Source organism: Macadamia integrifolia, chromosome 2 (genome assembly GCF_013358625.1).
Source record: "Macadamia integrifolia cultivar HAES 741 chromosome 2, SCU_Mint_v3, whole genome shotgun sequence".
Lineage (NCBI taxonomy): Eukaryota > Viridiplantae > Streptophyta > Magnoliopsida > Proteales > Proteaceae > Macadamia > Macadamia integrifolia.
Window position 1 is genome coordinate 31,083,542 of NC_056558.1, and position 57,207 is coordinate 31,140,748.

The following is a 57,207-nucleotide window of genomic DNA, read 5'->3' on the forward strand; positions in this document are numbered from 1 at the left end:
TGGGTGATTTGGGTGCTTGAGGTGAACCCTTTTGGGTGTGGTACATCGCAATAGGGAGCTTGAGATGAGTCCATCAATTATGTGATGGATTCCATTTGTGTGATTTAACCCGTACAAGAATGATTCTCATACGAAAATCTGATTCACATCCTCCTCCTTTGTAAGTGTTGTTCCTGCCCTAGGTCGATTGGGTCGTTTGACCACTTCAGTAGAAATCTAAGATATTATTGACAATCTAGCTTTTTCTGCAGTGATTTACCACATTATGTGAGAGCGTACGTAACATGCGTTAGTGGACATGCATTCAGGATGTACGTACCATCATATCTGGTTAGCTAGCTATTGCTTTTGATGTGCATCAGAAAGCTCTCAAAATGCTTTCCCCTTTACCAATTAATGTAAGAAATTGATTTATTGCTAGTTCAGTTTCCTCTCCCTCCTTTTTCGTGGTTGGTTGCTATTCCCTACTTGTTTTGCTGGGTTTGTTGAGTGATTGCTGTCGCTTTAACCTGTGTTGGCTTCTTGGGTGGCCTTGTGGAGGGCCTCTCCCCTCCTCTATTGTATTTTCCTTTGTTTAAATATATCATTTATTCATGAGAGAGAGAGAGAGAGATATTTTCTTCAACCATGGTGATTTAACATTATGATTGGAGTCTTGAAACAGTCAATCTCATCATTAACTCTCATCTCTTAGCAAGGAATGTCCGATATACCCTTCCTTGTTGAAATGAGAGGGTCAAGTCCCGTTGTTAAAGAAAATTTCTCTTCATCAAGGGCAAAAGGAAACTCATTAGTGCAAAAAAGAGAGAATCTCTCCATTCACTATGATTTAATTAGCAATATGATTGAAGTCCTAGAACAATGAATCTCATCTTTAATTAGCTCTCATCTCCTATTGATGAAAATCCAAAAATATTCTTCCTCGATCAAATTAGAGGGCCAAATCCCTTAATTAAAAGATATTTTCTCTTCACCAATCACCATGGGTCAAAAAAATCAATCTAAAAAGTAAAATTCAATCCATGAATCATGAATCTATGGTGGAATATTACCCTGCTTATGGGGAGCTGTGGTCTCCTCAAGCATAGAACATATGAGCTGTGGCTGTCAAATATGTAAATTTTTTGTCTGTCCCATAGAAGGTAGGAGTGACCTTGGAAGTTGGAAACAACCCAAACAAGATGCCATATTGGCAATATCCCATAAAGGAGACCCACCATAGTGTTAAAGATGTAGAGCTAAAGATAGCCCAACTACCATGTATTTCATCCATAATTGTTAGCACCAGGCTTTATACTCTTTGGCTTTGAATTGTGTTGAAGTTTCTTGTTTAAGAATGCTCTTTTTCTTCTTTACAACCTATTGGATGGTTGTTAAAAGAACCCTAATTTGTTTGCAAGTTGCTTTGAATGGAATCCTAGTGGGTTCTGTCACTTTGGGCTAAGTTTGAAGTGACTAAAGTGTTTTTGGCCATTTGGCTCTTCTGTTATAATCAGAAACAGCTCTGAACAGATTTATGCTTTTATAAAGAGAAGATCCTGTCTATCCTGATATAGAAATTTCTCTTATTTCATCAAAATGAGTTTTGAATTTATATCACATAGGTGTATCATGAAAAACAAGAGTTGGGTTTGATTATGGAGAAAAGTATGAGACATGAAGAAAAGTTATGGCATCCAAGTTGGTACATGAACTTCCTGAAATTAGAATCCACATCAACTTCCATTCGATTTAAACATCACCACCACTAACCCTTACATTCACTATAATGAATCAGACTCTCCAATCCAATCCCAAAACCTTAACTAAAAGTGGGCTAGGCAGGATACTTGGTAGCACTAGCATCTCTCAAAGGAATCGTGAGAAATGATAGTGATTGTATCTTGATAAAAAGATGTACCCGGATATTGAGATATTAAACTTGTAGCGTTGATGTGGTTTCCTTGCTTGATGTATTCGAGAAAACCTATATAGACTGTTGAAGCAAGGGTTCATGAAGGCGACTAATGTGTAAGTATGGTGTCTAATACACATGGATGCTTTAATAGCCAAAATTTAAAAGATGTAAAAAGATAAGAATCCCTTGACCTACTTGGCCATGGCTTGGCACACAAATGTGATTGAAATGTACCCAAGGAGTCCCATAGACATGAGAATGAGGATCACCTAGGGGTTTGCACCATTGAGAAACACATCTATATATATCCTCAACTTTTAGAACTTCCCAAACCAATGTGGGACTAAACAAAAACCCGTTTAGCTCACTGCTCAAGAAAATTTTTCCTCCAAAAGTTTTGAGCTCAACCACAAAATCAAAAGTAAAAGTAACAAACAAGTAACTAGTAGGGGATATTTTGTTGCTGAGTTCTATGTTTTCTTCGAAGCAATACACATTTCCATGACTCAGAACCTAGATAAGATATGGATAAAGTGTGATTCAAGCTCAGTGGTGTATTGTATATCTGAGAGGATAATCCAGTGGTGTTTCCAACAAAAGTTGAGATTTTACTGTTCTTTCCTAGATAGTATCAATTGGAAGATATTGGAATGCTATAGGGAAGCGAACAAGGTGGTTGATTCGCTAGCGAGAAAAGCTTCTATGACACACACCTTAGGTATCTGGTTTTCTCCACTAGAATATATTACTGAAGATAAAATATGGGAGGGCTAGATAGACCTCGGTATAGATTTGGTTGATTTTTGTGTTATTCTTTGAACTTGCAGGATGCCGCCTTTGCTGATGGCAATGCTGAAGGTGGAGAGGCATCCTAGTAGAGCTGATTTTGTGCTATTTTTGGTCTAGATTTAATCTAGAATTTATATTTGTACCATGCTTTTCATTTTTATTAATATATACTTTGCTGAATTTTAGAAGAAAAAAATAAAAAATAAAAATGGGAGGAGGTTAGTTATGATGCCAGCTTTCTTGGAGCTAACGGCTCAACCAATGAAAGGACTAGGACAGAGGGGCATAGCAGACTTTTTTAAGATGAAGAAGAGAAAGATAGACACATATATAGGTATAGTGGCAGCTTACCAAACTTTTTCTCTATATTTAAATATATAAATTACAACATCTGATTTACCCAAAAAAAAAAATGAGGGATGTATCTATTTTTTTTTCTGGTCAGAGGTCGTATCACGTTTATGATCCCAAAACCTGATATAGAATTTATCTGATTTCATGAGAATGAGTGTTTTGGTTTTTATACACCTGGGTATAGTTCCGTTGGTTCTATGGTGTTGTGTTAATAAAGGTCTTCAGTTCAGGTCTCCGCACGATTAATCTATTACATGGATTAGATGTGACTATGTGTAACTCGGATTTACCTTTAGGTTTGAAGCGTAAACCCCGAACAGATTCTAGGGGTTTCTTGTTAGGAAAAAAAAAGTGTTTTGATTTTTATCATGGGAGGGCGCGCAGGTGTTCTTAAGCAGGGGGAACTGATCATTTAAGCCATTCATTGCCATCCCTCAACTGCCGTGTTGTCTTTTGGCATTTCTCAGTGGAGTGATCAGGGTCGGGCTACAAGGGATCTGTACCAATCTGTACCAATTGTATCACTAGTTGGATCTGCCGTATATGAGCAATATATATCCCATTAATTATGAATATACCACCAGCCTGAGCTGTGGTTTCTGAATGACTCTCATAAAGTCATAAAAAGTGATCGGTTAAGGGTACGTGAGAATATTATGGCCATACTAGTTGCCACTCAAGCAGGGAACCCTAGTGTCAAAAGATTGACACAATAGCAAAGCTTTCTTCAAGTGCATGAACTAAACTGGTTGATATATAGTGGAAGCATCACTTACAATCGCTCTTTGGGTCAGATTCTATTTGGTATTCCTATCAAATGCATTTCAATCTTTTCTTGCTTTGAATCAAAATTTTAGTACCTTTTCAAAATTAAAAGTTACCTTTAGGTTTAATGGGGAGCAAGAATATTCTGGTCTGGCTACTTCTAAGTTCTCCTTTGTTTTTTTTATAAACAATTTTTTGTTCTTATTTTCTAAGAGAATTATTTACAATTACTTCATGTAAAATAACACTCCCTTATACTTGCTAAAGATGCCTTGTGATAGAAGTGAAAGTATATGGCTGAGTCTTTGTGATGGACGACCCAATAGTCATTTTCATTTATAAATAAAATTTCAGTAAGAAAGATACGTGATGGAATGTAATGAGATTTTTGAAAATTTATGTCACTTGAATCTTATTTTTTAATATATATATATATATTCTCTTACACGAAAACTTGACCGATGACATGAGTGTGAGATCATCTTTTTGTGGCACATAGTTTTCTTCATGTATAGCTAGCATCCAATCATTATATAAGCATGGATTAGTGAAACGGGTGTTGATCAATGGACTGGTTGGATGGAACCCAATATTGGAAGTGCTACTGGTGCAACAAAGGAAGGTCCCCTGGTTTGCTGCACAATGCTGGTCCTTCCTCAATTCATACTTGGATGGAATCATTTGGAAAATATCCCATAATTTTAGAGAGGCTAATTTCATTGCGGATTACTTAGCAAGAGATGCGGCTAAGACTAGTGTCTTTGGAATTAACGTCACCTTTCTAGGTCATGTAGTGGAGCTCCTTAGCAAAGACGCTAATGGAAGACCCAACTGTAGGTTTGTTAGTGCACTTTCTCCTTCTCCCTACTGATGGCAATGCCGAAGGTGGGGGTTTTGGAGAGGGTTGATTTGGCTATTGCTTGATGTACTGATTTCTTTATTTTTCTATCTTTTCAATAATATCATCCTTTAGCGAAAAAAAAGCGCTTTCCAGTTAGCCACGTTAAAAGTGTAAAGTATGTGTAGGCCTATTAACAATTGAACCCATTATGAGAGGACATTAGTTGTCCAGTCAGACAGGGTTGGCCCCTACTCCTAGTTTATATGATGTAAGTGATCCATATTAGTTGTTAATATTAACAATTGCGTGAAAAGCGAGCTAACAAGAAATGGGTGAAAACATAGTGGGAAGTAGTGCATCAAACGCTATGGATTCTAGTATACTTCTCCCTTGTTCATTTAGTTTATCCTTTCATCTATATAATTTATCTTGTAAGGCATGACAGATCCATTATTTGAAAAACGGTCACTCATGTTTTTTTTTTCCCCTTAAGGTCAGCAATATAATTATATTAAAATAAAATAATAAGAGTACACGGAGAGCTCTAACAGGAGCCCTATGAAAAACTATAGAAATGAGCTCTTTCTCCCCACCTTCGGCATTGCCATCAGCAGAGAGGACAACCCCCTAAATTAGACATCGACCAAATACTTAAGAAAACCTATAAAGTGGCTTTCCTTGCGCATCCTAACATATATCTGCTATTGTAAACTGTGGAGGAGCATCCCAGATTGAAGTTTCTCTATTCCTGTGACTTCTGTTAAATTTTTTGAAAATGGAACTAAAATGGTGAGACTCATCTAATGTTGAAGCTGCATTTAGTAACGTTCTAGAAAAATGTTTTTGGAGTTTTTTCGTTCTACAGGAATGAAAAAAACAGAATAAAACATTTGGTGCATTTATGGCACGTTTCGTTTTTTTTTTTGGAACAAAAAGTAAACAAAAAAAGAGAAAAAAGCTAGAAACGTGAATTGACAAAACGACAAAAGGTAGTTCCGTCGTTCCAGTTTCGTTCAAAAAAAAAAAAGAGGATATTTTGACACAGAAGCTGAAATTTTCGTTTTTGATACGAAACATCGTTTCTGAAACAAAAACATTGCCAAACGCAACCTAAATCTCAATCCTTTCATAATAACGTATGAAGAGAATCTTTTATTTTTTATTTTATTTTATTTTTTTTCAGGAAAAGAAATTACAGTTACTAGAGACCCCCGAGTAATGGTAGAGAATTATTAACTGTCGATCTTGTATCTAAAAAGTAACAAGATCGACCATTTTGAGACATCACATATGCCTAGCAGAGATCAAACACTTTCTCTGCCATATTAGAAAGCCATCCATTTATCAAAGCAGTGGAGAGTTCAAATGCACACACTAGTACTTGGCCGAATGGAATCATAATTCCAGGACTTCCTCACCAACAACTCCCTCACCCAAAGCATGGTTGTGTGAGTGACAGGGGGGCTGAACAGAAAAAGGTCTATGAAAGACAAATAATACATCTAGAAAACAAGTCATGTAACTCCCATTCAGAAAAGGTCAAAAAACAAACTTAAGGGTAACGCAACTAACCAGAAATTCCCGTTACAGAATACCAATAAGAGGTGCTTTAATTACATGGTAATATATTAGGAACCTAAGAATTTTTTTTTGTTTTTTGTTTTTGTTTTTAAATTTTTTTTAATATTTATTAATATCAAGTAATTGTAAAAAATCAGAAAAAGAGAAGGGAAAGGAAGATACAACATGGCAGCTAAATTAGGCAATCAAGGTAGATCCCAAAAGCAACCAACTAGTCCAAAAAAAAAAAAAAAAAAACAAACAAACAACCAAAGAAGACAAACAAAGCATTTGCAGAAAAGGCAACAAAGGATATACCAAGTAAGGTACCATCATAAAAGAAAACCAAGGAGATCGAGACCATGCAATATGGACACCCCGAGAGACCAAATGTGGCTGATAGTAGAGCATATGGCAAGTTTTCTAATATCACTAATTCTTCCATGATCAAAGTATTTAGGAAACCATTTAACTTCCATAGTGGCACTTGCTAGGTGACATGCGATTAGGACAGTAGTAAATCAATACATTAGACCAAATCTTTTTTTTTTTTTTTTTTTTTTTTTTTGTGAAGGGGCATTGGAAAGAAGGCGATCTCTACATTTTGTCCCCGACCAACAGAAGTCACAATAAGGAGCACCATAATTGATCCCCAATAAGGAGATCAACTATGGGGAGAGCAGTGAGGGATCCGGATCCTCTCCATAGAGTCTATGGATCATAGAGTGATTCCACGGTTGGGAGGACCCGGGTGCACATCTCGAGGTCATCCCAATTGTGAGATCACTCTATGTTTATTTATTTATTTATTTTTTTAAATCCCACGGTTGGGAGAACCCATGCACACGTCTCGAGATCACCCCAACATAGATCACTTTATGATACATGGGCTCTATGGAGAAGAATCCTAAGCAGTGAGAGGTATCACCAAGCAGTGAAAAAGTGAGGGTTATGTGCATTTATGGGAAAAATTCAATGCAGAATGGTTACTGTAGACCATGGGAGAGCTTAATTATTGGATCTGAAATATAAGAGTAAGTCATCATATGAGCCAGTCCTCACTGGCCTAAGGCCACAACTTTAGCAGTCTACGAGATCAATCTTGCGATAAAATTCCATTGGACCAATGAACACAAACAATAATAATAATAAGAAAATCAATTGGCAAGAGGTTTGGACATGTCCCTTTTGGCTCTGTTAAAAAGAGAGGTATTTTTTTTTTTTGCTCATAAACTTAATTTTGATGGGATTTTTTTCAAGCTTTCTATTGATGATGGAATTTTAGGATACTTTCCTATGTATTACCAAATCAAGCAATGTATTCAAAAAATTTGACGGTCCAATGTTAAATAATCATCTAGTTATAGAGATCATCAATTTGAGCATACTCCTTGAGAAGATTTGTTAGTCAATCATTAATGTTAGGACTAAGTTTTCTTTAAACCTCACCGATGTATTTAAATGGATGTTAAGGAATAATCGAGGGCATTTTGAATCTTTCCTATAGGAGATGAGAGTAATGATGACAGAAGTATTTTGGGTGGATCCTTCTCCACTGGTGAAGTAAAGAAGAAGACGAAGAAGAAGAAGAAGAAAGGGTGATACCAGGAAAAACTGGCCCGTGATCCAGATACTAAGTATTACTCCAAAAATATTTTTCTTCAATATGCTGAATCAATGACTTGGCCAGCTTGGCCAAGACACCAAATTTAACAAACTCAATTGGTACACATGTCCGATCGATTTGGTTCATTTGATTCAGTGAATTGTTGCTTGACTTTACCCAAATTCAGGTCTTTGAATTGAGTCAACTCAGATGAGTATGAAGCTGACTGGGTCTTCAGATTTTATTACTCTATATATCACAAGAAGGTATAATATAGATGGGGTTGTGAGTTAAACAAACTTGTGCTTCCAATGGCTGGAGTGCTGGACCTTGCATTCTTATCTGTTTTTTAATGAGTCATTAATATTTGTTGTACATGGAATTAGAGGAAGGTCTCTCCAAACTAAATTGAAAAAAAAAAAAAAAAAAAAAAGAGCTCATTCTCTGAATCTATGGTGGAATATTACCCTTCTGATGGGGAGCTTTGGTCTCCTAAAGCAGAGAACATGAGCTGTGGCTGCCAAATATGTGAATCCTTTTTCTGTCCCATAAAAGCTAGGGAATCCCATAAAGAAGGACACCAACCCTAGTATTAAAAGACGAGTAGCTAAAGAAATCCCAACTACCTTACATGTTTCGAACTATATATTTACTAGCACTTGGCACAAGGCTTTATACACTTTGATTTTTGATTGTGTTGAAGCTTCTTGTCGGAGGGTACAATATTTCTTTCCTTCTAGATGGTTGTTAAATGGATCCTAATTTATGTTTCTTTAAGTGGGATCATAGTGGCTACTTTTGGTTGTAAGAGAAATTAAAGAAAAGGAAGAGGGAAAGAAAAAACTTCAAACCTCAAAATTTTTTTTTTTTTTAATTATTATTCCATGTGATTGTATAAATTACTTAAAATTTTTATCATATTCAATAATGATACAATTTATATGTAATTTTATTTTATATTTTAAAGAACAAATATTATAATGCAAAGTCAAGTAAAATTTAATAATCAAATATGAAATGATTTGAATATAATGATAGAGTCACATGGATTAATGACAACAATTTATTTATTTATATTTTTTAATTTGAAAATTTCACTTGCTCTCCCTTTAATTCCCCTTGCAACCAAATGAAGCTAGTAGTTTCCAACCCCAAGGGGTAGCCGAGCTGGCAAGGGACCTTTGCCTCAGACAGCGTGTGGTTCTGAGTTTGACTCCTTTTACTTCCTTGGGCACCACTGATACGGGGGTGTTTAGTGCTTTTCACTGCTTTTAGTGAAAGTTAAGAACCTATTGCAGGCTTGGATACCCTTCGTTAAAAAAAAAAAAGTAGTTTTTCCGGGTTCTCAAGTTTGAAATGACAACATTTTAGCTTTTCTGTTAAAATCAGAAACAACCTGAACAGGTTTATGGTTTTACAAAGCAAAGATCCTATCCATAGGATATATAAATTTCTCTTATTTCATCAAATGAGAGTTGAATTTATATTATTATATATGTCATGAAGTACAAGAGTTGGATTTTGTATTACACATGTATCATGAACAAAATTATGAGATATGAAAGTTATGGCATCCAAGTTGGTACTTGAAATTTCTTAAATAAGTAATCCACATCACTCTCCATTCCATTTAAACATCACCACCTCAAACCCACACATTCACTAAAATGTATCTGAACAGCCAAATCCAACCCCAAACCTTTTATAAAAGTGGGTTACGCAGGATACCTAGTGGCACTAGCATCTCTCAAATGACTCATGAGAAATACTAATGATAGGGGCCATAAGGGTTGTATTTCATTTACTAATCCCTAAAACCTGATTAGCCCACTTTTTCATTGCCATCCTTAAATGTAGTCATGTAACTTTAGCTTGTTGTGCTACTTATAGTACCGTACAGTAGTATTAGCATCTCCTAGTGGAATCATAAGAGCTGTTAGTGCTATTGGTCATTTTAATGAGTCTGTATGTAAGATTTTCTCCTTTGATGGGCCAGCATAGTCATTGCCTTTGTTTGTGAAAATCAGATTAGTGGAGTGTTGTGTTATGGTTAACTTAATAATGGTAAGGTAATCACCGATTGGGTATTAAGCATATTTGACACTTTAAATAGTATGAAATAATGTGTATGTGCCTAAATATATTATATAGTCCTCTAATGGCAAATGATTGGATTTTTTTTTCGTTGGGTTGATCCCTACCCTCACTATTTATGTAGTCTGCATTGGTCCATTAAGTGTATAACCTAGAAAACCTAAAGAGAAAATGATAGATAAGACTAATGGCCGTCATAGACAGGAGAGCATTCTTGCAAGTAATCTTCTCCGACTATGGATCCTAATATGTTTGAAACACTTTTTGTTTATCCATCAAGATGAAATCTAAGAAGATAAATATTAGCACAATTGGTGCTATCTTGGGAGATTATGAAATAAACTTTGTTGCTTCACTAAGGATTAGGAGTTAAAAATGGGCAAAACAACGCTATCCACTTACTCAGTCATTGTGGCAGTTCACAAATCAATGGGAGTCCGTGCAGAGGCATCTTTAGTGCATGAGACAAGGAGATAACACAATGTTTATGCATCCACATGTGTCTAGGTGTAGCCATATGCAAGTGGATAGCTTTATTTTTTCCATTTTTATATTAAAAGAAAAAAGACTGAAACTAACCAATAACCTATAGAGTGTATACGTACCCTCTTGGGTCTTGGCGCTTACTTCACCGAGAGTGAAGATGGTATAAAGATCGACTCTTGTCACATAAATTCCTCTTTTTCTCCTATCATTTTCCTCCTATTCTGATGTGCGTGGGTAAAGTTCCCTTAGATACAGTTCCTTGGTATGTCAAGGGATAAAAAACAAAAAAAATCATCCGTTGAGCAGGTTATTCCTCCATTTCCCATACCTTAGCTGGGTGTTGTCTTGTCACGCACCATCTTCTCTCAATGGACAGTGGTTACTGGTAACGGTTGGGCCACAAGGGTGACAGGCCTTCTTTACGTACTGTACCAGGGCTTAAATAAAAAGCATGGACCGTATCTTTAGGTACCACTACACTTATCACTCGAAGTGAACTGTATCTGTACTTTAGGAACATATCTCACTATGAATACACCAACTATAGTGCATTCTAACTCCAAAGTCAAAAAAAGTAAGCCAGCAACATGAGAATATTGCCATAATGGTTGTCCATCAAGGAAGGAACCCTAGTGTTGAAAGATTGACAGCAAAAGCAAGCTTTGCTTCCTTCTTGTTCATTGTGCTTGAACTGATTGACATATTAGAATTACTTATAACCGTTCTTTGGGGTCTTAGATTCTAATCTTTTCTGCCTTTGAATCAAAATTTTTATCTTTTCATAACTTACGTTTTATTAAAAGACGCCACAATATTAGTGTGCAGATTCTTGTGGATGCTTTCTCACGTACCACTCATGAGTTCGGAATACATCCTCTTTTCTAATTAAATGCTCACCTTTATTAGATGATTCATCACCTTCCCATCCATTTGTATAGAAACTATATTGACACATCATATGAAACCCTCTCTCATTTTGTTTCATCTCCTTTTAAGCATTGTTAGAAAGATGAGTATTGACTCACTTATGTAGAGTAAAGAAAAATTGATCAAGAGTCTTGAAGACTAATGTAATATTAAAGTGATAAAATCAGTCTAAGCCTTCCTGAGTTGCTTATAATTTTATATTTTTATCTGAGCCACAAATGAAAACTCACTAAGTTTGATCGTTTCCCCTCTTCTTCATTTATTATCATTAGTCAATAGTAATGGTTGTGTTTACAACCATTTGCTTGTATTGCAAATCTTGTCTTCCTTCCACTAAGCAATTGAAAAGCATCAATTTGTAGTTCTTTGATTTTTTTTTTTTTATATATTTTAATGATTTATGGATATTTATTATATTTAAAAAATTTAAAAAAAAATTATTTACCTTGATCAAACTTGACTTGCTCTGAGTCACTAGGTTTTGTTGAAGACGAGTCGAAAAACTTGATTTTTCAACAATGCCTCAAGCTGTATTTTCTTAAAAAAAAAAAAATATATATATATATATATTAATGCAATTTTAATTTCTTGTTTTCAAAAAATTATATTCACGAGTACATCATGTAGAATGACACTCAGTTATACTTGCTGGAACAACTTGTTAGGTGGCAATACATACTAGGAGTCCATGTCATAAAAAAATCCACTCATTTTACCAAGTAAAATCTAATCAGCTCTATTTGGTCTCAAGGGGAATAAAAAAAGGGAAGGGAAGTGCAAATTTTCATACTTGAAAAAGAAATGTTTATAATCATACCCCATGTGACAATATCATTAATTTCAAACCATTCCATTGATTATTAAATTTCACTTTACTTGGCATCCAAAACCCTTCACCATAATATGTAAAATAAAAATTGCATAAATAATGTATCATTAACATATAAGTACGGTTACGAAAATTAAGTAGTTTATACAATCACATGGGGTAATGGTTACAAAAGTTTCTTTTTTAAGTTTGAAAATTTCACTTCACTTCTTTATTAATTTCCCTTGCAATAAAACATAGGTTGAAAAAGCAAATATGACGAAATTCAATGGTCAATTTTAAATTTGTTATATTTAAAATTTGACATTTGTCCTATTAGCTCAGTTGGTTAGAGCGTTGTGCTAATAACGCGAAGGTCTCAGGTTTGAGACTTGCATGGGCCATAAATTTTTTTAAAATTTTAACTTTTTTAACTAAAACTTGATTAGTGAAATGATTATAATTCTTTTAACTAAAACTTGTTTATTTTTAATTTTTAATTTTTAACTAAATTTTGATTAGTGAAATGAGTGTAGAATAACTTTTCATGGCATGTATATATTAACATTAATTATCTTGTAAGGCATGACAGTGATGTGCAACTTCCCAGTCTTTTTGTTTTTTTTTTTTCTTAATCTTCATAATATTTTACTCTTTTTTTTTTTTTAATTAAAACTTGATTAATAAAATGAGGGTAGAATCATTTTTCATGGCATGTATATATCTTTTTTTTGGGTAAGGGCATGTATATATCAATATTGGTCATCTTGTAAGGCATCACAGTACTAAAAATGTATATATCACTATCTTCTCTTTCAAATTTCAAAGATTAAAGAAACCATGGAATGAAAAAGAGACTAGAAAGATGTTAGACACCACACGTAACAGACCAGGTCTTCCTGCACAACCTCACAATCACTCGTGCAGAAACTAGGGTGCAAAACTTTATTGGAGGGTGAGGAAAAGCCCCTTAATGGGGGCAGAGAACCATTGTGGATCAAACAGTGGAAGATTTCTACCACTTAATTAATTCCACTTCTCCAGCAAAGTAATACATGTATCTGCAACACAACTGATAAGATCCATGGAAAGGAAAACCATTTGAACACATCACATATGTTCTTCAGTGATCAAAAACTTTCTTTGCATTCCATTTTTAGTACTCATCGGTTCCCTATTTGAGTTGACATGCCCACACTACTTGTCCTAACGAAATATATGACATATAATTTCATGACCAGAATCATGGTTTGGTGAGGATAGTGGGGTTGGTCAGGAAAGGTCTTTGAAAGACGCAGAATATTACAGCTAGGAAACAAGTCATAGAACCTGCATCCAGAAGAGGAGGGAAGTCTCCGGTTTGACACTCTACCCCTTTTAGCTTAAGGCAGACAGTTAGGTAGTTGGACTCTTAACATATCAGAGAAGGTCATTGTTTCGATCTTCTAAACTCCCCTACCTTCTTGAAATATAGTAGAATATAATAGATTAATAATTAGTAATAAGTGTGGCTTAGTGGCCCCTTTGCTGATCTCTAATGGGTCCTTATCTGTCCCCAATGTGGGTCTTACAGAAAAAGAAAAAAATAAAAAGATCCATTTAGAAAAAATAAAAGAAGGGTTAATGCAACTAACCAGAAATGGCCATGCATGATAGAATATGAGGGTGTTAATTGATATGGTATAGCAGACCAAGAGTAGATATCGAAACCATATTGTATTGAGAAAGTTCCTTTACTTCAATACCTAGTGTGGTGTTTATTTGGTATAAACATAATATCTTATTCAATACAAATATGATTTTGATACGGTTTCTATTTGATACTCGTGCCATTTTTTTTTTTATGGGACATATCATATTTGTAGCTAGTAATTCGGCATTCATATGGGTGTCAACCGGAATGGTTTCAGTATTTTGATACGGTTTAGTGCATATCGAACAGTTTTGTCTTAAAAACTGATACCGTAACAGATCGAGAAATATAATGTTTTGTCATACTATTTCGGTACAAATCTTTCCTTCGGCACTGTTTCAATATGGTAACTCAATATGGTTTCAATATCGATACCAAATTGATACCCTTAGAATACCAATGGCAGGTGCCTTTTTACTTTGTTAGGTTAAGATTAAGAGGTGATTTAAGGTAACATATTTACTAAGGTGGACGCGATAATTCTGAGGAGATCAGAAAAATAAATCCAATTGTCCCATGGTTTCACATCGTATGGGAGAGTGGGCTGCTGCCTGGACATTTTCTGTTTGGCAACTGATGAGGTGGTTAGCTCGAAAGAGGTATGCTTTGCGTTTCAGTGTGACCTTTTTTTTGGTGCATCTGAGTCTTTGCAGCATCTATTCTGGAGTGTAGCTACTCTAAGGCAATATGGTATGCCTTTGTCTCTATCTTTAACATTCCTTGGGTGCAAGACGTTTCTTTCAAGGATTACTGCGGTGGTGGAGATCTAAGGGTAAGCTTGCCCTAGTCAAGCAGGCTTGGAATGCGGGTCTCATCCTTGTCCATTATTTCTTATAAATGCATCGAAAGTTAAGAAGACATGATGGGAAAAAGTTAGGATCCGGCTCGTCTCCACCACTGACGCTCTAACGAGCGTTCAATGATTTTACTGATGGTTGACACATGGATTCTGATAAATTCGATGGAAGCATTTTTCTAACATTACATAAGTGTTTCGGTTCTACGATTATTAAACGGTGTCGGTTTCACGGTTTTAAAAGCTTTTGATCGTTGGTTTATTCCATACGATTTATATCCGGTTAGCAATCGATTTGCTAGTTTATTCGGATGTTTACTAAAAGTTGCTTTTGTTGATAAACATTTCAATTTTGTATCAAATTAAATGAGGCATTAAACAAGCAAGGATTTAACTACATAACTACATAATAGGAATAAATTATTGAATAGACTGTTGGACCGCCTCTTTTTTTTTGCTAAAGGATGATTTTATTGAAGGAAAAAGGGGAAAAATACATCCAATAAAAGAAAAGAAATACAAGCAAGCTCACAACCACTACAACCACTTGCAAACTCCACCTTCGGCATGGCCATCAGCAAATAGTACAAGCGAGGGCCTAGCAGAAGCGAAAACTATGCCTACCCGAGGCGTCATTTACTAAATCCTCTAATACATGACTGGGAAAAGATGTGGAGTAGTCAGAGGCTCCCAATTTTGCTGCCTTCTTTGCCAAAAGATTTGCCACTGTGTTCGCCTCACGGAAGTAGTGGCTGATCTTTCATGTAACGGACTGAAGGAATGGGAGAGCAAACCGTCATTTTTGTGAAACAAACCAAGGGATACATAGCTTCTGAGTGGCAGACACTATAGCTGTCGTAGCTGCCGAGTCAGACTCGATCCACAAGCCCCTTGTGTTCATATTCATAGCAACCAATATTGCTTCCGTGACAACGCTAAATTCAGCTTCATATATTTTTTTAACACCCAAAAAAGTACTGAAAGCCTTACATACCTGACCATTTTTGTCACGGACAATGCCCCCTACTCTTGTGCGACCCGGGTTTCCCAATGAACTGCCATCAACATTAATTTTGATCCACTGATCTGGAGGCTTACACCAATGAACTTCCAGTGGCGGCACAAACTTTGGGTTATCAATCTTCAGCACCAGTTTTCTGCAACACATAATATCAGCAATCGATTTCACTTCACCCTTAGAGGTCCCTGCATATAGAGCAAGATCCTGGCAGATGTATTGAAATGAGTAGATCCCATTCCTCTTTTTTCCTTCATACTGTCTTATATTTTTTTCCCTCCAGATTTGAGTAGCAATGATGGTAAGCCCTATCATCCAAGAGTTTTTTAAATTGATCGATCTTGATTTTCTCTTCCACCACTGAAATAAGCTATCAATTGACCCATGTTCAGACCATCGAATTGCGAAACAAGAAGTGAACTTCTCCCAAATATCTCTGGAGAAAGAACAATGAAGGAAAATATGCTCCATACTTTCTTCGTCCTGCTCATCTAGAGGCTAGTAAAATTCATTTTTTTTTTTTGATAAGCTCGTCCATTGGGAGTCTTTCATGAGCTAGTCGCCATCCAAAGGTAGTAATTCTTGGAGGGAGGTTTTTATGCCAAACCAAAGAGTTCCAATGCACTGCCAGTGAAGCTCTTCTAATATCCTCCCATGCTGAAGTGGTAGAAAAAGAACCAAGAGGAGATAGCTGCCATATGCATAAGTCCTCAAATTGGACACTGGGAATCTTCACCTCTTTTATTGTAAGGAAAATTTGTTTGAGTGAGTTAAAGCTGACCTTTGGTAGTGACCATTCACCATTCCTGATGAAATTGTTGACCTTAGAGTTGCAGGGGAGGGGAGGGAGGTCAGGAGTCTGAATCTTCTCAAGAATAGACCTAGGGCCCTCTCTCCAGAAGTTTGCTAGATCGCCTCTCCCAATAATCCAACGTTTGTTCGCCTCCACAGTCTTCCACACCTTATTGATGCCCAGAGCAATAGACGACAGCCGACAACCTTTAATAATGACCCATATTTTTTCACAAATATGGCTCTAAGAAAGGAATTGGTAGCACATTTCTCATGCTTTATTCTCCACATCAATTTCACAGCATTGCCATGTTCGTGTCTCTGAGTCTTCTGATACCTAAACCCCCTTCTTTCTTCGGTTTGTAAACAAACTCCCACTTCATTGTAATTGGTTTCGAGGTATCCACTTCCCCTGCCTCGATGAAGTTCTTCATCCATCTTTCCATGGTTACCAGAAGAGTAGAGGGCCACCAATAGATCGCAAAATTATGATTAGGGATGCCAGAGATGACTGATCTAACCAACTCCACTGTGCCCGCCATCGACAAAAGTTTACCTTTCCATCCTGCAAGGCGCCCCTTTACTTTATCCAACATAGGTATCAATGCCTCCTTTTTTATTCTTCCCTTGATGATCTCAACACCGAGGTATCGAGCTCAAAAGCTGCAGATGGGGATGCCTAAAGTCTCAACGATGGCTTGCTTACGAACTGGAGCAATTTTTCCTAGGAAGAGCTTGCTTTTCTCGAAGCTGATGTGTTGGCCAGAGAACTCCTGATATTTCATAAGAAATTGTTTTAGATTAGCCACATACCTGAATGAAGCATTCGAGAAGATAAAAATATCATCGGCAAATAAAATGTGCCCAGGGGTTACAGTGCCTTTAGGGCCATGAATGGGCATAAGATCTTTCTGGTGGATCAATCTTGTCAGGCCTCAAGATAGAACCTCTTCTACCATGATAAAAAGCAAGGGGTATATAGGGTCTCCCTGTCTCAATCCTCACTCCACGCCAAAGAAGCCCTGTGGACCTCCATTGACAAGAACTGATATCTTAGTTGAAGCCAATAATTGATGCAGCCATGTGATCCAATTTTCTGAGAATCCAAACTTTTCCATCACCTTAAAGAGGAAAGACCAAGAAATTGTGTCGTATGCCTTTCTGATGTCTATTTTTAGACCAAGGCCACCCCCTCTCGTGGCAGAGTACATCAAGTTTGCCAACTCGGATGTCACGCTAATGTTGTCATGGATCAGCTTCCCTTTTAGAAAAGCTCCTTGTTCTTTCGAAATGAGTCTGGGGAGAAATCTCTCTAAGCGCATAGCCAACACCTTAGAAATTATTTTGCAGAAAAAGTTGCCCATACACAATGGGCGATACTTGTCCGGGGTCTCGGCTCCGTCCACTTTAGGAATCAGGATCAAGAAATTGTTGTTAACGCCTTTAGGCATACGACTAGTCCTGAAGAAGGCTTTCACCGTGTTACAAATATCACTTTCCACAGTGCACCAACACTTCCTGAAAATTTTTTCAGAGAAGCCGTCTGGGCTAGGCGAGCTTTCAGGATCAAGCTCCCAGACCGCCTTCATGATCTCTGCATTACCAGGAAGTGAGTCCGGGTGAAATATGTCTACTTGTTGGAGGACCCTCGGAATGCTGTCCAAAAGCTCTAGATGGTCGATGGTAGGAGCATTTTTGTGAAATCCCTCATAGAATTCCGCAATATATTCACCCAAATTATCTTGCCCTTCCACAATCGACCCATCCTGTTTTTTGAGGGATCGGATGGTATTTCTATTTCTTCGCATTTTAGCAGATAAATAGAAAATCTTAGAATTTCTGTCCCCAGAATTCATCCACATGATTCTTGCCTTTTCTACCCAAAGCTTTTCATGATTATCTTGCACCTTGAGTAGAGCCGTTTTAGCATCAGCCTTCATTGTGAACAGTTGATCCGACATCCCATTACTGTCAATCTCCTCCTGCACTTGGGAGAGATTTTTCTTTGCCTCGTCGAGATCCCTTTCAAAATGGGGAATGGTCAATTTTGCCTAGCCTTTTAATGCCCCTTTGAGCCACTTGAGCTTAGACATTAGGGATAAAATAGGGGAACCCGGAACCCACTTAGCCCAGGATTCAGCTACAGCCTTGTTGAAGTCCTCATGGTCCGTCCAAAAATTATTAAATCGAAATGGGCAATTTGGAGGCGCTGGCTGCTACTTGATACCACGAGTAGAGGGGAGTGGTCAAAGGCAAATCGAGGAAGGAACTATTGAGAGCAGTCCTGAAAAAAGGATATCCAATCTTCGTTACAAAATCCTCTATCTAGAATAGCACAGACATTACCTCTGTGGCGATTGTTTGTCCAGGTGAATTTCTTGCCCATCAAGGGCACCTGAGACAAGAGACATGCGTCAACCATGGCTCCAAATTCCGCTGCCGACCCCATAATGAAATTTCCTGGGCCACGTTTCTCGTGAGATTGAAGGCAGACATTAAAGTCACCAATAACAGTCCATGGAGTAGGAGTTTGAGGACTATCGGCCACCAAATCCAGCCATAATGCTCTTCTCCCTGCCCTGAAACTGCTTGAATGAACAAAGGAAATCTGGATATGGTTCAGACCCCATTCCAAAGCAATTGTAACATGCTGCTCAGACTCAGATACAGATACAGTGACCTTCAAATTTGTTCTCCACAAGATCCATAGATTTGGAATTCTATCGAGTCTATTGTTATGAATAAAATCATCGTAAAATCCCAATTTTTTAAAAAACAAATTGGGAAAGTCACAGGTACCTATCATTGGTTCTGCGATACACAGAAGGTCTGGATCCTTCTGAATAATCAACTCTCTCAAGGCCCGTCTTCCGACCGCCTTCTTGATGCCCCTAATATTCCAGAAGAGGACCTTCATCAAATCACTTCTTTGTTGGACAACCTCTATAGTCCTTAATTCTTCCCTAAATTAAACCATTATGTTTTGTTAAAACAACCAAATATTTAAATTGTTAACGGGTTAATTGAATCAGTTTAAACAGTTCGATTTCACGGTGTCAATTTGGTTTGAAACCAACGGGTTAAACAGTTAAAACCAACCCAACCCATTAACTAATCAGTCTTAAACTTGAAACCAGAACTGAACCATTTACTAAATGGTTTTGCAATTTCGATAAACGGTTTCGGTTTCAAATTCGCATCCTTATTTGAGAGCAAGGATTCATGTACCTAACCCCATTTAGTTTGGATAAGACTATTAGTTGTTGTTGTTGTTGTTGTTGTTGTTTATCAATAAATTATCATCAAAAGTTGTCATTATCTTTGCATGTAAAATGACAAGACCTACCCTTATTGAGAAAACAAATATGTTATACTAAAAAGATTATATTATATATATATTTATTTATTTATTTGATAAAGAGGTTACAAATTACTTGACACTTTAAGGGTTTCAATAAGAAAATTCATATTATAGTTTCTTTCTTTTCTCAATGAAAGAAAATCATATCTTTTCATATGTGCATTCAAAAAACAAAAACAATTAAAGAAATGAAAAAGGAAAAGATTTTTATGTCTTTGAAAATAATATATAGTAAATTGTTTAAAAAAAAAAAAAAAAAAAAAAAAAACTTCTTTTACACTTCACTTAAAGAATAATGAGGCTTGTCCAATTATTAAAAAACAATGTCGCATGAAATAAGTATAGTATAGCACAAAGCTCAATTGGAGTGCAAGTGGCAGTGATCATAGCTAAGCGGCATTACATTTTTCTCATTGGTATTAAGATCAGAAGAATCATCTTGTTATGCCGCTGAGCTAGCAAACCAACTTTATAGGATTTTTTTTTTTTTTTGGGGGTGGGTGGGTGGTGTGTGGGGGAGGGGGCAATAGCAAAGAAAATCTCAATAGAACCTAGACGTGAAACCATCCAAATGCAGGTCATGAAACCTAGGTGTGAAACCGTCTCTCCATATGTCTGAGCGAGAGCGAGAACGAGAGAGAGAAAGAGAGATGAAGCATACCTCGAGCAACTCTGCAACTATTCAGCGAGAGGAGAGACAGGTTGGATGCTCTGCAACCCTGAAGCTCTTCAAATCTGCTGCTGCTCAATGAGTCCAACGCCTCTGAAGTTAGGGTTTTAGCATGTATGAAGAGAGAAAGAGGGAAAAATAGAGGGCGAGGAGTCTGAGATCAGGTTTCAAATCCTCGTTTAGGATCTCCTTTGCGATCGTTCAGCGAGAGGAGAGACAGGTCAAAGTCGACGAGCCATCGGATTTGTTGGAGTCCATGAGTCGACCATCGGAAAGATCGTTGGATGCTCGTTGGAGACGTGCCGGTTCTAAAATGTCTGGTTTTGCGTAAGGTTTTGAAAGCATTTTAAGCATTGTTGGAAAACCAGGTTTTGTAACCCAACTCATCATCTTCAAAACTTGGTGACTCGGAGCGAGTCACAAAAAACCAGGCGAGTCATGTCAAATTTCCCCCTCTCATTTCCATTCTAGTCTTTCTTAAGCAATATAAATAACTAATTAATAAATAAATCAAATAAGACAAGATAGAATAAAAGTGTTGTTTTTCAAATTTTTTTTTATTTTTTTATTTTATTTTATTTTATGAAGCCCATCATTCATTATCTCTTGGATGACAGTGATAAGATCCGACTTGGAGATGTTATGGTCATGAATCATGTTTTTTTAATTAAAATTTAGATGTATACACTCAATAGTCACTAGATTCAATATAAAAGACCTCAGACATTGAACATTTAACATCATTAGAATATATTTTAGTTCAAAACTATTCAGAAATGCCGATTCAATTTGACAAGAATCAGTTGATTTGTTTTGACTCAGGAAAAACAAATGAGTCCTGAATGACTCAGTATAATTTGGTTCGAGTCTTATCATTTTTTAATACAGGACAAGTCTCCATGACTCTTGACCAGATTTCTAATCTTTTGACCAAACTCGGCTTAGTTTTTCTAGTCGAAACCTGATTTGCCAACAATGATTTCAAGAGCTTTTTCCCAATTTCTAGTGCAGGATAATATTAGTAGCAAATTTGGTATGTGCTAGAGTGTTGGGTTTGTCTTTGTGCCCTCCTAGAGCTCCTGTTATGTGGTGCATTCCATTTACGTTTTAGGTTAAAATAAATAACATAGATGGCTGCTCTCTAGGCAATCCAAAGAGAGCGGGTGTTGGTGATGTTGTTCGAGACTCTAAGGCTAAAGTTATTTCATCTTTTGGATTTTATGTTGGTGTTGCAGTAAACTATAAAATGGAATTTCAAGATCTAATTTAAGGTATCAAGCTCGCAAAACAATTGGGCATCGAAACATACTCGATGGCGGTAACCCATGCAATATAAAAATGTCTATGCTTGGTTTGTTATGCAAGATTGGATATTCTGTATCCCTATCTAGTCAGTATTCAGTGAGATCTAACCCTATTGTGGATTACTAGGCAAAATTAGCTGCTAAACGTGGCACCTCTATCATTTCCCCTAGTATGCCTCCTTCAGTTCAGGATGAGCTTAGTTGGGATCTGAGCAGATCTCGTTTCCGATTTGTTTAATTTTGGTTTTTGGAGTTATGGGTTACGTCTCCTGCTGATGGTCATGCCAAAGGTGGCGATGTGATCCCAGGCTTTCAAAGTCCCTCAAGCTTTATGTTATATTTCTGGTATCCTTTTTTGGCCCCTCCTGTACATTTCTTTTTTTCTTTTCTTTTCTTAGTAATACAAATGACCTTTTAGTGAAAATGTATTTGTAATATACAAAATATGGTTGATAATTGACTGTAATACACAAAATGTGGTCAAAATTGTAGCCGTAATGCATATTGTAAAACTTAGCCCACCTTAAATATAAGATCAATCCAACTTAAATGGATTATTCAGATAAGTATGAATAGATTTAAAAAAAAAAAAAAAAGTTCCTGTACTTATTTGAACCTGAAACTAGGTCTTCCTGAAGCATTTGCAGCAATCACCTCTGATATGTAATGACAAAAGCTGCAAAAGATTCCCGTGACACCCGTCTTAGCCGCTTCTTTGGCCTGTTAGCTCAGTTGAATAGAGAGTCGTGTTAATAACGCGAAGGTCGCATGTTCAAGAAAAGATATTTAGCCTTCACATTCTGCAATCTCAACACTTTGACTTCACAGATTTAGCCTTTTCTTTCTGCCATCTCAACACGTCTACTTCTTCCTTCGTAGGGAGGTCCTCTTCACTTGATGTGGCTTTAAATTTCAATAAAGAAAATGCATCAGAATTCAACTTTTTTATTGCTTCTTTCAATAATTCAATTCATATCAAAATTACATGCAAATATGTTTGTAAGTACAGATTTAATCGTTTTTAAAGGTAAAATGTAAAATTATGTATGAAGACTACAATTTAGTGGTAATGGATTCAAAAGGAAACAACACCTCTTTGCCATTTTAAAAAGACAAATAATATAAAAAAATTTTACCTCATAATCAGCATTATAGTGCATATTCTTGCTCCTCTATACTACCTTGTTTTGATCCTCCTCCTCAACATTATCATGTAGTCTATCCTCAACTCCACCAATCTTTTGCTGTACAAATTTTGTTGCATTGCAACTAGTAATGTAATTCAAGTTAATTAATCAATGAAGGAATATATAGATTCAATACAAATCAAATTTCAAGTATAAAATTATCAAACTAAGACACTGTTGATTCTGATGAGCTAACAGTCATAATTTTAGCCTGACCAATAAATAAAATAAGCATCTAGAAAGCCATCAACAATATACATATTCTCATTTACGCCACATCCAAATAGTCATAGCCATCAAATAAACATCATGATATCAAGCTAACAGAGATCTGGGGATTAGAATGGACATGTATGCAAAGAAAAAGAAGAAAACAGAGAAAAATTCAAAATAACCATTGATAGAATAAAGCTTGTTATTCGTATTAGTCCCAGATCAATTCTAAGTGGGAAAAACCCTTTCCTCATATACTTGTGAACTCGTCTTATTAGATTGGTCTTTTGAGATGGAAATTTACAAGATTAAATCTCATATCTTTTTGTTATGTTAGCATTTCTCTAATATCAAATGAAAATTTATTTACTTATTAAAAAAGAGGAATTTATTTTAGAAAAATCATGTTGTAATCAAGGTTGGTGAAAAATATATTGTAACCTTATTTATTTTGTCTTTTTATAATATAAATTTTTCAATGAGGGTAAATAAATCTCGTCATTTTTCATGCATGACTGAAAAGGCAATTAATTTTTTTGACAATGATATATTGATAAGGTGGACAAGTGGTTATGTGATATAGCTGTACAATGATAGGGGTCGCTCAATATTTTTTATTTTTCATCATTTATTTTTTTGTGGGAGGGGGCAAAAGGTGTCAGATGAGCAAGGGGCGTTCCAGAAAGGTAAGATTATTTCATCTAATATTGGATTAGCCTCTGAGCTTGCTAATTTATTACATACATCTGTCAGAGGGGGTGGCATGGGTATTAAGATTGACGTGCAGAAAGCCTATGACACATTGTCATGGGATTTTCTTTTTGCAGTCTTGAAAAAATTTGGCTTTTCGGATGTTTGGTTGGCTTGGATTCATGAAATTTTGGTTTCTTCTAGAATTTCAGTTTTATTGAATGGTGGTCCAGTGGGTTTCTTTGGAGTTGAGAAAGGTTTGCGACAAGGGGATCCGCTATCTCCTATGCTTTTTATTTTGGCAGAAGAAGTGTTGTGCAGGGGTCTAAATGGTCTATTAAAGGAAGGAAAACTGAAGGCGCTCCCTGGTCCTAGAGGTGCTACTGTCCCCAGTCATCTGCTTTTCGCGGATGATATTTTTATCTTCATGAATGCAGGAGCAAAACATGTTAGATGTCTGAGAGAATTCCTGATTAATTACCAAGAATTTTCTGGCCAAAAAATAAGCTTGGAGAAGAGTAAGGTTTATTTTGGCAAAGTCGCCCCTCACAGGAAGAGGTATATTTCTGATCTGCTGGGTATCCCAATTTGCTCTCTTCCGACGAGGTACCTTGGGGTTGAGATCTTCAAGGGCGCTGTCAAGAAGGATAGGATGCTTCCTCTTATGGATAAAATTAAATCTCGTTTACAGGGATGGCAAGGCAAACTCCTTTCAATGGCTGGTCGTGCAGAGCTCATTCGGTCTGTGATCTTAGGTATGCCTATTCATAATTTTTCCATTTATTGGTGGCCTGAATCGGTGATTAAAACGGTGGAACGATGGATTAGGAATTTCCTATGGTCTGGGGATATTTCCACAGTGAAGAAAATCACTGTGAAATGGGAAGAGATATGCCGACCTAAGGAGGAAGGGGGTTTAGGTATCAGGCGATTGAGGGATGTCAACTGTGCAGTGATTAGCAAACTTGTGTGGCAAATGAAGCATGAAGAATCTGCTTTTAGTTCCTTTTTGCGGGCTAGATTTGTGAATGAAGGTGGAGACCTCAAGAAGGGTTATAGAGCATCTTCAGTGTTTAAAGGTATTGCGAAGATGTGGAATTTTGTATCTCTATCTGAGCGGTGGATGGTGGGTACAGGTGAGGACATTTTCTTTTGGAAGGATCGATGGATAGGTCCTTTGTCTATTGCTGAGCTCTCCCCCCTCCCTTTGTCCCATTTTTCCTATAGCAATTGCAGAGTGGTAGATTTTATTGAAGATGGTAAGTGGTGTTTTCCCCCTATTCAGTCTGAATTTTTAAAAGATATATTCAAAGCTATAGGGAATATATCTTTGCCACAGGGTCAGAAAGACTGATGCTGCGGGTCTCTATCCTCCTTAGGAGCTTTCTCCACTAAATCGGCCTGGGAAGCATTGAGAAAGGTTTCTCCTAAAGTGGGCTGGGCAAAAATGGTGTGGAGCTCGGTTTTGATCCCCCGCCAATCAGTTTTTGGCTGGAGACTTATACATGGAAAGCTTCCTTGTGATGACAAGGTAAAAAGAAAAGGAGTGCCGCTCCCTTCTAGGTGTGAGGTGTGCAATAAGGCTGAGGAGTCTATAAATCACTTGTTCGTGAAATGTGATGGAGCTGTCTACATTTGGAGGGCGTTTGCTGAAGTCTTTGGTTTTCATTGGTCCTATCAGGGGGATGATTTTTTAGCGCATGTTTCATGGTGGACTCAAAAATCCAAATCCATTGGACTGTCTCAAATGTGGATGGCTGGTTTGATTCTTGTTCCATACTTTATTTGGATGGAAAGGAATTCTAGAAGATTTAGGGGTCTCCATCGATCTTATGGTCAAGTCTTTCATACAATAATGGAGGAGATTAGAAGACGTGGCCCAGGAAAAAATGACAGAATAAAATCTCGACTAGATTCTGAGAGATGCTTGAAGCTTAATATAGAGGTGCCAAGAAGGAAGATTAAAGGGGTGCAAGAAATTTTCTGGCTGCCTCCGATGGATGGATGGTGGAAGCTAAATTGTGATGGCTCGTCCTTGGGTAATCCAGGGAATGCTGGAGCAGGTGGCATTATAAGGGACAGCAAGTGCCAGATTGTAGCGATTTATAGCTCCTATTTAGGAATAGCTTCAAATTTCCATGCTGAATTTCAAGCTTTAATTGAAGGAATTGAGAGAGCAAGAGAGCTGAATTGTGCATCTCTGTGGATTGAATGTGATTCGGGCGCTGTGGTGCTCATGTTTCAAAGGGGTTGGGTCCCGTGGGTTGTTTGGCAAAGGTGGTCTTCCCTTATTTCTTATCTCAGTGGTATAAGATGGAAAATCACTCATTGTTATCGAGAGGCAAACCCTATAGCAGATTTCCTGGCGCAGATGGCTGCTAAGATGGAAGCATCTACATCAGTGGTGGCATGGCCTCCTGAGGTGCTTGACTTCATGGCTGAGGATGCGATGGGTAGATCGCGATTCAGATTTTATTAGTTTTCATTTTCTGTTTTTTGGCCTAGCACCTATCTTTCCGCTGATGGCAATGCCGTAGGTGGGGGTGGGTTCTAGGTGGGGTGATTTCTGGTTTTTTGTTTTTCTTTGGATCCTTTTTTTTATGGATCTTCTTTGTACAGTTTATGCTTTTTTCCCTTTTCTCTTAATATACATGACCATTTAGCGAAAAAAATTACCTCTTCTGCTTTTCTCTCTTTCTTTCTTTATTTCTTTCTTTCTTCTCTCTCTTTTTTCTTCTTTTTATTTTATTTTTTTGTGGAATCTACTTTCTCTGTTGGTTTTCCCTCTTTCTTTTTTAACTCAAAGTTTGATAAATTTGTTCTTTATTCCTTTCCTTTCTTTTTTGGTTGGGTGAGAACTTTCAAAGAACAGTGAATTCCGGCAAAGAAATTAAATTATCTAAAGTAATTTCTCAATCTTGAATCAGTCATGTATGAATTAGGTAATAAAAACGTACAATTCATTTTACAATGAGAGCTTATAACACAAGAAAAGAATGGCTACATTGATGAAAGCAGTCTTGCCCATGTAGCAACTTGCCGTTCTAAGATATTAGAAAATATCTGAGGTGTAAATCCATGTAGGTCTATAGGAAGGGAAGAAAGGTCGGCTCAGAACTGATAACTCTGTGGGAACACTAGGGACTTTAGTTGTTTTCCCACACAAGGAAGTTCTAGGAGGATGAGAACTTGCATGTCTACAGTATCTTGAATCCACACAGTGAGAAACCAACTTTGACTAATAAATGTAGGTCTTTGATGAGATGTACAAGATAAAAAATAATTAGGCCTTGTGGGGACCAACTCTAATGTATATAAATGCAAACACCTCTTGCAACATACAAGCTGCTAAAAGTAAGTATACAAGTGTAAGAATCTAGACCAGATAAACAATAGTATTAGATGATGTACCGTGACACCTGATAAAATGAGATAACAGTCCATTTCACATAAAAGTCCTAATGCATTTGAACCATCATCCCCTGGGTGCAAACCCAGGTGCTCTGCCTTTTTGAGCTAATGATTCTATAGAGGATCTTTCTATCCTAATCAAATGAGTTGACCATAATAATTTCACCCATCATCTAGCTTGGGTTTTGGAACTCTTCTCTTTTGATAAGAGAGGGAAAGTGTTGAAGCGATACATTCTTGTGGAAATTCTATGAAGCATATGGAAGGAAGGATATAATTGGATAGGGGTCACCTCAGCCTGCTCTTCATTCCCTTTCATATGATTGGTGGGTATTTCACCTGGTTATTACATCAAGGCCTTCCTTTGCTGAACCATATTCTAATGGCAAAGTCATGAGGTAAATTTCTAATAGGTGGATCAATGTATTATTAGATGTCCTTTTTCTAATAATCGATGAAAAAGACTGATGTGGGTTGGGAATTGACATATAAAGCCATCCTCTACCTTATTTGTGCACATAATGCTCATGCAAGTCAGGGACTAATCCACATACAGTGGATCCTACATAGCAATCTCTGCACCAAAAAATGGTCAGTTGGATCATCCATTCAATCATAATGTCTCCAGGATGATGTAGAAGGTCAAGAACTAAATGCGTTTTGGTAAGTTATAATGTTGATGCTATTTTTTCATCAACTAAGAAACAGGTCCGGGGCTTTATGAAACTCGGTACCAAGTCAAAAACTAAAGCTCCTTGGAAATGGAAAGCCATCTGCTAAATGGTTCTGTTTAAAAACCAGCCCAGAAACATTCATCTGAAGCAAATGTGGTGTGCATCCTTTACTTATATCTTATATCATATTTGGATGGAAAGAAACCACAAGAGGTATGATAACAGTAGAACTGGTAATTCGGTAGTGAAAGCTATTATCATGGCTATGCAGGGAGTATCTTGTGTGGTTCCAGTGGTGATTAAGTCGATGCAGGAGCTGATGCTTTCAGCATCGTTGAAGCTGTTAAGAGCAAAGCCCAAGGCAAGAAAGACTAATGAAATTTGTTGGGTCCATCCTTTTTTTGGTTGCAGCAACATAGTTATTAATGGGTCTCTCTTGGCTACCCAGGGAATCCAGGCGCTGGTGGAGTCGTTCGGAGTGACCTTGGGGTGGTAACGGTAAGCTTTGCCTCCTATATGGGTATTGCCACTAATTTTGATGTTGAGTTTGCAGCCTTCTTTGAAACTCTTAGGGTTGCTCAGAATTTGAATTTCAACTGGATTCAAATTGAATGTGATCCGAGAGTTGTGGTTTGGTGTGTCTTGAATTTTTCAATTCCATGGAAGTTTAAGCAGCAATGGATAAGTTCCCAGGAATTTTTAAACTCAATTAGATGGAGTATTCAACACTGCTTTCGAGAAGTTTACACAGTGGCAGATGGGATGGCAAAGCATGTAGCTGTGACTTGTCAATCATATGATTGGGATGCTCCTCCTAGATTTTCAATTTCTGATATTGAGTGGAATGCTGTGGGTAAACCACGGTTTAGATTCTCTTGAGCTCTGAGTTTTATCCGTGGTCTTTATATCCTCTCTGTTGATGGCAATGTCGAAGGTGGAGGGATATTGAGATTTTGTGTAAGTGCCCTTTTGGGATTTTGTACATCTTCATTATTATTTCATATTAATATATTTTTTTGCTGACCTTAAGCCAAAAAAAAAAAAAAAAACCACCCCAGAAACACATGCAGAGAACAGACCAGGGAAGAGAAGATTTGATTAGAGGATGGTTATGAAATGACACAGGGCTTGTTGTACCAAGTCTGAGAAATCTAGAACATGAATGCGGATTTTCAGTGAGTTGATATAGCATATGACTTAGGTAACTCAATCTTTGACCTGACCACTTTTATCAATCTCGGTATAGTATAACCACAGAATTAGTTGGCATTTAGGTTCATCACTTTTAGCCCAAAAAACAGCTAATATATCAAGCAATTCAAAATCCTGCTCCTTTGATTCCTGGAGTCATATGATGGGCAGGGCTGATTTTGACATTAGTACCTGGAACCTCCCCATACTCAGGTTGATATTTAGCCTTTAGGGCGGAGTCTTCCTTGGGCCTTGGTTTTATGTAACATCCATGTGAGTGAGAAATCCCTTTCCTAGTATACCTGTGAACACCCTCCTCTCATTAGATCGGTCTTTTGAGATTGAGATAGAACGTGGTGTTTTAGAGTTAGCAAGCAGTCTAGGGTGGCGTCTTGCTCATATGAGACTTCCCACAGATTTTCTGATTGAAAACAATAGCGTCCATCTTGCCTCAAGGTGTTACCTATGTAGACAGGATGAAGATAGTATTAATCACATCTTCCTCAATTGCTCCTTCTCAGTTTGCATTTGGGAAAAATTTTGTTCTTTTTTTGAAGTTGTATGGCCGAATCATCAATCCATTGAAGGGCTCCTCAGGTGGTGGAAAAACAAGGCTTGTGCTTTAAACTTGAAAAATCCATGGTTAATGGGGTTCTCCATTATTGTTGCTAATATTTGGTGGGAGCGAAATAGAAGATCCCATGATGGTAAGATGAGAACGGTAGAGCACAATTTTGAGTTTATTCGGTAGGAATTAGCTCTTTGTCTAAGGAAGTCACCGGGTGGGGTGAAATCTATCTCTGATATTTTGTGCTGCAAGAGACTAGGTTTATCCATTATGAATCCTAGTTCCTCTCCTCCCTTGGAAGTGCATTGGTGCAAGCCCCCGATGTTTTGGATTAAAATTAATGCAGATGGTGGCTCTCCGGGTAATCCAAGCAGAGCAGGCGCTGGGGTTATAGTTCGAGACAGCGAAGGGCAGGTGTGCAATGCGTTCAGTATTTTCTTGGGTATTAAGAAAATTTATGAAGCGGAGTTTGAGGCAGTAATGGAAGGGATTTTATTGGCAAAAAATTCTGATGCTAGGGTATTATGGATAGAGTCTGACTCGTCGGTAGTAGTTTCTGTAGTGCAGCAAAATCAGATTCCCTGGTTTGTGCTTCAGAAATGGGTGTTTGCTCTTCCTTTTCTGAATTCTATTCCCTGGAAGATCTCTCTTTTTTTTCGCTAGAAAGTCATTATATTAAAATGGAAGAAAAAGGAAGAAATTACAGAGGTACATCAAACTGAGAAAATAGAGTGAATCAAAAATAAAATCGATTCCCTGACCCCCACCTTCGGCATTGCCATCAGCAGGGGAAAGAGAATCCCACTAATCAAATCTATAGTTTGGTCTGCCCTCAGCATCTCTTCTGATGAAATCCTTAATGTTGGCAGGAAAGTCAACATTTATGGCTGATATCCCTGTCTTCGCCGCATCTCTAGCCAGGAAGTCGGCAATTGAGTTCGCTTCTCTGAAGTTGTGAGTTATTTTCCATGTTATACTCTCCAAATATGGCTGGAGGAATATCCATCTCTGCAAAGCAAACCATGGAATTTTATTTTGCTGGATAGAGATTGCAACAGCACTAGAATCCGTCTCTACCCACAGACATGGAATGCCCATCTCCCTAGCACGCATCAGCCCCACCATTAGGCCTTCGATTTCAGCTTCGAAGACTCCCGAGACACCCATAAAAATTTTGTAGGAGCCAAGAACGCCTCCCCTGTGATCACGAAAAATTCCTCCTGCACCTGCACGACCTGGGTTCCCCCTTGAGCTTCCATCAAAATTCAATTTAATCCAATTTGCCTCGGGTCTACACCAGAAAACCTCTAAGATTGCTTTTGGTGGAGATCGCTGAATCGGAATACCAAGCTTCCTGCAGCAAATGAGATCGGACATTGTCTTGACTTCACCTTTAGTGCTTGGCTTAGCAAACTGAATATCCTCTAGAATCATCTGCTTCAGGTATCTTGCCGGTCGTTCCTTGCCATCATGCCTTCTCATATTTCTTTCGCGCCAAATGTGATCAGCCACTGTTAGTAACCCCATGATCCATGCCTCTTTGCAGCAAACTGATTTCTGTTTTCTTCTCCACCATGTGAGGAAATCGGCCATGGTTCCAGCTGGCTGCCATTGCACATTGAAGCATCCACAAAAAAAGAGCCATATATCTTCGGAGTAGGAGCATTGAAGGAAAACATGAGAAGATGTCTCAGCCTCCATTCCACATAAGCTACATTTAGAGACAAGGACTATGCCCCTCTTTTGAACAGCGTCATCTGTAGGGAGCTTGTCGTGCACCATTCTCCAACCAAAGATAGACACCCTGGGTTGCATCTTTTTACCCCAAATCAAAGAGAACCATGGCACTTTCGGATTACGAATCCTAATATCTTCCTAGGCAGAATTAGAATTGAAAATCCCATCAGATGATAGACTCCACAGGCACATATCTTCACAGGGATAAGATGGAATTTTAATGGTTCGAATTTTCTCAAAAATATCATGCAGCAAAGGGGAGATAACATTTGGCAATTTCCATTTAAAATTGTCAATGAAGTCACTGACCTTTCCCTTGCAGAGAAGACTCGACTCTCCCTCCAGGCCAACTAGCTCTAGGATGGATTTGCCGCCCAACCATTTATCTGACCAGAACTTTATGCTGTCCCCATTTCCAATCATCCAGGCTTCTTTGGTGGTCATGAAGTCCCACATCTTCCTAAAGCCTGGCCAAATCGATGAAGGCTTATAGGACTTTTTGAAGGAACCATCACCCCTCAAAAATCTCGCCCTTAAGAATTTGCATGCTAAGGAATTCTCATGCTTGACCCTCCAGACCATATTACAGAGCATGGCTTTGTTTATGTCTCTGAGCCTTCTCAGTCCCAAACCACCTTCATCCTTAGGCCTGCAACAAAGATCCCATCTGACTGATATTTTTTTTGCAGTATCAATCTCACCTGTCCAGATAAAATTTCTCATCCACCTCTCCATTATTGCAATAAGGGATGAAGGCCACCAATATACAGCTGAACTATGGTTCATCATTCCCAAGATCACTGAGCGGACCAATTCCACTCGTCCAGCCATGGACAAAATCTTCCCTTTCCATCCTGCTAGACGCCCTTTGACTTTATCCAGAATGGGGATAAGCGACTCCTTTTTCAGCCTTCCCTTAAAGATCTCGACCCCCAAATAGCGGGTGGGGAAGTTACAAATGGAGATACCAAGCTCTTCTGCAATGGCTTGCTTCCTAGAGGCAGGAACAGATCCCAAGAAAAGCTTGCTTTTGTCTAAATTTATTTTCTGGCCAGAGAAGCTTTGATATTTAGCGAGAAAATTATTGAGATTTTTAACATACCTGATGGAAGCATTTGAAAAGATAAAAACATCATCAGCAAAAAGAATATGTGTAGGGATAATCGCCCCACGCGGACCCGATAGAGCTTTAATGCTGTTATTGGCTAGGAGCTCAGATAAGCCTCTACAAAGAACCTCTTCAGCAATGATAAACAGCATAGGCGAGATTGGATCTCCTTGTCTCAGACCCTTCTCCACACCAAAGAATCCAACAGGGCCACCATTAAACAGAACTGAGATTCTGGCAGAAACAAGGATCTGATGGATCCAAGAGATCCATTTTTCAGAAAATCCAAATCTCCTCAGAACCTGAAAAATAAAATTCCAAGAGATGGTGTCGAACGCCTTCTGGATATCAATTTTTAAACCCATACCTCCACCTCTTGTGGATGCAAACATCATGTTTGCCAGCTCTGAGGCAAGTGATATGTTGGAATGAATGATCTTCCCTTTCTGGAAGGCCCCCTGCTCCTCAGAGATAATTTTTGGAAGAACACACGATAATCGCATAGCCAGAATCTTTGATATTATTTTGCATAAAAAATTTCCCATGCACAATGGCCTGAATTTGTCAAGGGATAGTGCTCCTTCAATTTTAGGAATCAAAACCAGGAAATTATTATTAATGCCGTAAGGCATGAACCCAGTTCTGAAAAACCATCTGATAGCATTGCACAAATCTGAAGATATGATGTCCCAACATGATTTATAAAAAGCTCCAGGAAATCCATCTGGACCAGGAGCACTATCTGGATCAAGATCCCACACCGCATTCTTAATCTCAGAGTCAGAGGGAATACCATCTAGTCGACCTCTATCCCATTCTTCCAATACATTAGGAATGCATTGCAATAAATCCATGTGATTGGTAAGGGGAGTACCTTTGTGAAAATGCTCATAATAGCCCGCAACATATTCCTTGATCTGTTCTCTATCAGAGATCAGGGTCCCATCAACCATCTTCAGAGATTTAATGGAGTTCTTCATTCGCCGAATCTTCACTGAGATGTGAAAAAATTTTGAGCATCTGTCTCCTTGATTCCTCCATCTAGAACGAGATTTTTCAGCCCATAATTTCTCATAATTTTGCAGGGCCTTCAGATATCTGGTCTTTGCATCAGCTTCTTTGGCATAAATTGAGTCATTTATCGCATCTCTGTCAATTTCAGTCTGGATCTCCTCCATGCATTTTTTTGCTTCCATCATCTCCAAATTAAAATTTGGAAAATTTTCTTTTGCCCAGGAGCGCAGGAAGAGCTTCAATCTTTTTAATTTTTGAGCCATAACCATCATTGGCGATCCAGGAATGTCATTCACCCAGGAGGACTTAACTGCATTTAGATAACCCTCATGGTCTGCCCAGAACCTCTGGAAGCGAAAAGGACAGTTTTTTGGTCTTTCAGAGCCTTCAGACACCACCAAAATGGGAGTATGGTCAGACGCCACTCTCTGCAAGACAAATTGGTGACATTCTTGAAAATAAGAAATCCAGGCCTCATTGCAAAAGCTTCGATCGAGCACTGCAGAGACATGTCCCCTTCTCCTGTTATTAGTCCATGTGAATTTCCTTCCCTGCGAAGGAACTTGAATTAGAGAACAAGTATCCACCATTGCGCCAAAATCTCCCGCTGATCCCAGGTTGAAAATTCCAGGCCCCCTTTTTTCAGAAGATAGAAGGGTGGCATTGAAATCTCCAAAAATCATCCAAGGAGTAGTCAGCCCAGGATGGGTTGCCACCAAGTCGGTCCACAATTCTCTTCTAGCAGCTCTTAGGCATTTGGCATGCACTACAGATAAGATGAAAATTTCCTGAGCCCATTGCACAGAGACAGAGATTTGCTGCTCAGAAGACGATAGCACAACAGGCTTTGCTACACCTCTTCGCCAAATCAGCCATAGATTTGAGACTCCGCCAAGACGCTCGTTATGGATGAAATCAGGGTCGAAACCCAGCTTGTTGAAGAACAACGTAGGAAAGGCGTCAGAGGGAATCATAGGTTCGGCAATGCAAAGGAAATCAGGTCTTTTGTCCCTTAAAATATTCCTCAAAGCTAACCTTGCGGCAGCCTTCTTTATCCCTCTAATATTCCAATAGAGGGCTTTCATTTACTATTTTTTGATGAGGCAATACGGCCAGACTTTCGCAAAGTCTGCTCTGTATTGGTCAGGTGTTTCCCCTTTCCCTGTCTTCCAGGAACCAGATCCAAAGCCTCCCTTTCGCAGAGAGTTTTGTCTATCTGCTCTACCTCCTTATGATTAACCACCACCGTGCCACCATTAATCTCAAGAGGGTTGAATGACGAGATGACATTGTTGTACCATTGCAGTGCTTGACACTGACCAGTCTCATGTTGCTCGCCATGCCTAGACAGGGTCATCACCCGATCACCACTACCATGGTAAATGGAGCTTGAAGATTCCTTCTGTTGTATGGCCCTATGGGTGTTGTTCCCAGCCCCACCAGATGAAACAACATTTCTATAGGAACGTTGACCCAGAAGAGACCCATTTCCACCAACCAACCCATTATCTGATCCATCCATAGAATCCGCCCCATCATCCAAGTCATTCTCCCCATCATTCAAGTAATTCGTGTCAGCTAGATTATTTCTTTCCATATTCCCTTCTTCTTCTAATGGAAGGCATATTTGTATGTCTCCATTCAAATTATGCATAACTGATTTTCCATCAATGTTCCTTAAAGTGTGCGAGTCAAACATGGAAGGAGATCGTTCCTTCGAAAGTAAGGAAAATCTTTCCAAGTTAGACGCACCAGCCATCGGATTCTGCTCATTCCGGCGGCCACTGATCTCATTCCGGTGACCATTGCTCTGGACGCCTTCCTCTTCATCTACATAGGCCGCCCCTGGAATAGTCTCTTTGCGCTGCGACTCCTTCCTGGTCTCTGCGTCCATTCTCACTCTACATACATGGACAGAATGTCCCATTTTTTTGCAGAAACCACATCTAATCAAGGCATCTTCATAAATAATATTTTGTTTGAACCAGAATGTTTCGTTAGTTCCTGGTTGCCTTCGTTCTACTTGGATTTCTTCAAGTCTGGTAGCTCCAATCTCTACCTCAACCTGGACTCTCGCAAAAGCGCCCATTGCCGCAGATCGAGTTCGTCTGTCCAGTGCCACAGGTCTCCCTGATGCTTTGGCCATTGTTAGCAGAATCCTCTCATGCCAGTATTCCAGTGGGAGGTCAGGAAATCTGATCCAAACCAACTTGGTTTTGACGTTCTTGGCATGAACATCAAAATCTGCCTTCCAAGGCTGGAATCTGATGATCTGCCCACAGACTCTTGTAAGACTTCGTCTCCTCATGGCTGCCATGTCTCCTTCCCTTTCAAATTGTAAAAGAAAATACCCCTTCCCCATAGGAGCCATCTTCACTCCGCCTTTTAGATTCCAATTCTCCTTCGCCTCCTTTCGAATGTCATCCATTGAAAGGTATCTAAAGTTCGTCCTCCCGATCAATGCAAACCTGAACCGTAGCAGTCTTTCCTCATAGGCATCTTGTGGGATTATGATCTTGGTGTAGGCTCCAGCGTGAATAGGATCAGGTAAAGTTTCCACTTCCGGCAAGGCATGACCCACCACAGTAGAGTAGGATCGTCGCACCTCCTCCCTATTTTCATCTGCATCCTTGACCCGATCAACCTCACCTCCCTCTACAGATCTAGAATCATTATTAGCAGAAGCCGATCTGGAATCCTTCCTTGGAAAATCTGGTTTCAGAAAATCAGTAATCAAAGCCTGTCTACCACGATCCGGAGGCCAGCCATCCTTTGGCTCATGTCCGATTCTAGTATCATTACTCGACTCAGCAATCATCTTCCTTCTGTGAGAGAGCAGAGCAGAGAAGGAGGGAGAGCAGATCCGAAGTTCTCTAGCTCCCCTCCAATAAAAAGTTAAAAAGAAANCAACTAAATACTGAGAAATCAGCGAAGAAGAGTTCTCAGCGTCGATCCAGAGAAATCAGCGAGGGCTGGAGACTGCAACAGAGGACCGGGCCGACAAGAGGAAGGAGGACGAAATCCAAGGGGCCGGTGGCGTCGAGGGAAGTGACGACCTGCGGGAGAACTTCGAACCAGATATGAAGAACTTCACTGAAGATCTTGCGAACTTCAGACCAGGCCCAGCGGAGATTCAATGGCTGCTTGAGGTTAAAAAGAACCTGCTTCTCTCACATTTGGACGGTTTCAGATTTCCTTGCATTTGAACGGTTTCAGATCTCCTTGCTACTGGAAGCTTTCCCGAAAGTTGAAAACGAGGGTCACCCTTCGGACGCCGTGAGAACTTCAGATCAGATCGGATCTGCTCAGATCTGCTCGGACCTGCTCGTCGTTGTTTCTCTTCTCAAAACACCTCAAAACACCTCGGATCTGCTTGGTAGTTGTTTCATGATGCTGAAGGGGCTCGTGAACAACTTGTTTTCACCTAGCTTGGTATAGCGTAGCTCATAAATTCTAGAGATGGGATTTCCACATAAGAAAACCAGAGTATCAAGCCTCCATAAACCCCAAAACCTCAAATCCATAAGAAAAACAGGCCCCCAAAGACAAGATCTGTGAGCTTGTGGTGGCAGTCATGGCAGAAAGTAACTTCGTCGGCGGTGCCTCCGACCGTCAGTTGCTTCAGAAGTGTCTATTTCACCACTTCGACTTTTCTTTCTGTTAAATCAAGTAACAATTGCACATATCCTTGGTATTGTTTGATCCCTTTAAAATAGTGTATTTCAATATTTGTCACTATAAGCACGGAAAATCTGCTTGCATAGAACCACACATCTCTCTTACTCCAATATTTTCTTTCAAGAAACAAAGAATTTGTTTGACCTCTTGGAAACAAAAGTAGTCTGATCAATGCCTATCATCAAGTGGGAATGTATTATCTATCCATCAAAACTAGTGTAATCCTAGTGATAGTCATAGTGCATTAATACATGCATGAATAATTAGGAAGAAGCAAAGGCTTCAAACTCTTTCCCTGGAAATACGTTTGTTGTCTAAACAAGAACTATCCATGCTTTTGTGGATGGAATAGGTGTAGTCTAGGTGGCGTTTTTGGTCCAATGGTAACAAGGTACAAATGTTGTGATCTGGTGGTCAAGTGATTGAAACAGTCTCTCGATACTCTTGAGGTAAAACTATGTAGTTCAAGTCCTCCCCGGATCTCACATATTGGAACCCTCATGCACTAGGTGTGCCCTGGTTGATCAAACACTAAGAAATATGAAAATAAATAGAAAAAAATCCGTACGATACAGATATTTAATGAGGTTCACACACTAGTGTGGTGTGCTATGTCCTTGGGCGAAGAAGATGTTTCTCTATGCAAAAGAGAGATAACACCCAAACAACGGCTAGAAAACTCACCCTGAAACCCAAGCTCAAAAAACCCCCCAAAATACAATGTCTTTCTCAACAAGACAATAGTACATTATATACTCCAAGTCACGGGTCAACCAATCGGGTTGCAATCGATCCCGTTGAAACCCTCTGCTTCCATCACAGATCACAGAAAACTTCCCATTTGGGTCACCACCAAAATATGTCAGTGCTGGCTAATCTTCAAAACGGGTCAAGATTTTGAGACAAACTTAACACATCTCCACTATGGCTGAATTCTCCTCCAACAAACAAACAAATAGCTAAAATCTTCATCTTCTCCAATAGCCCTCCAAAGGCCTGAACTCAAATACTGCAAACACCAAGTAAGTTCAAGGAATGCTCGAATCTACCAACACACAAAGGCTTAGTCAACATATCAACTGGATTGTCTTCATTACCAATCTTCAACACTTGAATATTACCTTGAGCAATTATCTCTTTGATGAAATGATACATCAATGTGCTTTGTCCTCTCATGGTACATCGGATCTTTAGTGAACTGAATAGCACTCTGGTTATCACAATGAACAACAGTCACCCCTTGATCCATGTTGAGTTCTCCCAACAAACCTCTAAGCCAAATAGCTTCTTTAATTGCCTCAGTCACTGTCATATACTCTGATTTAGTAGTAGATAATACAACTGTAGCCTGTAAAGTAGCTTTCCAACTAACCGTACTTCCTCTAAGAGTAAATACATAGCCTGTGACTGACCTCCTCTTGTCAAGATCACCTTCATAATCTGAATCATCATAACCAGATAAACTATCACCACTCCACTCAAACTCCAAAAAACACCAGAGATCCCTTTCAAGTACCTAAGTATCCACTTCACTGCTTCCCAATGAGCTTTACCTAGATATGAAAAATATCTGCTCACCACACTGACAGCTCATGAAATGTCAAGACGAGTGCAAACCATAGCACACATAATGGAGCCAACTGCACTAGAGTATGGAACACATGACATGTACTCCACCTTTTCATCTGTCTTAGGTGAAAGAGCAGCTGAAATTCTAAAATGAGATGCAAAAGGAGTACTTATAGGTTTGGCACCTTTCATACCAAAATAGTTCAATACCTTCTCAGTGTACTTCTGTTGAGATAGCCACAACTTCCCTGATTTTCTATCCCTCTTGATCTCCATACCAAGGATCTTCCTTTCTGCCCCCAAATCTTTCATCTCAAATTCATAATTTAATTGTTCCTTCAACCTGTTGACATCATTCCTTTCTTTTGCTGCAATCAACATATTATTAACATAAAGCAGCAAATATATGAATGACCTATCAAAGAGCTTTCTGAAATAAACACAATAGTCATATTAACACCTGTAGTATTCAAAACTAGCCATAACTGAATTAAACCTTTTATAGCACTATTTAGGAGACAGTTTCCATATAGAGACTTCTTTAACAAACATACATGGTCCTCCTTACCTTCAATAATGAAACCTTCAGGTTGATGCATATAAATCTGTTCTTCTAGTTCACGACGTAAGAATGTTGTTTTCACATCAAGTTGCTCCAACTCCAAATCATGCATAGCAACTAAAGCAAGTAGGATACAAATAGAACTATGCTTAACAATAGGTGAGAAAATATCATTAAAATCAATTCCTTGTACCTGACTGTTGCCCTTTGCAACAACCGTGCCTTGTACCTAGCATCTTCAACACCTGAGGCAAATTCCTTTTTCTTGAAGACCCATTTGTAGCCAACAATTTTCTTCCCTGGTCTTGGCTTGACAAGCTCCCAAGTCTGATTTTTATAAAGATATTTCATCTCCTCATTTATGGCAATCAATCATTTTGTAGAATCAGCTGAAGTAATAGCTTTAGAATATGTTACAGACTTACTATTTTCAATTGTACACGCAACAGACAATGCATAAGTAACAAATTAAGCATGCCCATACTTTTGTGGTTGTCTAATATTCCTCCTTGATCTATCATTGGCAATGTTGTACTGCTCTTCTTCTTGATTCTCTTGAGCATCATCTCCTTCAGTAAAAGTAGGCAGCTGAACTAAAGAAAATTGTGCTTTGTTTGAAGATAAATAACCAATTTCAAACTCCACTTTCTCTCTAGATTTTTCTTGATCTTCATCACAATGAACATGAGCTTCTTTTCTAGGATGCAACATAGAAAATTCATCAAAAGTAACACCTCTACTAATAAGAAATTCTGGAGACTTTGGATCTAGACACCAAAACCTATATCCTTTCACTCCAAATCCATTCCAAGAAAAATGCATTTCTTAGCCCTAGGTTCCAACTTCCCTTCATTCACATGTGCATAAGCAGGACATCCAAACACTTTTAAATTTGAGTAGTCTGCAGGCTTACCTGACCAAACTTCCTCTAGAGTCTTGCACTCAATAACTATATAAGGAGATCGATTCATCAACAATGTTGCTATGTTAACTGCTTCTACGCAGAACTCTTTGCCCAATCTTGCATTTGATAACATATACCTTGCCTTTTCTAACAATGTTCTATTTATACGTTTTGCCACCCCATTCTGTTGGGGTGTTTTAACAACTATATGGTGTCTTACAATACCTTTATTTTTACAAAACTCATTAAAGTCACCTTCATAGAACTTTACGCCATTATTGGTTCTCAATCTCTTAATTTGTTTACCGGTCTGCTTCTCAAGCAAATTCTTCCACTGTTTGAAAGTAACAAATAGTTCATTTTTGTACTTCAATAGACTCAAACCTTCATAGAGAAATCATCAATAAAAGTAAGCAAGTACCTTGCACCAGCCTCTTTTGAAGCAACCCTGGAGGGCTCCCATAGGTCTAAATGAATGTAGTCCAAAGTTCCCTTAGTCCTGTGAATGGCAGTACTGAAACTGACTCTCTTCTGCTTTCCAAATGCACAATGCTCACAGAATTCCATTTTTTCTATGCTCCGACCACACAACAAACCTCTTTTACTTAATGATGTCATCCCTCTTTCACTCATATGACCTAACCTCATGTGCCATAAATTTGTGACATCTTATTCAGACATAGATGATGAAGCTGCTGTAACAAACCCCGTCACTATAGTACCCAACAACACATACAAACTGTCAATCTTAATTCCTTTCATCAACAAGAGAACACCCATGACTCCACATTCAGCTGTATATTTGCACCCATTTGAATCAAGAGTTCCTAAACTGATGAGATTCTTCTTCAAATCAAAGACATGCCTAACATTTGACAAATTTCTGACAATTCCATCATACATCTTGATCCTGATCGCTCCCATTCTAATAGTCCTACAAGAGGCAATATTTCCATCAACACAATTCCATCTCGAATTGATTCGTATGTGGAGAACCATTCACGATTGGGACACATATGGTAGGAACAATCAGAGTCAAGATTCCACTCATTTTATTATCTGACTCTGTCATCAGTCACTAAAAGCATCTCAGACTCACTGTCATCTTCAGCAATACTAGCTTCTGCAAAATCATCTCTCTTCTATTGATTTTGGACACCACCACCTGCTTTCTGCTTATTTAAAAGCTTATAGCATCCAGATTTAATATGCCCCTTTTCCTTACAGTAATTATAGGTTAAATTTTTGTGCTTAGATTTTGATCTAGCCTTCTTTTTGTCACCCTCTGAACCCCTTTCATTTGTTCTCCCTCTAGCTAGCAAACCATTACCATCAGATGTATTTATAGGCGTTAACTCATCATCAATCTTCTTCTTACTTTGTAGATTCATTTTGACATCCTAAACAGATATTGTCTCTCTACCACAAATCATGGTATCCCTAAAATGCTTATAAGATGGAGGCAGAGAACAAAACAATAATAGGGTCAAATCTTTATCATCTATTTTAACATCTATCATTTTCAAATTAGTAACAATAGAATTAAACTCAGATATATGGGATTTAATAGAAATACCTTCACCCATATGTATATAGTTGTTGCTTCAATCTCAACCTATTAGTTAGGGATTTGGTAAGATAGAAATTCTCTAACTTCACCCATAATTCTGCAGCCATTTTCTTTGAGAGAACTTTTTGTAGAACATCATTTGAAAGATACAACTGAATAACTGAAAGAGTTTTATCATCCAACTCGTTTCAATCATCATCGATCATAGTTGCAAGTTTCTTTATCTTCCCAAATAGGGTTTTCTTCAAACCCTACTGTGTAAGAACAACCATCATTTGAACCTGCCATAGACTAAAACTGATGTTGCTGTCGAACCTATCAATATCGTATTTCATTGAAGAAGACATGAATCGAAGTAACTCAAACCTCTGATACCAGTTTGTTAGATCAAACACCAAGAAATATGAAAATAATTAGATAAAAGATCTGTATGACATAGAGATTTAATAAGGTTCATACACCAGTGTGGTGTGCTATGTTCTTAGGCGAATAAAAAGATGTTTCACTATACAGAAGAGATATTACACCCAAGCAACAATGAGAAACTCGCCCTGAAACCCTAGCTCGAAAAACCTCCCAAAATACAATGACTTTCTCAACAAGACGATAGTACATTATACACTCCAAGTTGTGGGTCGACCCATCGGGTCACAGCCATCGGCCCAACCCCTCTGCTTCCATCATAGATCTCAAAAAGCTCCCATTCGGGTCACCACCAAAATATGTCAGAGCGGGCCAATCTTCAAAACGGGTCAAGAATTCGAGACAAACTTAACACGCCCTTTTTTAATAGATGTGTAGTCTAAATGACAATTAATAAAGCTGCATTTATTTCTCTATAAAATATTTTATGGGAGATGGAAATAATTAATATATAATAAAACTAAGAAAAAAAGTAATAAATATATTGCTAAAAAATATTACAATAATTTAGAAAAAAAAATCCATTTAAAATTTTGAGATGTTTATTTCACAAAATGATGAATGATGGTATCTTGATCATTTATGCTCTTGACAAAATGGAGTATTTTTTTGTGTTTTGTGTTATTTAGAGATTCAAAATTTTTGTCCCACCATATGGTTGAATTGTTTCAATCATTCAACATATTTATATGTGCTTCTTGGATTTATCCAGCAAAAACTATTAAATTTCAAAAAAATTAAAATAAAATTTATAATATACTAAATAGTTTTTAATAAATATTTAATATTTAATATATATATATAAGGAGTAAGAACCTTGCCAACCTGGTGTAGGCAACACCAATGCACAGGGCCAAGGGAGGGTGTGCGGGAGTATCTTCAGCACACGGGGCGGGGGCGACATGGTCTTTTTGCAATCGCTCTGTGAAACCATGTGTCTGAGCGTGGGGAAGTATATAGATATTCTTAATTATTGTTACTAAGTAAGACTGAACAACCATTCTCTCTCTCTCTCAAACAATTTTGAATCTTACACGGTGGTAAGGGTAAAACTTCACGTCATTCTGAATAAATTGACTTCATACTTAAGCATTCACGAAAAAAAGGATGGTGGGGGGGATGCGAAGGAAAATTTATCCATTAGCATTGCTCTTGATTATCCCAATATCTTTCCAAGTAACTCAAATTAAAACACCTATATTATTCTTTTATTAAAACCAGCACAAAGAAAAACATTTGTATGTAATAGAGTGAAATGGAATTTAAATACACTCAAATTTTAACTTAATTTATTTTAGCCATAGTTTGAAGAGGCTGTGGAAGGAAAATCAATAAGAAATTTGGTCCATTGAGCATCCATATGGACAAAGAGGGGTGTTTAATATAACATATACCCCAAGGGGTCTTGTAACTAAACCCATGCATCATAGTTTATTTAAACAAGGGAATCGAGCATAGGTGGTGAGATATTATCAAAGGGGGGAAAAAAATAAAAGCTTTGTTAGGTGAGGGCGTAAAGGTGGGAAATTCTAAGTTCTTCAATTTATCTGCAAAAATGCGAAGAAATAAAAATACCATTAGAGCTCTTAAAAAGCAGGACGGATCGATTGTTGAAGGTCAAAACCAGTTGGGTGACTATATTGTGGAGTTCTATGAGAGGTTTCATAGAGCTGTTCCTACAGTGGATCATGTAGGGCTTTTGGATAGTATCCCGACGGTTCTCCAGCAGGACGATTTATTCCGCCTAGACCCTCTTCCTGGAAATGTAGAAATTAATAAGGCAGTGTGGGAATTAGATCCTGATAGCTCGCTGGGTCCAGATGGCTTCTCTGAGGCCTTTTATAGGAAATGTTGGAATATTGTGGAACAGGATGTGGGCAATGCAGTTAAATTTTTCTTCAGTACTAGCTCTATACCTAGGGGAGTTAATAATAATTTCCTTGTCCTGATTCCTAAAGAGGACAGTGTAGTGTCCCAGGATAAGTTCCATTCTCTGTGAATGGTAAACTTCTTCTGCAAAATTATTTCGAAGTTGATGGCCATGAGATTAGAGAAGCTGTTGCCCAAGCTAATTTCGGAAGAACAGGGTGCCTTTCAGAAGGGGAAGTTGATTCATGACAACATTAGCGTGGCATCTCAGCGGGCAAACCTAATGTTCTCTTCTACGAGAGGGGCAGCCTTGGTCTTAAAATAGACATAAAAAAGGCTTACGACGCTATCTCATGGCCCTTTCTTTTTCAGGTTCTGTGAAGATTTGGATTCTCTACAAATTGGGTAACTTGGCTTCACCAATTATTGATATCAACTAAGATATCTGTCCTCGTCCAAGGAGGGCCGCAAGGCTTGTTTGGTGTGGAGCGAGAATTGAGACAGGGAGAACCCATCTCCCCCATACTGTTTATCATAGCGGAAGAGCTCCTAACTAGAGGGCTGGCGAGTTTGATTCAGAAGAAAAAGCTAATGCCCATTCGAGGTCCTAGAGGTGCTACCACTTCTAGCCATCTTTTATTTGCGGATGATATCTTTATCCTCTCGAATGCTTCATTGAGGTACGTAGAAAATTTCAAAGATTTTATAATGAGGTATTAGCTTTGAGAAGAGTAAGCTCTTCCTTGGAAAAATAGCTCCGTTGTGAAAGCAGGCTATATCCGAGACTCTGGGTATCCCCATCTACAACCTCCCTACTTGATACCTTGGAGTTGAGATCTTCAAAGGAAGAGTGAAGAATGAGGCTTTGCTGCCCAGGACAGGGTGAAGGGGTGGTTGGCAGGATGGAAAGGCAAGCTTCTCTCGAGGGCGGGAAGAGTGGAGCTAGTTAGGTCTGTTATTTTTGGCATTCCTAATCGTAGCTTTGTGGTGTATTGGTGGCCTGCCTCTCTGCTCATGACAATGGAGAGATGGATAAATTTTTTTATTTAGATAGGGGAAGTGGACTCCTTGAAATCTGTCACTATGAAGTAGGGCTCTGTCTGCAAACCAAAGAAGGAGGGGGATTTGGGTATCGAAAGGCTCAGAGATTCGAACATGTCAATGTTCTGTAAAATGGTTTGGAGAATCAAACATGAAAAATCAGCTGCTAGCTCCTTCCTCAGGCTAGGTTTGTGAAGAAAGATGGTTCTTTTAATAAAGGCTGCCTGCCCTCCTCTATTGCCTTGGGCATTAGCAAGGCTTAGAACAAGGTGGAGATGAATGAGAGATGGGTTATTGGGAATGGCACCCTTACGAATTTCTGGAAAGATAAATGGTGGGCCCCAAATCTATTCTTGAAAAGATTCAGACTTTAGACCTCCCTCTTCTTGATACCAATGCCAAGGTTGGTGAAGTCATAAGGGATGGTGAGTGGTCTCTTCCTGAAGTTAGCTCAAACATTCTCAGGAATATTTTTAACGCTGTTAAGGAGGTAAAAAATTCCAATGTTCAAGCTAAGGATTTATGTATTTGGTAGCTCTCCCCTTCAGGGTCTTTCTCCACATCTTTTGCTTGGGAGGATATCAGAAAAAATACCCCATCAGTTCATTGGAGTTCCCTGATTTTGTGCAAAGACCTCCCCCCAAAATTTCAACTTTTGGTTGGCGTCTTGCCCATGAAAGGCTTCCTACAGATGAAATCATTAGTAAAAAGGGAATTTATCTTGCCTCCAGATGTAGTCTTTGTGAACAGGCTGAGGAAAGCATCAAGCACATTTTCCTTCACTGCCCTTTCTCGGTAGCTTTATGGGAGAGGTTCTCCAATTATTTTGGATTTTTATGGCCTACTCATCAGTCGATTGAGGATTTGTTTCTATGGTGGAAGCGGAAGGCGAGATCTACTAATTTAAAGAACCCTTGGCTGATGGGTCTTACTATTATTGCTGTCCACATATGGTGGGAAAGAAACAGGAGACGATATGAAGGAAAAAAAAAGGAATGTGGTCTATTCCTATGAATATATCCGCTAGGAGTTAACTCTCTATTTAGGGAGCTCTAAGGGTGAAGTTAAAACTATCCCTGACATTTTATGCTGCAGGAAGTTGGGGCTGCTGGATGAAAATCCTAAGCTTCTGCCGCCCCTAAAAGTGCACTGGTGCAAGCCTCCGAGTAATTGGATAAAAATCAATGTGGCTGGGAGTTCCTTGGAAAATCCAGGGTGTGTAGGGGCAGGGGGCATTGTCCATGATAGTGATGGGCAGGTTTATAATGCCTTTAGTATATTTTTGGGTGTCAAGAAGACTTATGAAGCTGAGTTCGCCGCTGCCCTAGAAGGGATCTTGTTAGCCAAGGATATGAATGCAAGGGGGCTGTGGATCGTTTCAAACTCGGAAGCGGTGGTGGCTACGGTTCAGAAGCATCATATCCCGTGGTTTGTTCTTCAAAAATGGATGTTTGCCCTTCCTTTCTTAGAATCCATTCCATGGAAGATCAACCACTGCTTTCGGGAGGGTAATACAGCGGCTGACTTTTTGGCGAAGAAGGCATCAAATTCTGGGATTTCTGAGTACTCCACTTCTTTTCCTAGACATGTTTTAGAAGATTTAATGAATGATGTTATTGGAAGGCATGATTCCGATTCCCCTAGGGTTGTGCTTTCTTTCTCTGCTGATGGGCATGCCGAAGGTGAAGTTTGAAGGCGTCCTTTGTGGTTTCGTGCTTGTTTTTCTTTGTGCCCTTTGTTGGTTGTATTTCCTTTTTTCTTATTAATTCCATCATCTTCTAGCAAAAAAAAAAAAAAAAGAACGGTGGGATCAGGAATGAGAGGAAACTCACAAGTAAAAATTATGTTCTTGGTTTGCAAGGTTACTGACTTATATATACTTACCCTAAAATGGAAGAATAAATAAGGGAAAAAGATCTCTTAACCAGACATACGGGTGGCAAAACAATCAGTTTACACCTTTGGTAAGATGTCTATTCACTTTCCTTAGTTGGTCCATGTTGACGCTGTTCAATATATAATTTTTTTTTTTTTGCCTGAAGATCAGAAGGTTATATTAAAATTGAAGAAAAAAATACATCAAAATTTTTGAAGAGCTGGCCATCAGCAGGGACTCTACAAACACTATATAAACCTATACTAGGTCTTACAAAAGCGTTTTCCAAAATCTCTTCCGATATATGATTTGTAAAAGATGTAGAAGTTTCCGAAACACCAGTTTTTTGCAACAACTTTAGCAAGATTTATTATCCGCTATCACATTCGCTTCTCTATAGCAATGTGTTAGTTTCCAGTTTATAAAATGAAGATAAAGAATAACAATAGCACAACAATGGGACTATTATGTCCAAACTCCCAAGAGCTGAATTTTCCAGACTCCTATCCTCCTCACCACCGCAATCGCCCCACCTCTGCAACACTTATCCCAATCCTTATCCTAGTCCTTATTATTCTTCTTCTCCCTGTGAATCGAATCGTATGATTTTAATGAAAAGCTAATCCTTCCAAACTTCTAACTATTAATACGCCAAGAAATTCTCTCAATAAATAAAATGCGATGGTAGCAACAACCTGATTTTTTGCAATTGGAAAGCCGAATCCAAGCATCTCACTGCTGTTACATCTCCTCGGTGGCAGAGGTGTTGCAACGGTGGGACGGTGGGGTTGTAGAGTTTTGGGGTTGGAGAGGTGTTGCACTAAGAAATAGAGAGAAGGAGAATAAGAAGGGGCGGGATCAGGGCTGCAGAGGTGGGTCGTCAGCAGGGGTGGGAGATGGTGCTTGTGTGGGAGTTGATCGTTGATGATCAGTGCAAAGTGGAGTTGCAAGCGGGGGATGGTGATGAGGTCTTGTGTCGAGAAAAAAAGGAGTTTGGGGATCTCAACCTAAATTCGGGGAGTTCAGGGATCCTTTCGCTTATAAAAGATATTTTTTAGAAAGAAGAAGAAGAAGGGGGATAGAAGTGGGTGGAAGAAGGGTGGTGGGGTTTAAAATTGTCAAAAAAACTTCCCCAAACCAAGGACAAACGCTTTTTTGGGTAGTTTTGTAAACTCAAACCTAAAACAATGCATTTTTGTTAACTGAAACATAGAGTAGGTAATTTTGTAAAAAGAAATCCAAAAGTCCATAATCATGTAATTTTCCCTAAAAATGTATAATAGTAGAGATATTTTACAAAGTTCAGTTTTGTTTTCTTTACAGTCCCATGAGCAATAACTAACTTTGGAGATTATGTAAATCTTTTCAAAATAATAACTATTGGATGTAAAACAAATTTTAAACCATACTTATAATATAATTCATGTTTTAATCCAGTAGATCAAAGTAATTTACCCATAATTAAATACAACTACGCCATGACATAGGAATGGACCTGACTTTCCCTACAAAATATAGTGGGCCCCCACACTCTAAATCAGTGAAACTTATGCATTTATGGGCTACTACTGGCATAATTTCTATGACATAATTAGCAGTCTCTCTCTCTCTCTCTCTCTTACCAGAAAACAGAGACTTTTAACCACCCAAAACAACTGAGAAAGAACATGTATCTTCATGTCTCTGTTATTATTATTATTATTTTTTTTTTAATGAAGAAAAAATGCAATTATCCATCTCTAGACTTGTTTGATCCCTTGAGAACAGTGTATTCTAAATATTTATAGTGTATTTATCGCTATAAGAAAGAAAAATGCGTTTGCATGGAGCCCACATATCTCTCTCACTCCAACATTTTCTTCCAAGAGAAAAGGACTTTGACCTCTTGAAAACAAAAGTATTCTCAATGTATCAAGTACGAACATATTATGTATCGTGCAAAGTAAGACTTCCATCAAAGAACATCCATCTATGTTCAGTTTAAGGAATCCTTCCCTGGGAGGTTTCCAAACTATCTCACTGATTTTTTGTTGTCTCTTTGATGCTATCTTGAGGTGTAAGTGTTTGGATAAAATCAATTCCGAGACTGCATTCACTGGAATGGATCTCATGATTGAAAAATCTGCTAGATCATACAATATTCTTTTGATGACCATTTGGACAGTACAACTCCTATTATCATGTCTTCTCTGATTTCTTTCCCTCCAAATATAGAAAGGAATGATGACTAATAGGACTGACCAAGCAGGTCGTAGCTGGACAGCATTGGCTTTCCTCTTCCACCACAAGAAAAGTTCCTCTATTGAAGGGAAACTCCTCCATTGAACCTGAAAATAGTACAAGATCTCTTTCCAAATATTATTACTGAATTCACATTCGAGAAATAGATGGGTAAGAGATTCCTGACTTATCTGACATAGATCACATTTAGAGTTGATCGGAACACATCTTCTACGAACTTGATCATCAGTGGGGAGACGATTATAACACAATCGCCAGCCAAATAGGGAAAACTGTGGATGCATACTTTTCTGCCAAACCTGGGATGCCCATCCTTGAAGATGGCGTGCTACCCTGACACCCTCCCAAGCAGACTTAACTGAGAACCTCCCTGATTTAGTAAGGGACCATACCCTTTCATCTGGCTCTAATGTCGATGGAAGATCAATACTTTTTATATGCTCACATACCTCCTTTACAAAATGGTTTGAGACCTCAGGGAGAGACCATTGACCATTTTCAATAAAATCTGCTACTGAGGCTGAGAGATCACTACTAGACAAAGAGGGACCATCCAGCATATCAGTGATTCTAGCATTCTTCAACCAGCGATCATGCCAAAATTTAATGGAGGTGCCATCCCCTATAATCCAACGTTTAGAGTCACCAATCCACAGCTTGCGAAGCCTAGGAAGAATCGATGACGAAATAGCGTTCTTCAGTATCCGTCTTAGCAACCAAACGACCCCTTAGGAACTTCCCAAACAAAGATTGATCTGTCTTTATAAACCATCCCAGCTTTGCTAATAAGGCAAACTTGATGTCACGAAGCCTTCGAAGACCCAATCCACCTTCCGTCTTTGGCTTACACAGAAAATTCCATTTAACAGTTATTGCTTTGGACATTGAAGCCTCTCCAAACCATAAAAAATTATGAATCCATGTTTCTATGGTTGCAATAAGAGAAGAGGGCCACATATAAATGGAGAAATTATGAACAGGAATGCTGCTCATGACGGTCTTCACCAACTCAACTCTACCTGCCATGGATAGTAAGCGACCCTTTCATCCCGACAAACGCTCCTTGAATTTGTCTACCATAAGCAAAATATGACTGTTTCTGACCCTTCCTTTGAAAATCTGGATTCCCAAATACCATGTTGGGAAACGGCATTTAGGGATACACAACACCTCCTTGATCTGCATTTTTCGAGCAGCAGGAATGGGGCCAAAATACATATGACTTTTATCTAAATTAAAAGCCTGACCAAAATATGCTTGATACTTATCCAAAAAGCTTATCAGGTGTTTCACTCCATGCAGGTCAGCTTTAATAAATATAAACAAGTCATCTGCAAAGAGCAAATAGGGTTCTAGGCTCTGAATTCTAGATAGCGACTCCAAACATCATGCTTTCCCCATCCCCCCAATAGTCGCCAGACCACGTTTGGAGATCATTCAATCCATTCACCCCCTGCGAGGAAGACTAGAGATGGGAAGGAGGAAAAGAGCGGAAAGAGAGAGAGAGAGCAAAAAGAATTTTTCCCTTACAAAGAGGCTTATGAAGAACACCTTGAAAAATTTAAGTTTACTCTCATTGGGAGAACGAATTTTAAATATATTTCCATGGATGATATAAGATGAGAGGCCAAAGAATCCTTGATTTTGATGGGAAGATTTGCTTTTGCCCCGATGGGGAAAGGTTTTTTTCTTTTGCAGTTCGAATTGGAGGCAGACATGGTGGCCATATGGAAGAGGAATTCTGTCCGTGTTGGATCTCAGTTGATCAGGTTCCAGAGATGGAGGAGAAACTTTAATGTCAATGATAAACAAGCTGTTATAAAAATGGTCTGGATCCGCTTTCCAGACGTACCACTAGAGTATTGGCACGAGAAGATACTGCTCACAATGGCGAAGGCAGCTGGTAGACTGATGGCAATTGACCGGCGTACTCGTGCAGCATCCATGGGAGGCTACGCCAGAGTCATGGTCGAATTGGCGGTGGGTGACAAGAGGGTTGAAGAAATTCAGGTGGAAAGGAAACAGCCGGGAACTGATGTTCGTTTCTGGTTCTCTCAAGTAATTGTCTATGAAGATAGTCTCGGCCGATGTGGATATTGTAAGAAGGTCGGTCATAGCATACATCAATGTCGTGACAGAAAACATGTAGATCCTCAGCCTCGCAAAGAGATGGGCGTCCCCAGAGCAGTGTTCGCTGATGAGGGTGGTGGCTGTGATGATGTTTCCACTGAACCGGTGGTAGAGGCGGTGTATGGTGGTGGAGGCGGCAACGGTGGTGGAGGCAGCAATGGTGGTGGAGGCGGCATTGATTTGTCAAATCAGACAGAAGATCGGGGAAGATCCACTACCATTCTCGCTTAGGATCTCCATCCATATTAGGAGACAATAACGTCTCTCAAGTTTGGGAAGTAGAGGCGGATAGGACGCCTTCCAGGAATGGATCTTCGGAGACCGTTATCCCCTTTCAACATGGTGTCGCTGACTCAGCAATAAGGGATGCTGATTTGGAGGACCGTTCGGTTTCTCAATATTTTACAGATTTCGTCCAGCTTGGAGATCAATGTGGGTTGGGTAGATTGGGTCATGAGGGCGCCCAAACCCATCCTTCAAATAACGATTTGGACTGTGCTATTTTATCTTCAAATGTTGAGCACCAAATAAAAAATATCTTGCCAAGTACTGTCCAAGGAGGGGCGGTGATCCTTCACCATGAGGGGATTGATCGTGCCAATGAGTTGGCCTTTCGAGCATCCCAAAGGGGAACGCTGCAGCAGGTACCTGCAGGAAGGACAAAGCAACTATAGCTGCTAAGCATACCAGAAGGTCTGATCGGTTGCAAATGTGTCAAAGTGATTATGAAGGTATTTTTCTGAAATGTGAGGGGATTTAAGAAGGCTATAGCACGAATGGCCTTGATACCAATATGATTCACAACAATAGGGAGGATAAGGTTCCTAACCTCTGAATGATGTGAAAGAGAGGGTTGACTAAGCCTTCTATTGTGTTTGAATCGGACCAACAACTTACTGTCAAGGTTGTCTGGAATGCCACTTCTATTTTATTGTCAGTCATCCATGCCCGCAGTTTTAGGGTGAAGCGAAGGGAATTATGGCTTGAGCTTGCGTCAACCCCTGTTGCGGCTGATCCTTGGCTAGTAGTTGGAGATTTCAATGCCACGTTCGCATCTCATGAAAAGTGGGGTCCAGGGGCTTTCAGCTTGTGTTCTGCCGCTGAATTCGAAGTTATGATTGACTCTTGTTCTCTTATTCAAATTCCCTCCCAAGGGCCAAAGTTCACTTGGTCTAATAATAGGAGAAGAGGGAACGTGGCTGCTGTTCTGGATAGGGGCTTATGCAATGAAGCTTGGCTCAACCACTTTCAAGACTGCGCTCAAACCGTGCTTCAGCATGATTTCTCTGATCACTGCCCTATTTTGGTAGTCTCTGAGGCTTGTCCTAAGCCAAGTAACTACCCTTTTCGAATGCATAAATTTTGGATTGAGGACTCCTCCTTTTTACATCTTGTTCATAATGCGTGGTCTCAAAATGTTTATGATATGCCTAGTTTTATTTTAGCGCATAAGCTTAGAAGGCTTAAGCCTATTATTAGAGCTTGGGCTAGGCAGACCTTCCCAAATTTTGATGTGGAGTTGGTTAAAACAAAAGAAGCCCTGGATGTGATCCAGAGTCAAATTGAAGCTTCAGGGATGAATGATGAACTATTTGGGAAGGAAGCGGATGCTAAAACAGGCTACTTAAATGCTTTAAAAAATCATGAAAAGTTCTAGGTGGAGAAATCTTGCATTACAAGGCTTAAGCATGGTGATCGGAATTCAAAACTCTTTCACCTTTATGCTAAGATTAGAAGGGCAAGAAACACCATAAGAATGTTGCAAAAACCTAATGGGTTCAAGATTTGTGGTAGAGATGGGATAGATTACTTTCAATCTTCTCATAGGGTTTCGCCAGTCTCTGAGCACTTGGATTTGCTTGACTCTATCCCTGCTTTAGTTCATGAGGTAGACTTACTCTCTTTGGACGCCATCCCGGGTCCGGTTGAAATCAAAAAATGTTTGGGACCTTGACCCGGATAGCTCCCCTGGTCCTAATGGCTTCCCTGGGTATTTTTTCTGGCATTGCTGGGGGGTCATAGATGGTGATTTTGTTAGAGCGGTCAGAGAATTCTTTCTCTCAGGAACCATGCCCTTATAAATAATAATTTTTTAGCTTTGATTCCTAAAGTCGCTGGAGCCATCTAGCTTGACAAATTCCAGCCTTTATGTATGGGGAATTTTGTTTGCAAATTTATATTTAAAATCCTAGCTACAAGAAAGTCATTTTTGCTGCCAAGATTGATTTTAGATGAGCCAGGGGCTTTTCAAAGAAGAAAACTGATTCACACAAATATCGGTTTGGTGCCAGAGCTGGCAAACATTATGTTTTCAGCCACTAGAGGAGAAGGTTTGGGAATTAAAATCGATGTTCAAAAGGCATTCGATACTATTTCCTGGGATTTTTTACTGCTAGTGTTGAAGCGATTTGGGTTCTCTGATAGATGGGTGAACTGGATTCATCAGGTCCTTTGCTCTTCTAAAATCTCAATTCTTTTGAATGGAGGTCCAGTGGGATATTTCAATATTGAGAAAGGCTTAAGGCAAGGGGATTCCATGTCTCCCATTCTCTTTATTCTAGCAGAGGAGATTCTGTGCAAAGGGATGCAAGCTCTCATCGGAGAAGGGAAAATTAAACCACTTCAGGGGCCTCGGGGTGAGATAATGCCAGTTCATCTTTTATTTGCTGATGAAATATTTATTTTTATTAATGCATCTATTAAATATGTTCGTAATCTTAATGTATTCCTGAGGAAGTATCAAGAATTTTCTGGCTAGCATGTTAATTTAGATAAAAGTAAGCTCTTCATGGGGAAAGTTAGGCATACGCAAATCAGAGATATCTCTGATACTTTGGGCATCTCGGTTTGCAACTTTCCTACCAAATACCTTGCAGTTCAGATTTTTAAAAGCAGGGTGAAGAAGAATTTTTTGCTTCTGGTCTTAGACAAGATTAAGGAGCGGATGGCGGGATGGAAAGGTAAGCTACTTTCAATGGCTAGAAGAGTTCAGCTGGTTTGTTCTGTGATAATGGGAATGCCTGTCCATAACTTGGCAGTTTATTATTGGCCAAATGCTCTTATTAGCTTGATGGAGCGATCGATGAGGAACTTTATATGGACTGGTGATGTGGACAGCTCCAAATCAGTGACAGTAAAATGGGAGCAGGTCTGTAAGCCCAGGGATGAAGGAGGCTTAGGGATTTGTAGACTTCGCGATATTAACAAATCCCTATTGTGCAAGCAAGTTTCGAATATCAAGCATGGGAACTCAGGTATGAGTAGGCTGTTTAAAGCTAGATTTTCGAAAAATGGAAATATAAAATCATCCTTTAAGTCTTCTTCTGTTTGGCCTTGCTTTCGCTAAGTTTGAAATTTAGTTTCTTCCAGAGAGCGGTGGATTGTCGGTAATGGTCATGATATTAGACTCTGGTCTGACATCTGAATAGGAGATAAATCTATTGCAGAGACATGTGGATTAGACTCCGAGTTCTTAAAAAACTCTTCCTTGAAGGTGGCTGATGTCATTTATAATTATAAATGGGCATTACCTCCTGTTCTATCACATCTCCTTCATCATTGTTTTGAAGCTACGCGTTCCATTAGCCTGCCGGTTTCTCCCTTGAAGGATAGATGTGTTTGGAGCTGTACCTCCTCTGGCATTTTTTCTTCCTTTTCTACGTGGGAGGAGATAAGATAGCGTAACCCAAAGGTTCCATGGAGCTCCTTGGTTTGGGGAAAGCTCATGCAACCAAGACTGTCCACTTTTGGGTGGCGTTTAATGCATAAAAAACTGCCTACGGATGATATTGTTTTAGCTAAAGGAATTTCCTTGGCTTCCAAATGCACCTTCTGTGATGAGCAAGTGGAGTCTTTTAATCATCTATTCATGGGCTGTAAATTTGCTCCGACAATATGGAGCTCTAGCGCTGCTTCCGCTCACCCATAATCTTTTACCATAAAGAAAGAAAAAAAAATATGTCCACATAAATAATTCATATAAAAATAAGGGGAAAGGATTCATGCACAATGGCATGAATAACATTGACGACTTGTACAATAGGGGAGGGGTTTTGTCATGATTGTTATGATTAGTCATGCAAGCTGATTTGGCATACATAGTGGTCTCTCTCTCACTCATTGTAGGTGATGTTTCTATGGCCATGATTTCTGGTCATTTATTTTTTCCACAAAAAATAGTGTTTTGATCAATTTATACTTTCTAGTAAATGGGCTCTAAAGGAATTCTAAGCTCGTTAAATAGGCTTTAAATATGTTGGACTATTAATCAGTTGATCTCAGTCGGGTGTTCGTCGGATAGAACCCTTGCACCATGAATGATCGATTATAATCAGCCCAAACTAGATCCCAAAATATTTATATTGATCAGGCCGAACCGATTCGAGCTTCAAATGGTCGAGTTTCTGGGCCAAACCTAGAATGGTCACTGCTATCCTCGCCCATCATAAAATCATGAATGACCGAAATACCCTTCATTGTAATAAGGTCTCAAAACAAACAAAGCAAGGTTAAAACAAGTTGTGATATCATCTTTAACTACATTGGGTCTACCAATGCCCACTGGAGAGTTCGTTAATTTTTACCACTTTTTCTGCACTTAAAAGGTGGGTGGAGTCCACTCGTAGAGATGGTAATCAATGGGATAGGCCTATGAGGGGGCAGTTCCTATTTGCACCATGAATCTTGGATTCCTTATCCTTTTTCCTAAAAAAAATCATAATTTGAATTAAAAAAAAAAACGATGAAAATAAAAATACAAAATTAATGTCTAGATATATCTAAATTGATATAAAATATATATATATATATATATATTTATAAAAGGAGATGGGAAACCACCGTTTGGCATTGCCATCAACAGAAAGAACCCAAATCTTTAATCATAGCAAATAAAAAACTATCTAATAAAATAGAATCTAGGTCTGCCAAGAATACCCACTTGGATCTCATTTTATACATAAAATTTGTGTTGATAGAAAAACTTTAGCTACTAGACCTGACACAATCTTGATCTACCAAACTAAGGGTGTCAACTTGGTACCGATATTAAAATTGTACCAAACCATATCAAAGGAGATGTAGTACGATTTTGATATGATAAAATAGTATCTTTTTTGGTATGGTATGTATCGATTTTAAGCTTAAAATCATTTGGTATTTATTGGATCATATAAAAATATCATAAGTGCCTTGGTTGAGATCTTTACCAAACATTCAATCACCGACTAGGCGACTGTACATACATAAAAAGCAAAAAAATAGCATAAGTATCAAATACAAACCACTGAAACCTTATTCATACGAAATAATAAACCATAATTATATTGACTAAAACTGTACCAAACCCAAATGGTATCAATATAAAAATATAAGAATCTTCTCAATATGATACAGTTTTGTATCTACCCTTGATCTACTATACGATATCAAATATGATACCAATTGACAAACTTACCCAAATATGACCCGAACAATCCAATGGTCACTCATTAGAGTCAGAAAACAGCCTATATATTCAGGAAGCAGGTGAGACTGACTGCATACATTATGACTCTCTCTCCCAAAACCCCACAGTGACCCCAAACCTCTTACAGTATGCCAAACATGACCAGACACCACTACTGATTAACGCGTTAGAGGTTGACTAATTAATAAACCTTCTCTCAAGGCGTAGAGTCAAGATGATAAATGTGTTTAGAGAAGATGGATTTCACCAACCAATACTTTGATTCTTGGTTTTGACCATTAGAGCAACCAAGCGTAGATGAGAAATATTTTTACTTTCCCTTC

General features: G+C 38.7%; 3 protein-coding genes across 3 annotated transcripts; all 3 read right to left on the reverse strand.

The window, feature by feature from the left end:
- Positions 1–15,412: 15,412 nt before the first annotated feature.
- LOC122064950 lies at positions 15,413–16,968 on the reverse strand. Its single transcript, XM_042628735.1, has 2 exons — positions 16,764–16,968; positions 15,413–15,822 (listed from the first exon to the last, which is right to left on the reverse strand). The coding sequence occupies exons 1-2, from the start codon at positions 16,966–16,968 to the stop codon at positions 15,413–15,415; spliced, it is 615 nt and encodes a 204-aa protein (XP_042484669.1).
- A 459-nt stretch (positions 16,969–17,427) lies between these two features.
- Positions 17,428–18,387, reverse strand: LOC122064959. Its single transcript, XM_042628742.1, has one exon. The coding sequence runs from the start codon at positions 18,385–18,387 to the stop codon at positions 17,428–17,430; it is 960 nt and encodes a 319-aa protein (XP_042484676.1).
- Positions 18,388–32,052: 13,665 nt separating this feature from the next.
- Positions 32,053–34,639, reverse strand: LOC122064964. The gene is made up of 4 exons (XM_042628755.1): positions 33,143–34,639; positions 32,535–32,842; positions 32,201–32,426; positions 32,053–32,103 (listed from the first exon to the last, which is right to left on the reverse strand). Exons 1-4 carry the CDS (start codon positions 34,637–34,639, stop codon positions 32,053–32,055), a joined length of 2,082 nt encoding a protein of 693 aa, XP_042484689.1.
- Positions 34,640–57,207: the final 22,568 nt, after the last annotated feature.

Bases quoted from the DNA above. Each gene is read 5' to 3' on its own strand.
- LOC122064959 (XM_042628742.1), bottom strand. From the start codon at position 18,387: ATGTCGGATCAACTGTTCACAATGAAGGCTGATGCTAAAACGGCTCTA.
- LOC122064950 (XM_042628735.1), bottom strand. From the start codon at position 16,968: ATGGCGGGCACAGTGGAGTTGGTTAGATCAGTCATCTCTGGCATCCCT. The intron at 15,823-16,763 runs GTATCAGAAGAC...CTCTATATGCAG, and splicing joins GAAGAAAGAAGGGGGTTTAG to GGACCTCTAAGGGTGAAGTG.
- LOC122064964 (XM_042628755.1), bottom strand. From the start codon at position 34,639: ATGAAAGCCCTCTATTGGAATATTAGAGGGATAAAGAAGGCTGCCGCA. The intron at 32,843-33,142 runs GTTTTGATTCCT...TTTATTTTTCAG, and splicing joins GCATTAATAATAATTTCCTG to GTTCTGAGGAGATTTGGATT. The intron at 32,427-32,534 runs GTATGTTAAAAA...TCCTGCCTCTAG, and splicing joins TTTTCAAATGCTTCCATCAG to GAAGCAAGCCATTGCAGAAG.